This window comes from Brachypodium distachyon, chromosome 1 (assembly GCF_000005505.3).
Source record: "Brachypodium distachyon strain Bd21 chromosome 1, Brachypodium_distachyon_v3.0, whole genome shotgun sequence".
Taxonomy (NCBI): Eukaryota; Viridiplantae; Streptophyta; class Magnoliopsida; order Poales; family Poaceae; genus Brachypodium; species Brachypodium distachyon.
The window spans coordinates 42,263,323-42,314,504 of record NC_016131.3 but is presented as its reverse complement, the minus strand read 5'-3'; the positions used below and the strand labels follow the sequence as shown (position 1 = coordinate 42,314,504).

General features: G+C 43.7%; 2 protein-coding genes across 3 annotated transcripts; one reads left to right on the top strand and one right to left on the bottom strand.

The window, feature by feature from the left end:
* The first annotated feature begins 875 nt into the window (after nucleotides 1-875).
* Nucleotides 876-19,057, top strand: LOC100843117. Its single transcript, XM_003560793.4, has 42 exons — nucleotides 876-1,133; nucleotides 1,234-1,312; nucleotides 1,575-1,652; nucleotides 1,781-1,861; nucleotides 2,514-2,590; nucleotides 2,677-2,731; nucleotides 2,842-2,890; nucleotides 3,027-3,164; nucleotides 3,251-3,335; nucleotides 3,528-3,606; nucleotides 3,737-3,780; nucleotides 3,859-4,053; nucleotides 5,691-5,766; nucleotides 6,169-6,249; nucleotides 6,358-6,438; nucleotides 7,261-7,337; nucleotides 7,420-7,474; nucleotides 7,557-7,605; nucleotides 7,816-7,953; nucleotides 8,202-8,283; nucleotides 8,370-8,448; nucleotides 8,979-9,025; nucleotides 9,142-9,356; nucleotides 9,475-9,562; nucleotides 9,635-9,754; nucleotides 9,841-9,959; nucleotides 10,042-10,114; nucleotides 10,193-10,312; nucleotides 10,616-10,684; nucleotides 10,828-10,998; nucleotides 11,071-11,118; nucleotides 11,808-11,949; nucleotides 13,057-13,154; nucleotides 14,567-14,711; nucleotides 14,802-14,887; nucleotides 14,982-15,092; nucleotides 16,160-16,234; nucleotides 16,406-16,471; nucleotides 16,923-17,111; nucleotides 17,196-17,306; nucleotides 17,515-17,595; nucleotides 18,554-19,057. Exons 1-42 carry the CDS (start codon nucleotides 1,014-1,016, stop codon nucleotides 18,731-18,733), a joined length of 4,152 nt encoding a protein of 1,383 aa, XP_003560841.1. The 5' UTR covers nucleotides 876-1,013; the 3' UTR covers nucleotides 18,734-19,057.
* A 20,614-nt stretch (nucleotides 19,058-39,671) lies between these two features.
* LOC100842509 (putative 1-phosphatidylinositol-3-phosphate 5-kinase FAB1C) lies at nucleotides 39,672-48,153 on the bottom strand. 2 transcript variants are annotated; one of them, XM_010229475.3, is made up of 11 exons: nucleotides 47,466-48,148; nucleotides 46,629-47,384; nucleotides 46,371-46,524; nucleotides 45,941-46,279; nucleotides 44,925-45,677; nucleotides 44,508-44,839; nucleotides 44,298-44,424; nucleotides 43,782-43,940; nucleotides 42,262-43,674; nucleotides 41,912-42,178; nucleotides 39,672-40,212 (listed from the first exon to the last, which is right to left on the bottom strand). In XM_010229475.3, the coding sequence occupies exons 1-11, from the start codon at nucleotides 47,720-47,722 to the stop codon at nucleotides 39,958-39,960; spliced, it is 4,812 nt and encodes a 1,603-aa protein (XP_010227777.1). In that variant the 5' UTR covers nucleotides 47,723-48,148; the 3' UTR covers nucleotides 39,672-39,957. The 2 variants fall into 2 exon arrangements, with proteins under 2 accessions (XP_010227777.1, XP_024313496.1); XM_024457728.1 differs by lacking the exon at nucleotides 39,672-40,212 and having other exon boundaries at nucleotides 42,092-42,226; nucleotides 42,343-43,674; nucleotides 47,466-48,153.
* Nucleotides 48,154-51,182: the final 3,029 nt, after the last annotated feature.

The following is a 51,182-nucleotide window of genomic DNA, read 5'->3' as shown; positions in this document are numbered from 1 at the left end:
ATGAGGATGTAGAAACATAGAGATGAGAGGAATAGAGGCAAAACATTGACCAACTAGCCAAAGGATGAAATGAATGAGGCAAACGAGGCGGCTAGGGCTGAACCGGTAGAGTCGTGGATGTGCATGATAGGGAGGTGGATGGTGAACTCTTCTTACATAGATTGTGCGCTTCCAGTTGCTATTTCGACCTATAAATTTTCTTTTGTCACATTAATTTTCTTTTTCGGCATCTAAGGTCAAAAACTAAACTTACTCGACAGCATTTCAGTTAGTAGTAATCGAAACCAAATTAACAACCGAGAACTAAACTGACCGATATTTCAGTTAATCGGGCTTCGACTTCAGCTTGGTTTTTGATTCCTGGGTTTTATGCACTAATGCACATCCTGACTGTGAGCCTTTTTAAGAAACACAAATTCATTACCGGTTGTTCTAGCTCGTACGTTAAATTACAGATGGATGGTTCAGTGGCAAATACATACTCCAATTTATATTTGTGTGGATGCAGTAGATGCAAATAACACATGAAACTCAAAAAACTATCGAAGAAATTATCAAAATTATGATCTGCACCCTCAGGGCCACAACGTCTGCTTCTGGGACGGTTCGAATCTCGTGTACTTGTTTTTTTTTTTTTTTTTTTTTTGAACTCAATCTCGTGTACTTGTTACTTCAGTCCAAAGTCCATGATTTGGCACGCTGCAGAAAAAGCATATATCCAGATAACCACGTGAGCATTCTGTCTCCCCTGGTTAAAGAAATGGAGCCCACTTGTTACTGCAGTCCAAAGTCCACATCTGCTGATCAGGGAGCACCTCCCGTAGGGACCACATGCCGGTGAGACGAAGGAGTTGTGAACAACTGTACAACAACAGTTGAATCCTCGTCAGTCCCCTGATCCCCTCTCTTCCTCGGTCCCGTTTTGGCTCTCCTCTCTGCTCCGCACGCTTCCGCTCTGCTTGATTCTGCTTCGGGTTGGTCCTCGCCGTCGGCGAGAGCACAGCACAAGCGCGATGTCGTCTTCGTCGTTGTCGGCGGTCGTCGCTTTCGTCGGCGCAGACGACCTGAGCCTAGCACTCGCCGCTTCCTTCCTCCGCTCTGGCGCGATCGTCCGCTTCTACATCGACCCCGAGGTCGCCCTCGACTCACCCTCCCAACTTTACTTCCTTTCGTCCCGGTTTCTTCGTTTGGTATTTGGGAGATGCTCGCTCGTGACGGCTCGTGTCCGTGCAGGCGGATGAATCGGCAGCGAGGACGCTCGCGGAGCAGGGCGGCGGCGTCACGTGCGCGAGCCCCGCGGAAGCCGCGCGAGGTGAGCCTATGTATTTTTTCTTGGGCACTGGTCCCATCATATGTTCGTGATACGGCCTTCTCGTTGCGCGTATGTATGGCGTGCGTGCGTGCGTGCGTACGTGGTGTTTGCTATCATGCCTGGTGCCCAGGTGCCGTCGTGCGTGCGTACGAGCCGTTTGTTGGAATGCTGATTAGACCGTGCTACCATACGCGGTCAAGAATGCATCACTCATATGTTTGTTGCGCCTATCTGATCCATCACACACTCTCGGTGCCTGCAGATGCCACGCTAGTCATTGTGCTCAGTGATGCCGATGGGGTAGACGAGTTGTTCTTTGGATCTGAGGGTATAGTGAAAGGTCTGTACTTTCCATCTACTCTCTTTGTTGCCTACCAGGCTCTTCTGTCCCACCCACGCTCACTTGTTTCTGTACAAGTTATATATAGTTGACTTTTGAAATGATGTTTTCTCTTGAGCATTGCATAGGATTGTGCACAGAGGCTGTTGTATTGATTCGATCGATGTTGGTGCCTAGTCATCTGGAGAAGTTGGAGCTGAAGCTTTCAGGTAAAATGTTAATTTGTGCATCACATCACCTATTCACGTCGTTGGTCATAGTAATTGCTGCGCTAAGAACACCAGGACTGTAAAGAATTAGAAAGCTACACATTTGATTTAGCAACTAACTGCATGTTTAATTAGTTGTCGGTTTTCATTTGACTTAATTTGTTTGGGAGACTGTATCTGATAAATTGAACAAAAATTGTACCTGTGGTGAAAGCTGTGAGTTTATATGTTTAATTTGTTTCCAGTTTTGATTTGACTCAATTTGTTCAAGAGGGTGCATCTGAAACTGCTTACCTAGCATGAAAGACAAAATATACATATTTCATATTTACTGAAATGTGAATTAGTTTTACTGCAAGTTTATCACTAAGCATCATGAAAAAGGTTCATATTTCATTGTTGGTGGCAGATCAAATAATATCAGGTGTTTCAATAACATAAGTTATTTAGGTAACTATGTGAATCGATAATTGGTAGAAATGAAAGGATATTAGTTGTTTCTTTGACCTTCTTGAACATTATTAAAAAAACAATTCCATTCCAATAAACAGGGTGCACTGACACTGGTGATGAATGAGTGTGTGCAACAAATTTTCTATTCGAAGTTTCGAACAAACAAGTACTAGATAATTCAGATTTCTTTATCCTGCAGATGAGAAGAAGGATATCTTTCTTCTTGATGGATACATTTTTATTGGTTTATCTGATGAATTGAAGCAAAAGATTGTTGTAAGTGATATGCCAACCGAGCATCTTAACTGTGTGCGTGTACATTTGTATTATTTTGTTATCACTATTTGGCTTTTGAATGTCAGGTCGTTGCATCTGGGAGAGAGAATGTAGCCAAAAGAGCTGAGCAGATTTTCTCTGGTAGTTCCAAATTTGTGTACCTTTTTACTAATATTTTCTTCCTTGTCCTTACCTTACGATGCTCTCGTGGCGTAATGTCGCTGAAGTTGTAATCTGCCTGACAATTTCAGATCTTGACAACATGATTTACTTTGCCGAAGGTGAATTTGGCTGCAGCAGGTTGCTTTCTTTCTTCTGACATTAGCAAATACCAGAAAATAGGGACATAATGTTTAATGCTTACAATATCAGTACCATACTGGTCAGTGGAAATATTATTATCACTATTTAAACCATATACCATCTATTTTTACAGCAAAATTAAGCTGGTTAATGATTTGCTGGAGAGCATTCACTTTGTTGCTTCTACTGAAGCAATGTTTCTTGGTGTCCGAGCTGGGATTCATCCGTCTATTATCTATGACATCATATCAAATGCTGCTGGAAGCTCAAGGTTACAAGAGTTATTGGACTCTATGTTCTGTCTAAACTTGTATGTATTTCAACTTGCAAGCAAAACAATGCTGTATTTATTTGCAGGATATTTGTGGAGGCAGTTCCAAAACTTTTGAGTGGGGATCCTTTGCTTATTGGTTCTCTGAAGTCATTATTAAAGAAAAATGCAGTAAGTTCTGTTTCTTTTTCTTTGGAGAGTGTTAGTGTCATGGGCATACATCCCCATAGAGGGGATTAAAATTATCAGTTAATATGTGTCACTCTGATGTTGCAAACTGTAAAAGGACTACTGCTATTGCATGGCCGAATGCTTCTGCCTCTGAATTACTAACACAGGTTTCACTCTTAAACAACAATATAGAGCTACGTGATGGATACGGCTAAAGCAGTAACATTCCCTCTCCCGCTTCTGTCTGTTGCTTATCAACAATTAATGCATGGTATGCCATTGAAGCTTCTTTACATCAACCTTTTTGAGCTGTCCTGATAACTTGAACGGGTGCAAACATGCTAACTTAAAATTTCTCAAATGCCTTTCACTCCTGCACTCTTTTGTGTACTTATCTTCAGGTTCTTCAGCAGTAATCGGAGGTGAACCTGCTTCACCGTTGAAGGTGTGGAATAACTATCAGCAAGCTGTTCATAGATGCTTCGATTTATCAAATCTAAAAATTTCAAAGATAATTTTGCAGGTTTGGGAGCAATTATTTGGAGTAAACATCATAGATGCTGCGAGTCAACCAATCTATGATGCAAGCAAATTAGCTGACCAGCTTGTTGTGGCTTCTAAAGAAGCAAAGAAGGTCGGCTTTATTGGTCTTGGAGCTATGGGATTTGGAATGGCATCTCATTTGCTAAAATCAGGTTTCTCAGTGACTGCTTATGACGTAAGAACTCTTCTACCACTCATATTCTCCCGAAGTGCAGAATTGTGTCGCTGAAATTGCTGCAATTCAAGTACAAAGAATGACAAAAATCCCGACTTATTATTTTACCTTCACTAGTGATGCATTTAAGAAAGCCTAGACAATCTTATAATGGCTGCTCGATTTGACCTCTTGGTTATAAGCGTTTTATTGTTGCTAGTTGCTAGATGAATCATTGGTAGCTTAGATTAAGAGTTCGTTTATGGTGCCCTGCAATAAATGTATAGCATTTATTTCTTTTAATCTGATGGATGAGATTAACAAGTACTCCAGCTCAAGCATTAAGGAGTACCTCCGTTAAAAGTTACTAGGGAGTACCATCATCGAAGGGGTAAAATTGTAATCCAAGAGTCCAATCACAACTTAGGACTATTCTTGAGCCAGCTGATTTCTTCAGATCCCCGACATGGCATTCAAAACCCTAATTTGAAGAGATGTCGATGCGGCAGATGTGAGTCCGTGACCCGTGTGGAAGGGCCGGCGCCATGCTGGAAATCAGCAACTGGGCTATGCTTCCGCAAATAGCTGGTCACGATGATGGGTGCCGGAGCTACGGGCAGGACAGAGCGGACGAGTTGCGTAGTTGCACCGATGTAGTGCTCCGGTCCGGAGTGGCGCTGGTTCTCAGAATCATGACCGAATCAACGAAGACTCCACCTCCAGATCGAATTGATTCATTCGTGAATCTAGTATTCGTTGGTTTGTGATAAAAGGAAAATCTGCAATCTCATGGATGCCCATGAAGTATGAGTATGAAGCCAGTTTCATGTGGTCCTTAATTAATTCGTCCAAAATCACAGTAGTATTTTTTCTTGGATGTAAAAGCTTCCTGACACGAAGCAGTAGGATAATTGGCAGCAATGTTTAGATCTTTGTCTCCTTTTCTGAGCATTACTCCTGAACTTAGAGGTGGCGCATTTGGGTGATGGGGAGGAGCTACCGGCGGTTCGTTGGACAATTTATCATCAGTGCATACATAAGAAAAACAGGGACGAGGATGCAGCTGTGGGCATACATAAGTTACAACTTATTCGATTACATATAAATAATAAATATCACCTTTGGTTAACAAGATAAAATATCTAAATTACCCTGCTAAATGAAAGGCCAAATTTGATTGGTGCTCCAATGCTGACCTGGGCATGGACAGCCTGGACGGCCCGGCCCAAAGCCCGGCTTCCCGGGCCAGGCTTTGTACTCAATTTTCCACCTGAAGCTCAGCCCAAAACCCGAAATAGGTTAAAATAATTTTTTTTCTTCTGAAAAACAGGTATAAAATCATTTTTATCCCGAAACTGATTATTAGTACCAAGAAGGCTATTTTTTTCAGGCTGGGCTGGGCCCAGGCTTGGGGTTTACGTGCGTGGCTTTATGAAGCCTGGCCCGGAACCCAGCCCGGCCAGGGGTTTGCCCAGGTCTACTCCAATGCTCTCCTGTGGAGTACTGGGGTACTGTAAAAAAACTCTAGATTAATCCCAAGTTATCAGAAAAGACAATAGCGATCTTAATAACACATGGATAGATCCTGAACTCTGCTCAAATCTGTTCTTCCTCCTGTATGCTACGCGTGAGTAATTTTATCTCCCTGTACCATTTAGGTTTACAAGCCAACACTGGCCAGGTTTGCTGAATTAGGTGGATTGTCGAAACATTCTCCTGAGGAAGTATCAAAAGGTATCTTTCAACTTTCTAGTAAAATTACAATTCTTCTCATCGTAAGATCACATTTTATTATCTATAAAATTAGTCAGTATTTTATGATTTTCTGACTGCATGAAATCATCAGACCTTTTCTCTTGATGTTTTTCTCAAATCTGTAATATTTCTTCTCATTCTTTATGTGCCATTCATTGTGTCAAACTGTCAATGACAGTGTGCCCTGACCAATCTCGACCTCGTTACTCGTACAATGAGGGATTTGCAAAAGCTCCAGTGGCATATGCTATCCTGCATGAAGAATTCGTGTGTCATATAATGAATTTATCTAATTAGTTATTATTACTTAGCAGTGATACCATGCACAAAGTATCCGTAGTCATACCGTGTCTGAAATCTGAATTATGCCAATAATTTCAGATGTGGAAATACTTATAATCATGGTTGCGAACGAAGTTCAAGCTGAGAGTGTTCTATATGGAAATGCTGGTGCTGTGCCAGGTATAGGGTTTTCCCTTCTGTCCTGGTTTTAAACAGTGTTTGCATCCCAGGTTGGTTTAACATTTTCTGAGCTCTAGTTATATGGTTTTGAATGTCCTTGCTTTTCAGTGTTGTCAGCAGGAACATCCATCATCCTATCTTCTACAGTTTCTCCCGGATTTGTGACTCAACTCAAGAAAAGATTGGAAGGTAGCAGTTCTTCTATCCCTCTCCCCCCCTTTGGGCATCTTTGCAATAAAGAAGAAAGAATATCACAATGGAAATATAAAATCTGCGTTCAGTGATTCCGATTGAGTGCCGAGTCCTGTAGTTTCGACGTCTCACAAGTAATGTAAGTCAGTTTTGCTCAGAAAATAAACAGTTTTTTTAGAGACACCTCGAAAGGGACAGAGAGTGTCCAGTTAACTGGGTTACTAGGACAAACCGCGAAAAAACCAGATACAAAGGACATGAAGCCCCGCCGGTCAACAGAGCGATCGAAACTCGAAACAAAACACACGACCAATGCCCCAAACCGCCAACAGGAACCACCGAAGAAGATCCTCGCCACACCGTGGCTTCCTACCACCCTCTCTGAAAGTCATGAAAACATAAAAAAAAGAGTCACAAAGTTGACTCTTGATGAAGCTACTAGGACACAAAACTTTAAATCCAAATTTGTCCTAATCATCGAGAAACAGAAACGAGAAAACAAATCTTACATGAACAGTAGCTTCATCCTTTTTCTTTTTTCCATGTTGTATTCCGATATTATCAGCAAAATTTGCGATTTTTGTTTCTCCATGTGTAGGTTGAATTTGGATTGGAATTTTGTGTCTTGATATATTTGTGTCCTGTCAATTCTGCAAGAGAAATTGTAATCGTCACCTTTTGTGTTCTTTATGTGTATTGATGGCATGGTAGCACCCTGTAGCACTAGTGCTGCTCTCTGCCTTTTGAATATGTTGTACTGTTGTGTACTGCTTTCTCTGTTTTTTCTTCTTCCCGAAATCATTTACTTGTTTTATACAGCTGAAGGCCGAGAGATACAGTTAGTTGATGCTCCGGTATCTGGTGGTGTCAAGAGGGCAGCAGATGGAACACTAACTGTATGATTATAATTGCATCAATTTATTTGCAAAGTGATTATGTAACCTTAACCGATATAATGATTTGCACTTCTTTTGACAGGTAATGGTTTCAGGAACAGATGAAGCTCTGCAGTGTACTGGTAGTGTTCTGTCAGGTACAAATAATTATCTGAACACCATCAATTGCTTTAGACATACTGTGGAGACTGGTCCATGACTTCTTTGTTTGCATAACAGCACTAAGTGAGAAGCTATATGCCATCAAAGGAGGATGCGGAGCTGCAAGGTGATGCATGCATTTTGTAGTCGTTGTGCCCTGCTTACTGCAATCTTTGCATTTTGTAGTCGTGTACCTTGCTTACTGCAATTTTTGCCATTGTTACTGCAATCATGGATCGCATTTCATTTGTGATAGATGGTTGTTTACATAATATATAAAACATGACTGAATATTTTTCTGCATGAATCAACATGTCTCTTCTGCTATCGTTTCCAGTTCTGTTAAAATGGTCAACCAACTTCTTGCCGGGGTTCATATAGCCTCAGCAGCTGAAGCAATGGCATTTGGTGCTCGATTAAATTTGCGAACAAGAAGAGTTTTCGAAATTATTCAACATGCAAGAGGTTACTCATGGTAAGTTTCCATCTTTAACCTCCCCCTCATTAATCACACCTGCTTCTTGACTCTTCAGTGTTCAGACTTATGCACATGTTGGCTGAGTAACAAAATAATTAGACATAAAGAAATATATATAGTTAGTTATAGTATTTTATGCTAGCTATCATCTCCCTTCAGAATTCAGTGTTTCAGATATCCAGTGCTATGTTAGAATGAGTTAAGGTGGGCATGTGATAATCACACACTCAATGTACATATTGCAGGATGTTTGGAAATCGCGTGCCGCACATGCTTGATAATGATTATTCACCTTATTCTGCAGTGGACATATTCGTCAAGGATCTTGTATAGATAACCGAGCTGTCCACTAACTTATTCATTTTATATACCACTAGCAAAATATCATAAGGTGTGTATCTCATCCGTTGCAGGGTATAGTTTCTCGTGAAAGCTCGAACTTGAGGATCCCATTGCATGTCTCTAGTATTGCTCATCAACTGTTTGTTGCAGGTAATAAAGATAAGAGCATTTTTTATTCTATGCTTTTTTTTAAGTACCTTGTTATATCCCTCTATCACTTCGTGTATACTTATATAATGTAGTATTAAAAACCTGTACATACTACCTACAAAGTAGTATATATTATACGTACTATGTACCATATACTCCCTATATATTCCATATAACATACTACATACTCCCGAATCCCGATTACGCTAAATACTACCTAAATTGTATAAAACGGACATGGGAGTAACTGCACCTGGTAGTACGTACGCATGTATCACCCTAAACCCATATACCCTAAACTGTATAGGAAATATATAAAGAAGGGCCAAAGAAAGAAAAGATGCGTAGCAAAGAGGCCACTGAAGGGTCAAGGTACAAATTCTAAGGCCGCAAGCCAATCTAGAAGACGACCATTGGGTCATCTATTACTTAGTTATAGACAGATAAAGATTAGCTGGTAGTCTATCTTGGATGATGCAGTCTTTAAACAGGATGGCTATTGTTTTATTTGTTTGATGTATTTCCAACAGGCTCTGCTTCTGGGTGGGGCCGGTTTGATGATGGTGCTGTTGTGAAGGTGAGAAGCTACCCTATGTTTCATTAGCTAGCACCTCTCAGTGAGCTAAACTCATGCTAAAACATGATAAATTGATGACCTTTCTTAAACCTGCCTGGTGACTGCGTCTACTGCAGGTCTATGAGACATTAACTGGAGTAAAAGTTGAAGGAAGTCCACCCATACTTAATAAAGAAGATGTCCTGCGTTCTCTCCCTGTTGAGTGGCCAGAAGTTCCAATGGATGACCTTGTTTCCTCTGCATCTCATGATAGCAAGAAAGTTGTTGTAGTTTTAGATGATGACCCAACTGGAACCCAGACAGTTCATGATATAGATGTCTTAACTGAATGGTAAACCAAAGTATATCATGTTATTTGGATTACTTTAATTTGCTGTCAATGTTTTTATTTGTCTATGTTCGTTTGCATACGTAGTTCCACAAGGCTCACTTGTAGTACTATACTGCAGGCCTGTTGAAGCCCTCAGGGAACAGTTTCTGAAACTACCAACTTGCTTTTTTATTCTGACAAATTCCCGTTCAATGATTGCTGATAAGGTAGGAAAGTGCAGACTTAAACAATTTATATTGGTCTTTAAATGTCTTTTTAAATTATTTTCACTTTAATAGGCCGCACTGCTAGTAAAAGATATCTGCCAAAATCTTGAAGCTGCAGCAAAAACTGTCCCTGGTTTTAGTTATACAGTGGTCTTGAGAGGTGATTCCACTCTACGTGGCCATTTCCCAGAGGTTAACATCTGAAGTTGTATGTACTTTTCTTTAAAAAAATAATCCATTTCACTTCCCTGATCATACATTGTTCTTGTACTTCCCAGGAAGCTGATGCAGTTGTTTCAGTGTTGGGTGACATGGATGCTTGGATAATATGTCCATTCTTCCTTCAAGGTGGGCGTTACACCATTGATGACATCCATTATGTTGCAGAGTCTGGCAGGTAAGCCTTGCATTATCACTACAAAGCTATTCAAATACAAAAATAACACATAGCACTATTGATGTCCAACATTATTGAAAAGGCTGATTCCTGCTGGTGAGACTGAGTTTGCCAAGGATGCAGCTTTTGGCTACACATCTTCCAATCTCAGACAGGTATTGTAGTGGAATTGTTTGTTTTTGGTAAAGTGGAGGGAAAGACCTTAGAAACTTTCTTTGTACTTGAATGTGTAGTGGGTTCAAGAGAAGACTAGAGGAAGGATTTCTGAGAACCAAGTTTCAACTATTTCGATAAGTCTTTTGCGTAAAGAAGGACCAAATGCAGTCTGTCAGCATCTCTGTAGCTTGGAAAAGGTATTTGATAATAAAAATGTTCCAAACCACTGTTATTTTGTAGTTGGCTTAAACTTTCTAAGGATGTAAATTAACTTAATTTTGTTCATATTACATATTCTCATTTCTCAATGTAGTCATGGGGGTATATATGGTAAATGAAATGGCTAATGAAATATTATAGGTGTTTTAGTTATTCTACTACTGTACTGGCCATAAAATCCTACCAGATATTAGCATAATCCCTTTTTAATTTTTTGTTCTAATGCCTTCTGTTCTTGGTTTACCTTAGAATTTCCTGACATGCAGTTTGACTGTTTGTAGGGCTCTGTGTGTATTATCAATGCTGCTAGTGAGAGGGACATGAATGTCTTTGCTGCTGGAATGATCCAGGCATGTTATGCTGCTCCATTTCTACGAGAAGCTTTTATTTGTAGTACTTATTCCTTGCCAGTGATATGAAAATATGTCTTGTTCTAGCTTAGATGCTCTGTCTTGATTGGCTATTCTTCTTTTCTTTTATATTAAGTGAACAGGCTGAATTGAAAGGAAAGCGATTTCTATGCCGCACGGCTGCAAGTTTTGTTAGTGCTAGAATTGGGATCAAGCCAAGGCCACCTATCCGTCCAAGTGAACTTGGATTAAAGAGATCTTTAGCTGGAGGCCTCATAGTTGTTGGTTCTTATGTGCCAAAAACTACAAAGCAGGTCAGCCTTCTAATGCATTAAGATTTTCTTATTCATATCTATCTCATTTGCATGTTCTTTTGCATTTGATAGGTCGACGAGCTTCGGTCACAGTGCATGCAATCCCTTCGAGTGATAGAGGTAATGTTTTTTTTTTGATGAAATGTAGCAGAGCTACTTTCATTTCTTAAGAAGAGGACAAATAAACAAAGTATAAGTACTTGCCAAAATTGAAAAGAGCACAACAACAGAAACTAGAAACTACAGAGACTATAAAGAGTAGCTATAAGTACATGCCAAAATAGAGGTAATGTATAACTTGACTTCCATGCCTAAATATGAGGAGCAACTATAAAGTTTGCTCTTTAGGTGGATAAGTGGAATTAAACCATGTGGCATGTCTAAAAAGTCATGGCGAAGTCTGTAAACATAGACACAAGACCCTTCTAGATTGTCAAAAAAAATAATTCGGATCCAAATTTGTTGTGTGCATTGAGAAACAAAAAGAAGTCATTTTTTGCTATCAGTAGTAGGTAAATAGGTTCTATTCACAGATAGAATTGTCTTCTTTTTTTCCTAGAGACACCAAATTTTCATATAATGGATGAATTCTGTGTCTATGCTGTCAAAGTTTTCCACATTTTCGATGACACTTTGGGTGGTTATAAGGCTAGAATGTGCACCGATTGCACGTGAAAGATAGTTTTCATACTAATTGCTCCCTAAACATGAACTATAGCCACATCTACTTGGATAAAATGTAAACATCTCATTTACCAGCACTATTTTAAGTTGCATTGTTTTCTTTGAGGTCAATTTTCTCATTGTAGGTATCTGTTGAGATGATTTCACTGAAATCAACTGAGGACAGAGACCAAGAAATCAGCAGAGTTGTTGAATTGGGAAACGCTTATATACAATCGGGGAGAGATACTCTAGTTGTCACCAGCCGCCAACTCATTACAGGAAGAAGTTAGTCTCTGATTATCATATGGCCAATTTATTGTTTGTTCCATTAGCAATAAAATGATCTAAAGCCAAAGCAATCTTAAGTTCTTAATAATTCCTCAAGCCACATCTCACCTGTCGAATAAATGTGCATGTTGTGCTCATTAATGAATTTTTTACAAATGAAGAATGTCGGGATCCTGAGGGAAAGCACACAATTATCCCAAATCTACATTAGATCATAAGCTCGGAGCCTAACCTTAATCCCTGAACTCAACTCATATGCAATCTGTTGTCACTGATCGACCACCACTACCATCGTCCCGCGAGTCACATCCGTTCCCTGGCGTGCGGCCTATATGGGAGATATTTTATTTTACTTTGTCAAATTCTAGGCATGAACTGAGACGAACTGTACCGGAAGACAGACCAAAACTTGTTTAAGTGGGAGTGGATAAACTGAATACGCTGATTACTGCGCCAGTTACTGCTAGAGCCATGGACTCTCCATTTAACCACAATAGCAATTAAACTGAACATATCTAGTTTGCATCAGAATTTGTTGTAATGGTGGGAACTGGAGTCGACCAGTTGTCAAAAGGTGCCCTTTTGCACGCCCAGCCCACCATCGCGTTGTAGCCCACTGCTCTGCAGGGTGTCCTGCCTGGGTTGTTTTTTCTTAATAAAAAAAACACATGGGCTATTCCTTGTTGGTCGAGTTTTTAAAAGTTAGTTCGTTGTAATGGTCAAAACTTAATCAAATTGGTGTCTATATATGTTTCTGAAGTTTATGTGCTGGAACCTAGGTACCTAACTAGGCATATTTCTAAAGCGTACAAATAAGAACAAACTGAGAGAAGTCTACTGTGGTGCAATGGTGGGCACTCATGGTTGCGAACCCACCCACCCAGGTTCGAGGACTCACACACACATGGTTGCGAATCCATCCACCCATGTATACCCCCTGGTTGAGACAAAATAAATAACAATCGCTAAGCATTAGCGGTACAAGAGAACTGACATCTGTATGGCTATGTCTTTATGCCAAACAATAGTTATTTTCATTCATTCTTGGATATTTTTCCTGAAGTACTTTGATCATCTAACAAGAATGCCCCTGTCATGTTGCAGCTCCTGAAGAAAGCCTAGAAATCAATTACAAAGTGAGCTCAGCGCTAGTGGAGATTGTGAGAAGAATTAGTAGCCGGCCACGTTACATCCTTGCAAAGGTAACAATTAAACAGTACCTGGCCACAGTGCCTCCCCTGTATTCGTTTTTATATATCAACTATGTACTGTTGGAGCCTTTCCTACAGGTTTTCTTCAAAAACCAATTAAACAGTAGATATCTTCTACCAAATTGAATTATCAGTTGTTACTTCGGTCACTACATCCCTTCAACTATCTCCCATCCCGCCATCGCTGGTTTCTCCCAACAAATGCACTTTCTTCATCAAAGGCCGAGCAATCCATGATAATTTCATGCTGGTCAGGCAATTCTCCAAGTCGCTGCACTCAGCAGGGACTCCCACAGTCGTAGCGGCGGTCGGGCCATGCATGCTGAAGCGCAGGTCGATCCATGACACCCTCGCTAATAGGCGCTGGATATGAGACGCCGGTGCGCTCGATGTACTTGGCATCGTCGAGTTCCTCCACCTCGCCGACGTGATCGATGCACAAACCTTGCACCCAAATGAGGAATATCAGTTTGTCTAGAATCTGTCCAGCTGTCAGCTGTGGCCAGTACACGGCGTGGTTAGCTTCCGCTTTCTTTGCTGCTCAGGTCGAGTCCATTCCCTTGCCCTGGTCAACAGATGTTGGAAGGCTGACCTGTTGGCGTGCCGAGGTTGCTGCATCCAGACAAGTGCTCACTGCACGACCAGGAAATGGAATCAATGTCTCACCTGCTGATGGAGTGTGTGTTTGCCTGGCAAGTTTGACACAAGGTGCTAAACTGCTTCTTGCTGCAGTCCCTCTGCCTGCAGCATGATGAGGAGTTCAACAGGTGGTTCATGGAGGCTGCCGATCGTGTAGGTGCTGACAAGGTGAAGGGTGCGCGCTCGCTTATTACTCTTGGAGACTACACAACGCTGCGTGTTCGAGGAGTTACCTCGGACGCCCCAGCTATGATTGACACCATCCTTTCAGAAGCCCAGGTTTGGATGCTTGCTGGCATGAAGGCTCTGCGCAGGTTGCTCCAGCACTCGAGGCCCCATGATCCCTTGTTTCCCTGTAGGTTGGCTAGGCCTTGCTGGTTTCCTGTTTCTTTTCTTTTCCACTTCCGGTGTGTAAGAGACGTGCCATCTTGGTGCTTTATTCTAATGAAAATGACACACTCTTAGGATTGTGTTCGAGGAAAAAAAAACCTTAAAGTATGCATAAGACCTTGTTAAAGCCTGCAAAAACTGCACATCTCTGGAATTGTCACTATTAGGTCAAGTTTTTGCTCTGTTTTCTTGTAATTTGCCTATTGAATATTATTTCGAGATAGCATTGCACCTACATGTTTCCTTCAAACAAACAAAAAACAATGTCTACAAATTCTACTGTGCTAGCTATTTTTTTTTATAAAAATGATTGATTCCACAACCATGAAAAAAATTGACTTCTGGAGTTACTGGTTACAATATCCTTCGTGCAGGGAGGAATTACTTCATCTGACCTTGCTACAAAAGCCTTGGAAGCTCGGCGTGCCAAAGTAATGGGACAAGCTTTAGCTGGTGTACCTTTGTGGCAGCTTGGCCCTGAGAGTAGACATCCCGGTGTACCTTACATTGTTTTTCCTGGTCATAAACAGTTTATCTCATTTCTATACTAACAGATAGACAATTTACCCTTTTACTAAATAAATTATGTTTCTACTCCGCTAATGACAGGTAATGTTGGCGACAACAGTGCTCTTGCAAAAGTGGTCCAGAATTGGGCTTGCCCGTCTAGAAGTTCCACAAAAGAACTTCTCCTTGTAAGATTTTATCCACCATTTAACTCTTCATCAAGGATACACATCATTGTTTCTTGCTTTAAATGCTTCATGAACTGTTTTTTGTATTATGTAGAATGCAGAGAACAGTGGTTATGCAGTTGGTGCTTTTAATGTATACAACCTTGAGGGAATTGAAGCGGTCACTGCAGCTGCAGAGGCTGAAGGAAGTCCTGCAATCCTGCAGGTTAGGAATGCTTTAATAACAATATGATGTTTTTCATTAGCAGATGATGCAATTCACATAATATATCATGTTTGGTGTCCGCTGATACTACTCCTTACTGGAGTATGTCATGATAGACATGTAGTAGTAAGTAGTTTGCAGCAATTAACCCTAGCTGGACAGAAGCCGTACCACACAGCTCCTGACATGGATTTCTGCCGGAGCCTTTTATAGTATAGATTTTATTGCGGACATAGTCTCAATATATGAAACTTTATTACATGATATATGGCCTGTGGGGAAGAGGATTTCACGTCCGTAATCAAGCCTTCCTGGCTCTACTACCCAAGAAACAAGATGCCAAGGAGTTGAGAGACTATCAGACCATAAGCCTCATGCACATCTTTGCAGAAGTCTTCTCCAAAGCCTTCCATGTGCCTCTCCCCAAGCTGTGCACTCTTGTGTCCAACAATCAGAGAACGCTTATCAATGGTCGTTGCTTCCACGACAACTTTGTCCTCATTCGGCAGACTGCGCGTCTTCTTCGCCAACACAAGCAACCTAGGTGCTGCTCAAATTTGATTCGGCACACGCTTTCGACTCAGTCCCTTGGCCATTTATCTTTGAGGTGCTACCTGCCTACGGCTTTGGAGATCATTGGCTGAACTGACTCGCTATTCTGCTCTCTTTCGCCACCACTCGCATACTGCTGCATGATGAGCTGGGCCCTCCTATCTGGTACCGGCAAGGTCTCTGTCAGGGAGACCCCCCTATCTCTGATTATCTTCTCTCTGGTGGTGGATTCCATCAGCTGATCCTTGGCTCATGGGTCTGATTGCGGTGTGCTGTCACCTCTTCGCCCGCGCCGTGCTTTGCCTGCGGGTGTTGCTGCCTGAGATTTGGGATGTCCCATGATTTTGTTCTCATGTTTGGTTTTTGCATGTGCATTTTATCCTGGCCTTCTCAACACTTGTTGAACTCATTGTATCTTTCCAATGAAATGAAGCAAAAGGCTCTTGCATTTTCTCGAAAATAAAAGATATGTATCATCTTTATTTCTAACCATGATAGTGGTGCTCGTTATTTAGGTTCATCCCAGTGCCCTGAAGCAAGGGGGAGTCCCATTGGTGGCGTGCTGCATTGCTGCAGCAGAACAAGCTAATGTAAGAGAAAATAGAGAATCTAGCATGCTTAAAGAGTATATGCAGGCATCTTGTGAGCTGGATAAGATTTGCTGATAAATATTTTTATAACTTAGGTTCTCACATATTTCACTCCAGTCAACCTTGTTTTATGTTATTTAAAGGTGACCATTACGTGGTTCTCTCACTCAGGTACCTATTACTGTTCATTATGATCACGGAACCTCCAAGTATGATTTGCTTGAAGCTCTTGAAATGGTATGCAGAAAAGATGTTTATTTCCTCAAACTTGCAACGGATAGCATATGCAATTCTTTCCTTAGCCATGAATTATACGGTCCCTCTTGTGGTTCCTTCCCGATTTTTAGCTCTATTTATTCTTTTGTACAGTCCTTCATTTTCTCTCTTCCTTTTTCGGTTTTGTTAGTTTTCTACTTCCTCCGATCCATAATAAGTGTCTCAGACTTAGTGCAACTTTTTACTAAGTACAAAATCTTAGACACTTATCATGAATCGGAGGGAGTACTGGTTTTCTCTTCTTTTTCGTTTTGTGTTGCCTGACCCAGGCGTTTTGTAAGACTTTTGCCCTCATGGCACTCCTTCTAATGAAAATGCCGCGCACCTTAGGGGCGTGTTCGAGGAAAATAATAATTATAAAGATCTCAATCTTGACTCTTCTCCTGACCTTTTATGACCCTTAATTTTCCAGGGATTTGATTCAGTCATGGTGGATGGTTCCCATCTACCTTTACGGGAGAACATATTATACACAAAGAACATATGTTCCTTGGCTCATGCAAAAGGCATACTTGTGGAAGCTGAACTTGGAAGACTATCAGGCACCGAAGATGGCTTGACAGTTCAAGAATACGAAGCAAGATTTACTGATACTGCCCAGGTTATTTTGTATTCCCCAACAAATGTGAACTATATGGCTTTTTTCTTTCCTGTTAACAACCTTTAATTTATGTGTTACATTCAGGCTGAGCAATTTATTGATGAAACTGGTATTGATGCATTAGCTGTATGCATTGGAAATGTTCATGGGAAATATCCTCCGAGTGGACCAAACCTCAGATTTGACTTGTTAAAGGTCAGGCAAAATCATTTAAACATTGACCTTTCTAGTGAAACTGTTATAGCATGGTTGACAAGTATTGTTGTTTGTATAGTAATACCCACTTGCTGTTGTGCATGACATCTTTTGAAGTATTCTGTCAAGGATTATCATTAATTTGATTGTTTTGCATGCGATTTCCTGTGAGTAACTAACTCAGTATGTTATTCTGAAATAACGACAGGAGCTTCGTGCATTAACCATGAAGAAAGGAGTTAGTTTGGTACTTCATGGAGCATCTGGCGTCCCTCATGAACTTGTAAAGGTTTGATATGTTATTTTCTTCTTTGTTGATCAGTAAAGTTTGATCTTGCGGTAGTTGTCGAGTTCCCCGTACCAAATCATCTAAAAAAGTTTAATTATCGGGAATGAAAGAACAATCCATCGACCATCTCAATGGTTTCTCTGTTCAAGCTTTGTTTGGTCATTTATGATTGGAAAAAATGAATCCCCGAAATACCACAATTATCCCCCCCCCCTCGTAAAATAAGCAGAACAGGTTCATCCTCTGCCTTCACTGTTCCTACTAAAGTTTGCGGCGTATCAGGTGAAAAGTCCGTGAATACCATTGTAAAAAATTCAAAAACAATTGAACTGATGTTTTATATATATGTGTAAAATGTCATGTCAAAACTCAATTGCGTTTGGCACCAGCGGAAAAAAACTCAGCATGAACAATGCTTCTCCACTATTGGACATTATTCATTTGCATATTTTTCCTTATTTTTTTCTTCCAAATGCAATTGAGCTTTTGGCTTGAAATTTTTCAGGTTTGTAGAAAATTACACCTCCAATGTATTGTAAGCATTTGTTGATACTTCTAAAAATGGTTTCTATGGAGTTTGCACTGGTGCGGTTTCTATGGAGTTTGCACTGTTTGCACCTAATGTGGTTTTCACCTGATATTTTGCCAATTTGTGACCAACTGTAACACAATTGTTGAGCATGAAGTTTTGGATCCCGGGATCTTAGGGATCCCTTTATTTGGGGATAAAAGAAAATCATATTTTAAGTTTTTAAAAAAATCTTGTGAAACATAGATGAAAGCTATACATATATGTAAATTTTCTTAAGAGATACGATGATTTGTGATTTGTACAAAAATAACGATTTTGTAAGTCAATCGTCATATTATCAACTATTGTCATTGTTCAAATTCATTGTGTAAGTTAGAATCTCGAACTACTTGTGCTCTCTAACCATTTTTTTTTCTTTTGGAGCAGGAATGCATAAATTTGGGGGTGAGGAAATTCAACGTGAACACAGAGGTCCGCAACAGTTATCTGGAATCTCTCAGGAAGCCTCAAAAAGACCTGATTCAGGTCATGGAATCTGCTAAGGAAGCAATGAAAGCTGTTGTAGCAGAGAAAATGCGCCTCTTCGGTTCGGCCGGGAAAGCCTGAATGCATCCGGCCATCCGCAACGCCATTGTGGATCGATCACATGCTGAGCTCGTAAAGGCGAGTTGGCCGTAACACTGATGCGTCTCCTCCCTCGCAAAATATAAAATAAAATAAAATCGCAGCAACTTACCGGTGCCACTGTGCCAGTGTGCTGCAGTGGAGCCCATCTGAGCGCTGCCGGAACTTTTGTCACAATATAATACCGATCCCCATACTAGTTTATTTACGATGTTCAGTGTGAACCACGTTCAAGTCCATGATTTTGTCATCGGTTTTGCCTTTCTATGTATTATTAGTAGATCGACACGTGCAATGCAAGTTGCATATACGTGCTTCCAAATATCCCTCGAAACACACCATCTACATTGGTCAATGACGGAAGGCCAGTAGGCCACAGGCGTGGGAAGGGGTAAATGGAACAGAGCAGCTCGATAAGCCGTACTTTGCTGAGTCATCGTAGATAATTTTTGAGATTTTTATTTCTGTGCTCCTATTCCCTAGCTGTACTCGGAATATCCAGACCTCATAACTGTGCTCGCTTCTAGACTTGTTCGTTTTATGTTTCCTCGCAAATGACCTCACGGAGCACCTGCGAACAGTCAAGCCCCCTTGACCGTTTGCTTCCGACGGGTGGGCTGCGGGGAGTGCTGGCAGGTGGGGTCGGAGCCGCGTTTCTGGCGTGTGGGGCTGCGAGGAGACAGTGCAAGCGGGTAGGTCTTAACGGGTCTAGTTAGCTTACATGCGGGCCACGTTTGTGCGTCCTGACAAGTGGGGCGGTCATCGTTCATGATAGGTGGGCCGAGGAAAGGCTGACCGTTGTGTCCGAGCCAGAGGATGACAGGCAGGCCGAGTCAAAGGATGACAGGTGGGACGAGGTTTCAAATGACAAGCGGGGCCAGTGTCATTTTTCCTTACATGTGGAGTCTACTTGCTCTCCTTTACTCTCACCCAAATCCCGACCAGAACCCTAAATCGACGGAGGATGGCGGCGGCGCTGCGGCTAGTAGGTGTGTAGAAACGAACGGGAGACGGCGATGGCAAGCACTAACCCATCTCCGTACCACAACGTCGGTAGCTGCTGCGGATTCGAGGAGGAGATATTTTGCCGCGGGGAGCTTGATATCCGGCCCGATGTGGCCGAGATAGTGATTTCCCGCACCTCCGGAATGGAAGTGAAGGCGGCGGGGCTGCGAGGTAAAGCCATTGTTGCTACCATCCATACAGGATTAACGCTCAATCCGTCGGCCACTTCGGCTAAAGATGTCATGGCAACTCTGAAGCAGTGCTGCAACTTCAAAAGGGAGTGCGCATCATGGCATGTCCTGCGCCCGGCAATTTTCTGATTCGCTTTGATTCGAGTGATGATTGCACGGCAGCGGTGATGCAATCGAGCGCATCAGGTGCACTGCCGGCGACATCTCATTTCGCCGCTGGACCTCCATCTTCCGTGGAGAGAAATCAAAACTGCCTTTTAGCTGTGTTCTTAGCTTGGATGGACTGATGGAGGATGCGCAAGAGCTGGAATTTGTGAAGAATTTGATTAATCAGCTAGGAGGCGAGTTTGTGGCAATTCTGCCTAGGACTGACCCGCGCTGCTTGAAGCTCAAGGCATGGATGCGTGATCCTTGTGCCATCCCGAAGCGGTTGCTGATGAGAGTGCCTACTTCGGCCACACAACCAGCTCCTCAATATGCTGATGAGCTCATGGATGATTCAATTGCAGTGGGGGCAGAATCAGAAACCAGACGTGCTGTGTCGTTCGGGGTCATCGTCCATGTCCATGAAGTGGTCGATAGGTTTCATCTTTTTACTGATGGTTCGGACCACAACAACAGGGACTATTCTAATTCTTCTTCAGATGATGAAGCTTATCTGGACTATGGTGGTTTTGAAATACCGCGAGGAGATCTCACTCGCCTTCATGAGTTCCCCTGTTTTGTTGGCGCTGTAGATGGCTCAGGTCCTCCAAAAGGAGGGGTTAATCCATGTTGATGTTGTTTTCTGTTTAATCCATGTTAATTTTGATGTATGTTGTCTATGTATTATTTTGTTGTCCGAAGACTACCTATTTGTACTGATCATGAGCAGGCTGTTGCTCTTTATCTGAACCTGGGCATGTACTGTTATCGGCACTTATCATTTCCTATAAATTTCTTTCGCAATTTAACTTCCTCCAAATTGATTTCTGACTGCACAAATGAATAGCGAATGGAAAGTTATGCAAGATTACCAAATTTCAATATGTTTTGAGAAGGTTGACTTTTGTTGACTAGGAAATTTATAGGGACATTTGGCTGTCGCAGCCCATCCAAATGGACAATTTCGGAGGAAGCTTAGAAATTGAACTTACTCCAAATTAGTTTCAGACTGCACAAATGGAATCCAAATAGAAATTTATGCAAGATGACCAAATTTCAACTTGTTTTGTGAATGTTGACTTTAGTTGACCAGGAAAAAAATAGCCACATTTGGCTGTCCCAGCACACCAAAATGGCTGCAGTTGGAAGAACCCCCAAGATTCGACCTTCTCTAAATTATTTTCTGATTGTACCAATAGAAAGTACATCAAAAGTTAAGAATACTGGTGAAATTTCAAACCCATTTGAGAAAGTTAACTTCGCGTTGACTTGGATTTAAATCCACTAAAATCCATTCAAATCTGCAAAAGTAAACAGTTTTTTTGAACTTTTCTTCGAGAAGTCAAGTACTAACAATGTTTGCATACTTCCAATAGCTGTTCCAAAACTTCAAATCATGTATGTCGTATCATTTTGGCCCAAAAACAACAAATTTAACTGAATTTGCAATTCAAAAAATGTATGTCGTATCCTTTACTAACAATGTTTGCTAGGATGCGCCGCTGTCGCGCGCTCACACCGCGGACACAGCACAACACAGCCTCGAAGAAAGAACCAACAAGGGCTTACATTAACGACATTAATTTTGAAAAAAAAACGCCGATCGATCGCTCACTCCTCGGTTCGTCTTCAGATTCCTCCACAGGCGGCGCAGGCCCCTCGACAGCCACCTCCACAGGCGCCTCCGCCTCCTCCATGTACGGGCGGCCGTGCATCTCGCCAGCGTGGGGGAACGTGGTCGTAGTGTTGGTGTACACATTGTTCAGCGTGAATGCGATGAACTCGCATCGACACCAGTACACGCGGCCAAGGAGGTAATCGGCGTCATGGCTGTTGGTGAGGTGCACCAGGAGGGCGGTTTTGACGCTGTGCTCGCGGAGCCTCTCCAGGAGGTACATTGGAGGGCCACCGGCCTCCAAGTGACTGAAGCCGGTGTTGAGGAAGTTCCTGGCCAGCGCCATCGAGCTCCGGCTGCACGACATCGCCCACACCTGGAGCGTCCGCTCCACATGCACGCCAGGTGGGAACAACGCCTCGTCAGTGAGGGGTGGCGGGTTGAAGGTGAGGCCTTCGAACGCCATTGCTTGTCATCAGTGGGGGCGTTGGGCGGCGGGTTGAAGAAGTGGAGTGGAGAGCTGTGTAGAAGAAGCAGAGCCATGGCGCCGGGTTAAATAGCGATGGTGACAGGGGAAGGGGAGAGGTTTTCCGGCGATCGGTGGGCTTTGAATGCGGTCGCCGGCGCAGTTTGAAATGCATGGGAAACTGGAATACGTGGGAAGTTGGAGGGAACTGGCGTCAATAGCAGGCGTGCACGGCGGCGCGGCCCAGTGAGAGCGATCCCAGCATGTTTCCCACTCACTCTCAATAACTGTGAGATCGTCCCGTCGGTTTCCTCTCCCCACTACTCTCTCGGTCCCGTCGGCTTCCTCTCCCCACTACTACTTATGTGCGTGCCCAGTAAACCGATTCTCTCGTTTCCTCTGATCTCATCTACATTCTTCCTCTCGCTCTCTCTCGAGCTCTACCGCTTCTCTCCACCATGGCCAAGGACAAGGAGCTAGTAGACGGTACTGAGAGCTCGGCAGGCGGCGGCCATGGGCGTGAGCTGGCCCCCACTCCCCCGTCTGCCACCCGCCGACATGCGTCGGCGGCATTGTCCCATGCATTGAGCATGGACGCCGCCGCTCGTCACGGCTGCTCGCCGCCGCCAAAGCATGCCCGCATCGATGTGGACGTCCCGTGCTCGTCTTGCGGCCGACTCCCCCTCAACGATGATGACGACGCCGCCGCCGTCGCCGACGAGGACGAGGAGGAGGCCGAGTGCGAGATCAATCGATGCCACGCCCAGCTCCTGCACACGTACCAGCAGCGTGTGCGGGAAGCCGACCGGCGGCACATGGCTGGCGCGAAGGTGGCTTCCGTGGCGGAAGATTTCGCCAACGAGTGCGGCCGGGAGGCGGCGGAGGCGAGGGAGTGGTACGAGATTGAGCTCGCAACGCTAAACTCGGAGAGGAGCAACCTTCTCGAGGAGCGGGGGAGGAAGAACGTTCGGGAAATCCGGGCGGAGCGCGACGCCATCTTCGGCCTCAACGACGGCAACGACGCTGCATAATGTTATCCGTTATTTATCTCTAGCTGCATATATATATGTTGCTACGTATCTCTATTTTTATTCCTATTTTGTAATCGATCTTGCGTATCCATCGATCTATATATATATGGAATGTTATCCGTTTTTCTCTTATATATATGGGTATGGTAATGGCATAAGGTTGTAGTATTTTGAATGAAACAACGTTGGTAAAGTAAGGCCGGTCACAAATTGATTTTGGTCTGATTTTTTTTCCAATTGGCAGAATAAGCAAAAATAGTAGTTTAGGTGCAAAAAGGATTGAAATGCATTTGGACCCGGTGCATTTCAAGTTTTTTGGAATGCCATGGCAAAACCATGACTTTGTTATATTGGTTCCACATCAATTTGTGCGAAGTTTCATTGAATTTTGAATTATGAGCCGAAAAGGCTGGAAATTCAAAGAATGCACGAAATATCATTCCTGAACTCCAGAAAATCTGAAATTTGGAGAGAACATCAAGGATGAACACTAAACGCTATGAAAATCTTCTGGGACAAAACTTGTGAATCTAAGCGGTGATTGAGGTAACAGTTCCCCCAAATTTGTTTAAATTTGAAATTCAAAAAATAAGTAAACAATTCATATTTGAACAAGCTTTGAGATAATGACATTGATAGGCATATGTGACTAGTGTGCAAAGTTTCAGTTCATTTGGAGAAAGTTTTGTGATTCAATTTCCATAATTTACATTAAACTTGCCAAATAGTGGGTCTGGTAAACAAAAGTCAACTTTCTCAAAACAATTTGAAATTTCGTCATCTTGCATAACTTTCCATTCAGATTGCATCTGTGCTATCAGAGATCAATTTGGAGGAAGTTCAATTTCCAAGCTTCCTACAAAATTGTCCGTTCCAGTGGGCTCAAAAGGCAAAACGTGGCTCTTTCTTCCCCCTGGTGAACAAAAGCAGCTTATCTTCCTGGCCGCTCTTTCTGCCGTCCATCGCGACACCGTTGCTTCTCAACTCGGCCGCTAAACCTTGCCGCCACAACCTCGTAGACATGCCAAAGCTGTATCCGCAAGCCGCGCATCCTCTCGTGCTCTATTCTGGCCGGAACGCAAACGGCGTTCGCGCCGTCCAGAGCACGCTCGTGCGCCGCTGCTTTGCACCGTCATGGCCAGCATCCTCCACGAGCCTCGTCACCTTGCCCAAGAGACCCGCATCGGCTCGAGTATCCTTCCTGCAGAAGTAATCAACCCGAGGTGCCTCCAATCGCTGCATCACCATCTTCTTCCTCAGCTCCTACCGGTTGCCGGTGCCGAGCAGATCTCCTTCTCCGACGACCTCCGGACTCGACCGCTGCCTCCCTCAGCTCCACCTGATCACTCTGAACCTTCCGGTGATTCTCATCGAGCCTCGCGTGGTCAGAGTCATCCCCGCGTCGCTGCTCCTCTCTGCCTGCCACCCGTCGGCGTCGAGGTTCTCGCGCAGTGCTCCTCCACCCCTTCCAATGCCTCCGTCAGATTCGTGCTGACCTACTCATTCTTTTGCCCCTCTTTCCCGCCTCTCCCGTGCTCTGTATCGCCCCACCTCCTAGCGGAGCCCTCCGCCACCGCAGACCGCACGAGCCCGCGGCCAGCAAGATTTCAGCAATGAGAAGCTCCAGCGCCACCTCAGGGTGAAGCGGCCTTGCGCCTGCTAGACACCCCACCCCCTACCTAGCCTATGTTGCACAGGAGAGCAACTCCGACGACGGCAAAGCGTCGGCGAGGCAGTGGCCAGAAGCGCCTGATTTTTCTTTCCAACGGTGGACCCACTTGGAAATTAATCATTTCTTCTACAGTCAAAGGGATCATTTTCCTGTTGCTTCAGCCCCACATGTCAGTAGCTAGGTTGGCCCCACTAGGCAGGATTTAACCTGGCCACACCCGTCAGGGGGTAATGGTCAAAGGCTTTGAACGTTAACAGGTCCGTCGTGAGGACATTTGCGAGCATTTGCCAAAGAACGAAGTGTAGAAGCGAGCAACGTTTTAAGTCTTGGGCAAAACTGAGTACAACTAAGTGAAAGATCGGTATGGTCGACTAGAGGGGGGGGGGGGCGAATAGGAGACTAACAAATTTTAACTTTTCTTTTTCTTGAAAGATACAAACACTTAATCCTAGAGCTTTCTAGAATCTCTAAAGAGAATGCAACCCTAGTATGAAGTGCAATAGCCGAAGCATTAGTCGAAGCAAAGCATAGACAATGAAGTAAAACAAGTAAGTAAAGGGGCAAGTATGATACCACACGGGAAGACGAAGATTTCACCGGAGTTTCATCTATTAGGATCGGTGTACGTCTCCGTTTGGAGGAGTGCTCTACCACAAAGGGAGAGACGCCACGAAGGCTCACTCTATTCTCCAACTCACCACACCACAAAGGTGGGATGAGCTCTCACAACACCACAAAGGCGAGGTGAGTTCCACTAATGGCTTCCTTGAAGGCAAACGCCGAACCTTTACAAACAAGGAGAAGGGCACGAATCCACAACTAAATTGGAGGCTCCTTCCCAAATCCTCAAACACTTCCTCTCAAGATTGGAGTGCTTGAAGAGACCTTCCGGCTAGGGATCCCAAAATCCCAAGAGTAACAAAATCCACCAAGGAAAACGAGGGGAATCAACTTTTGATTTGGTGAAACCCTAGATCGAGCTCTTCTCAACCCTTCCTCAAAGTATTGGCTTGGGTGATGCACTAGGGAGAGATATCTCGAGATTTGAAGCTCTTGGTGTTCTTGAGTGAGAGAATGGGGATGAACTGGGTGAACTCGGGCAAGGAAACCCGTTGGGGACGAAGCCCCTTTTATACCCCATCGAAATCGAGCTGTTAGGACACATTTCAGTAACCCCGTTACCAGGCCGGTAGTGGACCGGAAGTTCTAGGGGGTAGAACTTCCGCCCTGCTACCGGCCTAGATATATGCACCATTTAAATTTGCTTTTGGAATGCAAAGTGCACATACTCTAGGATCAACGCTCCCCCTAGATTTTATAAACCAACAACTCAATTGCAAAGGAACAAAGATATTTCAATGAACACTTTCTTAAGATATGAATGATTCATTCAAAAGTGATAAAGACCATACCTACTAGAGGCACATAAGTAAGAATGAATCACACAATGAGCTTATCTTTGCAAAGAGATCTTGTGATGGAGCAAATCTAAAAGGGCACAAATAAACAACATCTCCACACAAGATAGGTGAGACAAGATATATAGAGGATAACCACAAAGCATAGAGCAAGTCATAATGTGGCTAGTTATTACAATCATGCATAAAGTTTAACATGTCTCACTAAAAGATAACAAATGCCACGAAGGGCATTTCACACACAACAATTTCACAAACTTAGTTCTCATGCAATAAAAAGTGCGATAAAACCTTGCAAATCCCCGTTCTACTCCTACTCCTAACTAACTCTCTCCCCCTTTGGCATCAAAAACACCAAAAAGGCAAGAACGTCCCAAGGAGCAAGCACAACACAAGGGATCACTCATCATCTTCATCATCGTCAAAGTCATCATCATCATCATCATCAGTGCCATTGTCTTCCTCTACCTCTCCTTGTTCTTGTTCTTCGGAGGGGCTCTCCTCTTGATCCATCTCTTCAATCCATGTAGAGGTGTGCTTGGACTTTCAATTCTCGAAAGGAGTAACAATTTCCTCACTACCACTAGGATACGGGATGTCCAATTTGCGACAAATGGCCTTTTGCACAGGGCGATTCGCCTTTGACTCAACATGGGCAGCATACATCTTCTTCTCAAAATCTTGTTGGATGCAAAAGATTTGCTTCATTTTGTGGCTCATGGCCTTCATCCAACTCTCTTTATGCTTGCTAGAATGAGTGCGGGGCACAATCTCAAAGTCTTCATCATCCGCATCACTCTCCACCGCTTCTTCTTCTTCTTCATCAAATCTTGATTTATTATGCTTCTTGATCATCAACCTCTTGGACAAGTGCTTGGACAACAGTGTATCTTCAGGAATGTTGTCCTTGTTGATGAGCAAAGTCATGACATATGGTGCATAAGTGGGTGACCGTTGATAGTTGACAAGTCCATTCATCTCATGCCAAAGATAGTCCATGACATCCAATCGCTCATTGGCATCCTTCTTCCTATGAGTCCAAATCATAAGATCACCAAGAAAACCATGCAATGCATCAATGTTTTCTCCTTTGACTCCAATGGTCTCTCTATGGATCCTATGCATAATGTCATACACAGGTAAGAGGTCCTTAGACTTCCCAAGGTCAGCTCTCCCTCCAATGTAAAGTGGCTTCATTTCTTTCTCATCCATAGGATAGTCTGCCCCATGAATTCGGAAACCACTAGCAATCTCATTTCCATGATCTTCATAGCCTAGGATGGTGGCAAACTCAGCCGAATTGCTCTTGCAAACATGCCTTCCTGTGATCCAAGTGATAGAACGGTGATGATCTGTCCACATTACAAGATTCTTCAACACATTCGGTGGATTTGGTGTAGACTCTATAAGTGTGGGAGTTTGATGCATAGCCAACAAATATGCCCTCATAAGTTTTAGGCTCAAATTTAGATAAACGAACACGTTTCTTAAGCACGAAACACTTACAACCGAATACCCGAAAGTACTTGAGGTTGGGCTTGCATCCCGTGAGAATTTCATAAGGTGTCTTGTTCAATATCTTGCGGAGATAGAGGCGATTTGTAGCATGGCATGCGGTGTTGATAACTTCGGCCCAAAAGTTGTATGGAGACTTGAACTCCGCCAACATTGTCCTTGCCGCATCCATGAGAGTTTTATTCTTCCTCTCCGCTACACCATTTTGTTGAGGGGTATACGCAGCGGAATATTTTTTTTTGATACCCTCATCACTCAAACACTCAATCAAGGTGTAATTCTTGAACTCGGAGCCATTATCACTCCTAATGGTCATAATCTTTGCATTGTATCGGTGTTGGGCTTCATTGGCAAAGTCGATGACGGTTTGTTGGGTCTCACTCTTGTGCTTGAAGAAATATACCCAAGTATACCTAGAGTAGTCATCGACAATAACCAAACAATATTTCTTACCACCAAGACTATCATATGTAGGAGGACCGAAGAGATCCATATGAAAGACCTCCAAGGGCCTCGTTGAAGTGATAATTGTCTTGTGGTGATGTGCCTTCTCATGTAACTTTCCTTCAATATAAGCACTACACACACGGTCTTTATTAAAAGAAACATTGGTTAGTCCTAGAACATGCTCACCTTTGAGGAGACTTTACAAAGATCTCATATTGATATGGGCTAGACGGCGATGACATAGCCAACCACATCAACTTTAGCCATTAGACATGTTTCTTCTCTAGTGGATTTCTTACCGAAATCTACCACATAGAGACCATTTTCCACATATCCAACAAAGGCTACTTTAAGAGTCTTGCTCCACAAAAGGGTCACACTAGTTGTGCCAAAGAAGGAATAAAAACCCATATGTGTAAGTTGAAGTACCGAAAGTAAATTGTATGAAAGGGACTCAACAAGCATGACATTCTCAATGGATGTATCCGGAGAGATGACAACCTTGCCTAGTCCCAATACCGTTGATTGTGAAGAATCTCCAAATGTAACTTGCTTGGACCTTGATGTACTCATTTTGGCGTTCACAAGCAATTCTTTGCTCCCGGTCATACAATTAGTGCATCCACTATCTACTATCCAAGAAGATCCACCGGAAGCAACCTCCTACAAGTTTAAGCTTTGGTTTTAGGTACCCATTTTTGAATGGGTACTTTAGCGTTAGAAACAAGGGTCTTAGGAACCCAAATAGACCAATGAACATTTTCATAAGGAGAACCAACAAATCTATCATAAACATGCCCATCATTAGTACGACAAAGAACATATGAGGGATTGAAATCCTCGGCACTATTATCATAGGTGGCCTTGCCACCTTTCTTGTTCTTTGGCTTCTCCTTGGCCGCCTCCTCTTCCTTCACAAAATAAGCATTAGTCTGGGGAGGTGCCTTGGCCTTCTTCTTGTTGTTGCTCTTCTCATTGGGGTTGTACCCAATTTCCTCCAATCCAAAAGCTTTTCTATGATCATTCAAAAGATCATGAAGGTTCTTCTCGCCTTGGAAGCAAGTGGCTAGGCCCTTTTCAAGTTGAGCCTTCAACCTAGAATTCTGCTCAATCATAGATGTATGCTTACAACAAGGGTTAGTTGAAGCATCTTTATCATTAGAAATTAACTCCTTAACAAGAGAATATAGAAGATGATCACAAGACTCTTTGAGAGACTTGTACTCACTTGTCAAGGACTTGTGATCCTTTCCAAGTTTGTCAAAATCCTCAAGGAGGTTCCTATGACCATTCTAAACCTCACTTATCCTACCCAAGTACTCATTAGCAAGGGAAATAGCATTATCATAGGAATTTTTAACTTTAGCAAGTTCCTTCGAAAGTGACTCCTTTATTGTTTCCCTATTTGCTTGTTCTTCTTCAAGAGCTTCATTAAGCTCCGCAATCTCATGAGCGGCAACGCACTCAAGTCTTACCTTTTCATCCATGAGCTCATCATGTTCTTCAATAGTAGCTTGAGCTTCACCTAGTTTTTCCAAGAGGTCCTCAAACCTCTTTTTGGTCTCACCGTCCAAGCTTTCCATGAAGATCTCGAACTCATTCATGTTGTGCTTAACAACACTACTCTCTTCCACACAACCAAATAGAGATAAACTCTTAGGAATGACATGCTTGGTGGAAGGAGGGATTACCGAAGAGGTCTTGGCCATGAGGCACTTGGGTGATTTGTTCTTGTTCTCATTGGGGGAGTCGAAGAAAGATGGAAGTGAAGGAGCAATGGCAATGTTCACCCTCTCCGTGGTCTCTTCCTCATCATCATCTTCGTCACCCGAAGTATATTCTTCTTGAACAAGAAGCATTCTTGGTTGCCTCTTCTTCGTTGGCTTCTTGTTGAAGGAGGGCTTGGTCTTCCCTTTAAGGATGAGACGACCGCCATTCTCCTCCCTCGTCTCATAGATACAATCTGCAACGAAATGGTCATTATTACCACAATTATAACATTTACGAGATTTTTTACCTTTGGGCTTGGAGCTTGAAGCTCCCTTGTTGTAGTAGTTGTTGGGGTTGAAAGAGTTGGACTTGACAAACTTCTTGTTCTTCCAAAAAGTTTGAGCTGCAAGTGCCATGTGATCATTGAACTCATAGTTGCAATTTTCTTCCGTGACCTCAACTTCTTCTTGTTAGGGTGCTTCACTTGGAGTTTCGGTGGAAGTCACGTTAGCCTTTAGTGCAAGATTTGAGCTTTGTGAGAGAAACTTGGCACGAACGAGGTTGTCCTCGGAGGTCTTCTTGAGAATATCCATAGCCACAAACTCTCCCATTACTTGACTTGGAGTCAAGCTATAGTAGTCCGTTCTTTGCCTAATCATTGCGGCATGAACCTCTCGGTGTCGGGAGATGGCTTCTATGAATAGACGCTTGATCCATTCATCATTAATGTCACGACTTTCATGGTCCTTCATCTTGGCTCCAAGAGTGATGACTCTCCTATATAGCTCATCTGGAACCTCTCCATCCTTCATGAAGAAATTCTTACATTCATTGATGACCACTTCAAACTTTGACTTCTTGACACTCTCATTGTTGTCAAAGTGGTCACCAATGAGCTTCCAAGCATCTCTAGCGGAATCAACTCCACGGACATAGGTTCTATAACTCTAAGGGTAGAGCCTTTAGGAGTATTCCAATTACATGCTCATTGAGTTGATTGTCCACATACTCTCTTGGCGACATGTTCTTTGGATCATAAACAAAGTAACCTTCATCAACAATTCTTCATAACTCCGTTGATGTGCTCTTGAAGTGAGTCCTCATGGAATGAAACCAATCAATGTAGTTAGTGGAGATTAGCATGGGGGGATCACCTTGGTTGTACATAGGTGGCAAATTATGGTGGCGATGATTATATTGAGGTGGTGGAGCCACCTCACTATACAACCCATAGCCACCCCTACCTTGGGATTTGGAGGCACTCTCTTCTATAGCCTTAGCCTTGTTATGGGTTTCGGCATCCGAATCTTCCTTAGCCAAATCCACCGCACTTGGTGGCTTGGCATGGAAGGACTCGGTAGAAGAAGAAGAGGCTTTGTTAGGTAGGTGCTCACTAATCTTTTTGTCCACACTATCTAGAATAACTTTCTGCATGCTATCCAAAAGCAATTTGATGGATTTAAAAGTTAGTGGAGCATTATCATCTATCACCTCGGTTTCTTGGGATTTCACGGTGGGTTCCCCATCATCGCCGGCCATACTCTTAAGAGCGGTAAAGCCCTAATTAAGAGACGAGGCTCTGATACCAATTGAAAGATCGGTATGGTCGACTAGAGGGGGGGGGGTGAATAGGAGACTAACAAATTTTAACTTTTCTTTTTCTTGAAAGATACAAACACTTAATCTTAGGGCTTTCTAGAATCTCTAAAGAGAATGCAACCCTAGTATGAAGTGCAATAGCCGAAGCACTAACCGAAGCAAAGTATAGACAATGAAGTAAAACAAGTAAGTAAAGGGGCAAGTATGATACCACACGGGAAGATGAAGATTTCACCGGAGTTCCACCTATTGGGATCGGTGTACGTCTGCGTTTGGAAGAGTGCTCTACCACAAAGGGAGAGACGCTACGAAGGCTCACTCTATTCTCCAACTCACCACACCACAAAAGTGGGATGAGCTCTCACAACACCACAAAGGCGAGGTGAGTTCCACTAATGGCTTCCTTGAAGGCGAATGCCGAACCTTTACAAACAAGGAGAAGGGCATGAATCCACAACTAAATTGGAGGCTCCTTCCCAAATCCTCAAACACTTCCTCCCAAGATTGGAGTGCTTGAAGAGACACCTTCTGGCTAGAGATCCCAAAATCCCAAGAGTAACAAAATCCACCAAGGAAAACGAGGGGAATCAACTTTTGATTTGGTGAAACCCTAGATCGAGCTCTTCTCAACCCTTCCTCAAAGTATTGGCTTGGGGGATGCACTAGGGAGAGAGATCTCGAGATTTGAAGCTCTTGGTGTTCTTGAGTGAGAGAATGGGGATGAACTAGGTGAACTCAGGCAAGGAAACCCGTTGGGGACGAAGCCCCTTTTATACCCCATCGGAATCGAGCCGTTAGGACACATTTCAGTAACCCCGTTACCAGGCCGGTAGTGGACCGGAAGTTCTAGGGGGTAGAACTTCCGCCCTACTACGGGCCTCCTACCGCTTTACGCAGTAGCATTCCAGTAGCATTTCAGTACCAGACCGGCACCAGGGCGGAACTTCCGCCCACCGGAACCTCCGGCTACTTAGGCGGTAGTACCTGCTATCACTGAAAAAGTCTGACAGCCAAAGCAGGATAACGACAACTCTCAACTCAAAACTGGGTTTAGGCTTTATGTGGGTGCAATCTAGTAGATTTGTGTACGTGAAGTTGATTCACCCAAAGCTTTCTCAAATGGATTCCCTCTTTATAGTACGGATTTTCCTACGACTCAATAAAATAAAAGGCCGTATATCCTTATTCGCTTCTTTGGTTTTTGAGGGCGATGAATCATGTCGCAACACTAGTTATAAAATCTGTAAACACTTGGCGCACGATTAGTGCACAAGTTATGTTGTCATTAACACCAAAACTCATTAGGGATCGAAATGCCCTTTCAGTAAGGAACTGAGGGCACGGAAATAAAAAAACCCAATTGGATTCTGTTGTTGTTCTCGACAACAATTAGAGTAAGGGGTGCCAAACCTCGATGGCACAAGTGCATAAGAGTAGGGTGTGTACGCCGGCCTTATAGCGAAGGTCGCCGTACACTTGGACAAGTTGAGACGTCGATATTTTTTGAATAGGTTCGGTCGACCCCGCGGGTGCGACCTAGTCCTATGTTAGGAGAGGCTTCGAGGAAATCGTTAGCCAAAGTGTTTCGGGTCGATCGAGGCTCCCCGAATCACTTAGGGAGAGGTCGAAAGGTGTCGGGGGGATGACCCCGGGTAGGGTCATAGCGACACAACCCTAGCCGAGATGACGAAGGCAAAGCCGGCATAGCTACCTATGCTGGCATCGTAAAGTTAAACTAACGCTAAGCCGGCATCCCGGGCGTATGCCGGCATGATTATTTTGTCTTATGAGTTTGCAAGATAGGGACGAGCACTTTGATCTCGGCAATAGCCGAGATCCCTCAACAGTCTTATCCTGACCATGCAGTGCAAAGTAAAGCAGCGCCATCATCGTCTTAGAAAAGCAATCAGCGCCTGTGTACCGATGTCAGGTGACCACGCTAAAGAAGCACCGAAAGAGAATCTATGACGGAAGCTGGCAGAGGACAGCTGTACCCTTTGCAGACTGGCAGGGAAAAGTAAAGTTGTCTTGTCCCCTACGGTACTGCCTGGAGGGAACCGAGCCGCGTGCCCGGCAGGGCCCAAGGAAGATGACGTTAGATTCGACCCACATGTCAGTGTGACATGGGCGGCCTATAAATAGAACCTTACCCCTCCGTAGGGAAAAAGAACACAAGAGAAGGAGAGCACTTAGGCATCTAGGGTTTTTCCTTCTTCTTCTTCCTCAAGAATACAGCTCAAGGAGCACCATTGTAGAGCTTGCCTATCTCGGCTAATACAACAAAACAGGAGTAGGAGTCTTACCTCGACTAGAGGGCTCCGAATCTGGGTAAATCTGTGTGTGCTTGTGTGTTTTGTGCGTGTTTCCCTTTGCGTCCTCCCTCCTCCAGATCCTCCTTTGTCCATTGGCCCCAAGTTAAGCCATCCTATGGCATCTGCCGTGACACCACCACGACAAAAGGGGCCGCCTCGTACTTGGGCCGAGCGAGGCTTCCCAAGTAGCGAGGTCAAGATACCCTTAGGACTCTAACCCGATTCCCTCTCCTTCGGGCTCGGGCCGAACGAGGCTTCCCGAGATCCCGAAACTAGAGCTCCTCTCAAAGAGGCTCTCTAGCCCTCTCCCCTTGAGTTTATTCAAGTTGAGAGTGAATGGTACATGCCCCCGTGGGGGAAATTTATAGCCTAGGGGTCCATGACAAAAGACCATGGATACCTTTGAGGGAGAGAGAAAAGTGGGGGTAAAATGGTAAAAGTAGCTTTTTGGTCCATAGCTTTTGTCTGCACCAAGTGAGAAAAGTGGGGTTTGGTCCATGGTCCACCATGGACTAAGTGTCCCCTCCTCACACCTTTCTTGCCCCATACTCAAGCTCAATTCTCCCTTTGACCATGGCATGAGAGGCTTGACTTATTGACTTGTCTTCCCTTGCCATGTAGGATTGACCACGTCACGTTGGCGGCTTGACTTGTGCTGAGAAATGTTGACTTAGTCGTCGTCGCGTAGGATTTTCGGCCCGGCCCATATAAGGGTTTTATTTTACTACAACAGATTCCATCCGGTCCAGTCCAATTTCAAACCTATTTGTGCATGAAAACAGGGATTTCAGCACACCAAAATGGCTGCAGTTGGAAGAACCAGAGCTACATGATTTTCATCACTGAGCCCACTGACAAGCAAAGTCAGCGCAGGCGAGAGATGGAGGTCAATGCTGTTATGCTGGCAGTTCCAAAGTTCATGTATTGGTCAGAGCAGGAGATCAACTGGAACCGGGCAGACCATTCCAAGGTTATGCCCAACCCTGGTGGATATGCCCTGGTGATCGACCCGACGCTCATTGGGCCCGACATTAACGTCAAGTTCACTCAGGTTCTCATTATAATGAGAGCAGCATCAATATACTGTACCGGGACACGATGCTTAAGCTCGGCATTACAGATAACATGTTTGAGCCTAGCCGGACTACCTTTCACGGTATTGTGCCGCGAGTGTCTTGTGCCCTGGTAGGCAAGATCCGAGTGGACATCTTATTCGACACTAGGGAGAACTATCGGACCGAAAATCTAGTGTTCGAGGTGGTGGACCTTTACAAGATTTAGACAAAGTTTTAAATCCAAATGTCAAAATGAGGTCATTTCTCCAACATCTCCCAACACCTCAGGGAGATGTGGTGCAATGTACATGAAGTACATTGTGAAATTTAGATAATGCTCTGATTTTTTTTACGTGATGAATGTATCACTACAAAATTGACACTTGTAGAAAATCATAATTTTCGGACAAATATTTCAAATTATTAACATTATTATACTATTGAGTTAAGTGTAAATCACAGTAATCAAGATATAAAATATTTCATTTTCATTGAAACCTATGTGTTTGCGTTCTAATAGGTTACAATGGGTCCAATGGACCTTTCTTAAATTAATTTCTTGTGGTAAATGTATTGAAAAAAGTGATTTTTCATTTAATGCCAAAATGTGCTGAAAATCCAAAATATGTACGAAATATAGTAAAATTGCTCCAGAAATTCTGAAATTCTTTGAGAAGAACAAGTAACATGTAAGGTTACCAAAAAAATATATGTTCTAAACCTTTATTTACAAACGTTTTGGACCCAACACTTGAAAATTGGATGAAACTCTATCAGTGGTGGGTCAAGAAAAGCCCGCCACTGATGTAAGCCCGCCACCCGACACTGATAGTTATGGCCGGTTCGGACATGGATCACCTGACGTACGTTACCCTGCAGTTTGGTCACTGGCAGGTGGGCCTCATGCCTGACAACCCCACATGTCAGTGACTCTATGTCAGGGGAGGCTACGTCAGAGGATCTCCTTCCGGTTCTAGGCCTATCTGACAAGCTACTGCTCATTTTTTTTTCAAACTTTTTACAGTGACTTGTAATCAAACTCACTTTTTTCCAGTGTTTGTTGCATTATTATTTTCAGTGTTTTTGCATTATTATTTTCAATGTTTTCGCATTATCAACGATTCTTGCGGGTCATTTCTGTATGAGATTTAATGTAACTAAAGAAAATTCGAATGGATCTTGAAAATATAGAAATATATAAAAAAGGAAAAATACATATGGAATTTTATTCGACGCTCCTGGTGATCTTCTCCAAGGCCTTGGTACATGTCTCCAGTGTACCGATCAACGATCGGAGCACTTCCACGGAGAATTGTACCGTCAGCGGCGGCGAGGGTGGCGGTGGCGACAATGGTGGCAGCGACGCACGGCACGACGGCGGGGCCGTAGGAGCTGCTGGAGGCGCCGGCGGTGGACGAGGCGGTGGCGGTGGTGCAGGTTGCGGGGTCGGTTGACGTACCACCGGCGGAGGAGCAGACTGGGCCGGCGATGGAGACACGGCCTTCCTTTTATGGCCGCCTCGCTTGACGCCAGACGTTGGCGGAGGCTAGGGCGGGGTCGGAGTTCGACGCCGTGGTGGAGACCGGCGGCGTCCACGACCACGGTGGCCAATGCAGCGCCGCCTACTACGGACTTCATCTTCGTCCGATGAAGTCAAGAATGCCGTCCGTCGGTACGGACTCTCTCCGTCGAGCTCCCTATTCTCCGCTTCAATGGAGGACCACTGGAAGGAGTCCCCAGACCACCGCGCCATGTCGATGGATCTTTGGTATCAGGGAAGAAGGCTAAATGGAAAGGCCGGAATGATGGCACGGAATATATAGGCACAGAGCTCTTTTGAGAGACTTCTTCACGCTTCCACAAGTCAAGCTCCCTATTAATTAAGGAATATTGAAGGCCAGAGGGCGCGTAACACATCAGTTTCCCATGCAAGTCCCTGCAACTGCCCACGCATGCCGGTTTCCCATGCAAGGCCGCCGCGCATGCCTTCGCAAGTCAAACCACTCCGGCGTAGAGTCCCCGAGCATTCATGCAAACCGCTTTCAAAGCCCACCACCCAACACTCATCACCGGAAACCACTCCCCTTCCCCTTACCATCGCTATTTAATCTGGCGCCATGGAACTACTTCTTTCTATTCTTCTCCTTCTTCTACACATCTTCACCTCTCTCCACTTCTTCTGTGTGGTTAACCGACGGGCAATGGCATTCCAAGGCCGCACCTTCAACCCGCCACCCCTCACGGAGGAGCGGTTGTTCCCACCGGGCATGCTTGTGGAGCGTACGCTTCAGGTGTGGGCGATGTCGCGCAGCAGGAGCCCAATGGCGCTGGTCAGGAACTTCCTCCACACTGGTTTCTTACGCCGGGAGGCCGTAGGCCCTCCAATGTACCGTGTGGAGCAGCTCCGAGAGGATGGCGTCGACATGGCCATCCTAGTGCACCTCACCGACAGCCACGACGCCGAGTACCTCCTTGGCCGCGTGTACTGGTGTGGATGCGAGTTTATCGCATTCACGCTGTACAAAGTGTACACCAACACGGCGAACACATTCCCCAACGCCGGCCAGATGCACGGCCTCCCGTCCGTCGTGTCGGAGGTGGCGCCTGGGCCTGCCGAGCCTGGCGTGGCAGTGGTGGAGGAAGCCGGCGACCAGGAGTGATCGGCTGCGTCGTTTTATATGAATGCCGTTAATTGTAAAGTTTTATATGAATGCCGTTAATTGTTAGAATTTGCATTGCATGTTCTATGATGATGAATTGTTCTATGATGATGAACCGCTTTATTGAACTGCCTGTGATGTGATCGCTTTCATAATTGTGATTGTAAAGTTTTATATTAATGTCGTTAATTGTTAGAATTTGCTTTCTTTGATTAGGCTATGTGGACGCCGCTTCCCTTCGCAAGTCTCGCCAGCGAGCCCACGGAGGCGTATCTGGCGTTCCCGTTGCCAGGGCGAGCACGGAGGCGTATTTGGCGGGGGTGGCGGCGTATTTGGGAAAGTGATGAGAGAGATAGGCTTCCCTTCGCAAGTCTCGCCGGCGAGCCCACGGAGGCGTATCTGGCGGCGCCGTTGCCAGGGCGAGCACGGAGGCGTATTTGGCGGGGGCGGGGGCGTATTTGGGAAAGGGATGAGAGAGATAGGCGACAGACCCACCTGTCACTTTTTTTCGTCGCCCCACATATAAGTTAAGTCGACCGCCCCCGCCTGTCATGACGTGGCCCACATGTAAGGTAACCAGACCCGTTAAGACCTGCCCGCTTGCACTGTCTCCTTACAGCCTCACACACCAGAAAAGCGGCTCCAGGCCCACCTGTCAGCACTCCCCATGGCCCACCCGTCAGAACCAAACGGTCAAATGGGCTTGACCGTTAGCAGGTGCTCCGTAAGGGCATTTGCGAGGAATCGCGAAACGAACAAGTGTAGCAGCGAGCACTGTTTCTGATCTCGGGTATTCCTGAGTACAACTAAGGAAAGAGGGACACAGAAATAAAAAAACCCATAAATTTTGCCTACTCCGTATCTTAATTTGTAATTAATAATTGTCGTGACGTGTGGGCAGGATTCCAAGCTTTTAAGTACCACCCACAGAGTGGTAACTGTCACTAAAAGAGGGGTCCTTAGTAAGAATCTGGGCAAACTTTCCTTGAAGGAAAATGGGAGTAGCTGTTCCATTTTATTATCTCTTGTGAACATGCTATAGCGAGCTCCTCCGTAACTTCAACCTCCACAAGATAAAAATTGTCCTATTACATTTGCTTATGATTTCCATCGCGCATCGTACTACTACATAATCTATGATCGGGAGGATAGAGATTGATTATCGTCGGGGGCAGAGCCAGGATTCAATTACGCCTAGGGCCATTGCTTAAAATCACTCAGATTAGCAAGACCCGGGTTAAATCTCTAAAACACTAAATTTAGCAAAGAATAAAAATTCCACGCCCTGGGCTGCACGCGGCCCGCCCGGGGCCGGGTTCTGCCCCTGATTGTCGTCCCAACTACTAGAATATTCGATTTTAATCTATGATCGAGTTCCGGCAAAACTTTGATACATTAGAATAGTAGTACGAGGGTATGTAATGCAAAAGCGAGTTTCGTATTGAAAAATATTCTTTAATGGAATAACTTGTGTACACATATGTTATACTCCCTGCTTTTCATAAAGGTTGATGTATTTGCTTTTGTTATGAAGTTTTGACCAGAAATTATTTTATTGAGATGTGTTTTCAAATACATGAAATTAATACCAATACATTCGTCTTCAAAAATTCATGTTGATACTTGTGATCTCCTGTCATTTAAACTCATATTACTAAAATTATTAGTGTTCAAAGTTTTTTCTTAACGAAACCAAATACACCGACATTTGTGTAAAAAAGATAGTCAAATCTTCACAAAGAAATCCGGCTTTATATATTTGATCTGAGGGAGCTGGTGCTAGAGAAGATGGCAATGCTTAGGGGAGGAAGATGTCACCTTCCTAAGGGCCGGCCAGTTCGTTTCTACCCCGACTCCTCAAGTCCCCAACCGCTTCAATCCAGGGGACAACAGCGATTGGGGAAGATTTTAGTTCATTTTCCCTTCAATCTCCCTCAATACATGGGATTCGCACGCAACCGAGCAGGGGCTAAGGGTAAAAGGCTAAAAGCAGAAGCAAACGTGTGACTAGGACGTAGAACCACACGGGGAAGGAGTTTGTTTTGGGTGGTAAAAAAACGCAACCTGCACACTCGCGAAGGATCGCAAAATAGAACGCTTTGAGAATTAATGTCTTTATGCATACACGTCTTGATCCTATAGGCTCTGCCCGGACAGAGAATCATGACCATAGATCCCGATCCTACCTGTTGCATTAAAAAATAACATACAGAAGGCACAGATCGAGTGTCCTAGCACAACGGACAACCTTTCAGAAAAAAAGAAAAAAAAAGACAACAAACTGTCAGTTCGTGTCACCCAATTTTCCACTTGAATGGTAATAATAGCATCAAGTGGTTTATAAAAACTGGAAAGCATCAAGTGATTCAGGGTGACCATTGGTCAGGGACCGTTAGGAAGTACTTTGACATGGCCTTCCTGAACCTCTTCTTGTACTGATCTGGAGATATGATTGTGGGGAGCACGTCTTTGGAGCCCCCAAGAATTCCTGATGCCTTCACCCAAGTCTCTAGCTGTTTGTCCCACGTGTACTGCCGAAGATAATCAATGATTCCCATCACCAGCTCTTTCCTTTCTTCGTCAATGCCAACTAAGAGGGAGTAGTCCATCACATCCACCGACTGAGAAAAAAAAAAGGAAATGCGCAGCACAAATGAGTATAGATCGTGCATGCTGATCTGGATAGCTTCCCTAAATACATGAAAACAAATGCTACTACGTAGAGTATTTTGATATTAGCATAACTATACCCTCGCTTCAAGGTTGAATAGAAACTTAGTGCCATCTAATCATTCAGAACGATGTTGTCAACCGGAAACGAAAAATATCAAGATTTTAGCCAACAGGCTCAGATGGAATTGCCAAATGAACTGATAACTGACTGGCAGTTGTCATCTTCACTAACCAAAATCACAATCAATCTGGTAACAATTTTTCAGTTCTGGAAATAGAAAACATGTCTTATGTGGTTACAAGTTCGATCATTTGTCTTGAAGAACCACATGTTTTTTAAAAGCAACATGTTGCTTTGATATTCTAGAGTTTCATAAAATGACAACTTTAATGCAAAAACTATCACAAAACTACATATTTAAGAACCAATTTCGCAGAACTATACAATTAGAGATCACGCCACAAAACAACAGAGGGTTCTCTGAGTACCATGTGATTATTTTGTGAAAATGCATCACAACCTGTGAAATTGATCTCTAATTTGTGATACAGTTGTTCCTTAATCTGTAGTTTTGTGAAATTGGTATTTAAACATAAATTTTCGTGATAGTTTGTACATTAGAGCAGTGGTTTCCTTTACTCTTATGTCAAATTTGATGTCTTTCTTAAAGTTATGCTCAGAAGAAAAATCCTGTTCTGACCATTTGCTGCTACGCATACCATATGTAGATTTCTGAAGCCAGGAAGTTTGATATTGAAAAAGAAAAGCATAAGTGGTCAGAAATGCTTAGATGGAGGAGTGAATTCGGGGTCGACAATATGGATGTAAATCTAAATCTGAACCATATACCAAGAAATCAAGTTTTTTTGCCAAAATCATCAGGGTATGCTTCAACTTCTGGTGCAGCTCCTATTGTATAGGAGAGCATCCATCTTGTTGACAAGGTTGTGGACGATGTCTGTAACAGTCTAATTTCCATGTCAATGGCTTCTGCGTCAGGTTTTTATATTCTATTATCACTCTTATGCCTCTTGCTGACAAGTTTTTATAACTTATGACCAAATTGTAACAGATTAATAGAAATTTACTTACCCACAGTCCCACATAATGAATAATCTAAATGAATAATATGGAACATATTGGTTTTTTGAAATACTTTTCAATGTTTTTGACTTAGAATTATTAATTGCAGAAAAGGAGGCTTTGCTTCAAGTACTGGAGTACAGTCCAAGCTATTTCATTCCATCAAGATAGGATACTCTTCTTGCCAATTGGATGCATATATTTGTTCTGGTGTAATGTTCTGTAAGTATTACAAATAGATGGGTGGGCGAGCTTCTTGTTCGGTCGGTGGAGAGAAAGGAAAAGAAGTCATGGTCTGCTAACGGTCATTGATGATGTCAAGCAGAGGCACTGAGATGGAGACAAGCCTACCATCACAAGTTGCAAGTGTTGAGTGTTTTATGGGATGGTCGGGTGTGAGAAGGCAATTCTCATGGTCAGTTGTACTTTTCCTCTTAATTTTGCAAAAACAAATTGTGCATGTTCTAAAAAAAAGAGGCCTTCTAGACCTAGGACGGTGCAGAAAAATATAAATATGTAGTTCAAATAAACATAGCATAATGAGTACTGAGTAAGTCACTTACTGCCAGAAAAGAAGTATCATTCCAGACAGATCGTTCCAGCCTTCTTTTTGCTTTGCTTCCGAGAAAAATAGGCTTTGTATGAAGTGTCTCTAATAGATTGAGATCTAAAAGAACCTTGTTGTTTCCTGATGTATCAGGGTTGTAACGGGAACGCAAGGATCCTTTCAGATCATATATTCTCGATACCTTCCTGTTGAAAAATATATTTTCCATGACCATTAATTCCATCTTCAGTTCCTTTCCATCTTTCATGTTCTTGGCAACAACCTAGTGCATACACGAGTCGCGGTTAACATGTTTTAACCTTACAATACCCTACAAACACATGAAAGAAAACTAGCGTTACAAACCTGGTAAAGACCAAGGACTTTAGCAAGGCAAATCGGGCTTCCAGAAGATAAAGATTCTGTTAAATATTTGAAGTACTCAGCTGCATAGTCCTCAAATGAATCTAATTCCGTCCGGGTCACTTGCTTTATGATAAATCTGTCATCCAGGGTCTTGGCGAAGTATACATTACTCTTGCCACCTTGAGCACTCCATCTCTTGCAGCGACTCAAAGAACGGATGTAGTCCAGTTCATCAGGACAGCACTTCCTTCTGATTGCATCAAACTGCTTTGCAAAATAACATGTTACAGAAAATTTTGCCCTATCCACAGAACATGAATCTTCATCCTCAAAAGTAACTGTCAAATGACTATCCTTGGAATCAATTTGAGTTCTAGGTTGAGGTTGGTCAGAACCTGACAAGCGCCTAGAAGTGGAATCCTGGTCCACAGAGTTAGAAACACTAAATTTGTCCGATTCATTATGCAAATTCAGCAGTGGTAACACAAAGTTGTGATATTCCGGAACGGTCATGGCATGTGCTATCATGCTGGAAGGCTCATCATCATAAATTGGAACAACAACGCTGGAAGTACATTGAGATAGAAGCAAACGGCCCTCGCCATCCATCACACCAGGAAGTAACAGCTTAGTTGTGCATGTCGGGGTTAAACCCCTGCCTGTTCTCTCAAACGCCCTTGGAGGCCTTTGAGAATAAGCTCTTCTTATGCTTACATTTAAACCATCAACAGGCGATAACCTATTTCTGATATTAATTCCAGAATCAAATGATTTAATTCTAATTGGAGCCACAACATTCTGGTATGAGGGACCATCCATTGGAGCAGCAGGTACGACTGGAAGTACCTCCACGCTAGAGCCACTCCATGCCAAGTCGATTCTATCAGAAAGATTGGATGCCGAAGACTGTGGCTTCTCCAATGTGCTCTCAAGCTTAACTTCATCAACCGCCGCCACATCACTCTGTATTTCACATGGTCCCGAGACAAAGTGCAGACTAGTGGAATCAACATATGTATCAGCAGACTGGTGGTGTACTTCATCTATGTTGGTTTTTAACCCTAAAAGTGGCACAGTTGTGTCACCCTGTTCTCCTCCGAGCAATGACTTCCCAGCATCTGTGATGGATGAACTTGACTGAGTATATTCCAGTGAATTCTCCATATTCTCCTGTTTACTGGAGATCTCATCGTTTGATTCTTCTAACAAGCTTTCGGGAAGTTTTTTAGGACAATGTGCATCAGTTGACGCAGTATGACAGTTTTCCTTGGTGAGTGAGTGCATCATGTGCAGTCGGCGATCCCAAATATGCGAATCGAGTACAAGCTCTCGCCTCAGGTGGTTAAGCTCTAGAACATCTATAACTTGCTCAACTGTTTGCAAGCTCTCTATGTTAAGAAACCCTGACAAAACCTGAAAAATCATGTATTCATGCAAAACAAATCAAACCACCAGAACATCGTGTAGCCTACTGGACAGTATAAGAGCAATTAATAAAACCTTGTAACAGAGGAACTTACATCATACTTCTTCCGCTCAACTTTAATCAAATCCTTAAGATCAACAACATGTTTATATAAGCCTGTGTTTGTGCTCACATCTTGGACTGTAACTGTCTTTTCAATGCAGTCAAGTTTATCAGAAATCGCCCTGTAAAAGTTCTCCTTCCTATTGGCTACCTGCAAGAAAAGTGAATCATTTAAATAGAGCAATAAATTTCACAAATTACACGTCAAAATGCACAATTCCAGCACCCATTTAAGGGCCTCTTTGTCCCAGCATAATTTCTCCATAAAGATAGCTTTGGGGCCTCATGTGGAAGAAGCCCAAAAAACCATCTTGCAATAGAAGCCAAAGAAGCTTTCTCGTTAGCTTATAAGAGAAGTCAGATGAAGAGACATTGGGGATGACATGGTGACAGGTTCAGACACTCAGCCACAACTTATATCTTGGTTTTGGTCCCAAAAAGCTGGGCATTTCGGAAGCTAGGCCAAAACAGGCTGTAAATAAGCAAATTTACATTCAAATCAACTTACATCACTAGCCTCCTCGATGAGCCAATCTTGAGCTATTGGATAAGCAAAGTCCAACACTGAGGGTGGCAAGTTGACAGACAGGATGTCTACAGGAGAATAACGGAAGACTGCAACCATGCTTCCAAACCTGTTCATGGAGAATGCTAAGTCACTAATATTTACATTGTCCTTGGAATTGAAAAAGGTTGACTACAAGAAGCAACCACATACCCATAAAAACGAAGACAGTCCCTCTGAAGGGAGTGTCCGCAACAGGCAACTCGATTGGCTGTTGTGTGATTTGAAAAGCTAAGTTCCAGAAATTTCCCAAAAGAAAGTCCACTTGCCGCATCAGACATCACTACTCTTTGTGTTGGTGGAGGGATTCCATCTTTTGATTTGCACCGGAGGCACCTGTGCCACATCCATATCTTCCCATCATTTCGCCCAGGTAGCTTTACAGATGCAAGATTCCTAACACTGATTGTAAGGCTGCCTTGTTGATGAGTATAACATTGAACATGAGATTCTGCAGGCTCTTTGCATGACTCACAGCATGAAGTCTAGCAAGAAAGACCAAACTTACTAATAATGTAGTACAAGGTATCTTCATATAAACAAATAGAAAAATCGATGAGAATGCAATACCTGATTAAATAAGTCTTCACAAAAATATCTTCCAAGTGGTTTATCAAAGTTACCATAAAATTTTATGCGGAAGAGCTGAGATTGCTTGCATACGATTCCTCTAAGAGGGCATGCGATTGACAAGGAAACAAGAATACTCTGTGCATTCTCAGATGTTGGGAAATACTCAGTAGTGTTCTCATTTCTATGCATGGCTACTCCTAAACGTTCTTCATCTGATATATGATGCCAGCCATTGTCCAAGTCACTTTCAACACTACAAATTCCACCAACCATCTCATCTTTATGAACATTATCAAGATTTTCTGTTGGTGTCCCTTTGCTGGCAAAGGTGAGTGGACTTTTGGATGTTTCGACAGTTATGCCAAGAGGTGGTACACAACCATTGGTTCCAGTTCCACCACTGTACTCCTCCTGATTAAAGTTTCTCAAAAGAGACTGATCGGTAGATAACAAATTTGAAGAGCCATCAAGAAAATTGACAGGCATGATGCACCCATTGTCTGAAGTTCTGTAACCAATAGTTTGAGGATCATTTAAATTTGGGGGACAGTTACTTACGGAAATATTCCCACCATTCATATGCTTTTCAAGTGGAAGAGCTGGAAGATCCAAAGGAATCTTTGGTAGTGTTGCACCCTCATCAGCAAGATATGAGGTCTCAAGTGATAGTTGATACGCTGCAAATACAGCAAACTGCAGAGCAAGTTTGACCTTCCTTAACTCTTCATAAGATGTGCCTCTTAGAAGGATCTGGGGAGAACATGTTGGTTACAAACCAAATGAAAACTGCTTTAATAAAAAGGTCCCAAAGAGGAGTACAAGACTTTTGGAGACCTAAAAACAAAGTCCATTTCCATACTCAACAGGATGTGCAACAGCTCGGGGAAAACAGAATTGAAGAGTAAGTGTACAAGTTTTAGGCCAAAGTAACAACATGATGAGAATTGACCCTTAATTTATCATGATATGGAACAGTGATATTTTCAAAAGGGACAAACATTTTTATGAATTACCGTGCAGCCTAAGCGTCGTGGACAACCATCAAAAAACATCAAAGTCCTGGCAGATTTTCTGCTTGGGTCCTTTGGAGCTGAAGATTCTGTGACTCTTTCAATCCAGAAAGCTTGGCATTGTCCAAGTCTCGCTGAAGTGACATTGTCAATGGATGAAGCAATTTGAGCACCGGTGCAGCGTGATATCCTTTCTAGAAGTGATCTCTTGACATTCAGTACTAAAGAGATATCTTTTGCAAGAAGCTGTTGAGCATACATAGGCACACTTTTTTCAACAAGTAAGACATGAGGTCTTTGGGCCTCTATCTTTGCAACAGCATTCTTGAGATACTCCTTTTCCTGTACATGTCATACTTTCAAAGTCAACTATGGACATGCTGAGAGCTAATGGGATAAACATACTGTGAATGAAACATGGAAGAGGGGTTACCTGTTCAAGAATGCTGTTTATCGATGCTAGTTTGTTTGTAACCTTTTGGTGTTCCAGTGCTCCTCCCAAAAGAAGCAATCTGGGGTTCTCATGCTTTGACACCATTCGCTTATGTTTTACATTCTTAGAACAAACGACGCCTTTAATGAAAGTACTGGAAACATATGAATAATTATTCAGCTCCAAGAATATCATGATAAAAGTCACACAATTGTTCAATACAAGTTAATCAACAATCATTGTAGGGCATAGATATACCTATCAGTGGCATTCCCTGATGCTACACATTTGACTTTGACATAGTCGGTGGGATCCATGCTACCACCTTTCCTTGTGTCTGGCCTGACGAAGGTAGCTGCCTGCCATGCTAATGAGGATACTATGTCCGACCACCCATCCACGAGATCAACTCCATGACCTTGAAGCAACTGGGACACAAGAGCCCTGAAATGCCCATGTAAAGCATTCCTTAAGAACTCTTTATGAGCTATATTCTGTTTTCCTTTTATCCCTAGTAAATCATCACCAACCCCAGTGTCATGGTTAACATGTCCAAAGGTCTTCCCGTCACTAATTTCATTGTCATCGTCGTCATCGTCATATTCAAAGAAACTGTTTTCGAAGTCATCACCCTCATCCTGAGGCGGTGGAGGATACCATATGAGTCCATTACTCTCAAAATCAATTGGATGCAAGACATTGTCATGCTGTTCATCATCGCAATTGGGTGAATTCACAAAGCTAGAATAATCAACATCATCATAGCCATGGCCAGAATTCAAAGCGCACATAGGAGAATTTTGGCTGGAATGACCACTTCTCCCAGAGGGAGGACTTGTATCTCCTAGTCCCATTCGTTTCATAGGACTATATACTGGGCTTGAAGTCCCCAACCTGAATGTGTACAGCCTACCAATAGTGCTCACGGAATCCGTGTCGGAAGTATCTTGAGAAAACTCACTCTGCGGAGAGAAATACCGGTCTGAGTCTTCACCATCTTCATAATTGATACTCCTACATCCAATAAATTTTATTCAGCAAACATAACAAACAAGGTATTGCCCTCTAAGGTATGTACGGAAGTCAAACACTCACCTTGGCGTTGAGCATCGGAGAGGACCGGGTGAGGAGAAACTCCGCCGCCCGGCGGACCTCGATGTAGACGGTGTCGGAACGCGCTCCGGTGGGGACACCGGAGGCCCATCGAACCCGTCACCACGCTGCTCCATGGCGCCACCTCGGCCGCCGTTAATAGGCCGGACGCCGAGGTCGCAGCGTTCGCTGCCGCCGCAGTCAGTCATCGCTAGGCCGGTAATCCAATAATCCGACTTCTGCGCGACAGGCACTCCCATAAAAGCAGCAAAACCACAAAAACCAACTGCCGAGGAGACCCAAACCTAGCACTTCCTGATTTCTCTGCAGACTTTGCACAAAATTAAAACACCCACAAATCACAGAAATATAAGCACGCCAAACCAAGAGCTACAAATCGTTAGAGGGGAACTAAAAGGGACCCCGCAGAGCGACTAATCCTAGCGTTTCTTGGCGTCTCCGCATCCAAGGCGTTCCGTCGGACATGTGGGGCGCAAGAAGTCAGTAGCATGGCTAGAGGCTCTCCAGTCAAGCTGCTGCTGCAGGCGGTAGGCGTCGGCGGCGGAATCGAAGTGCGACTGGAGTTCAGGCCAGGTAGAGGAGGATGAGGGAAAGGCGAGGGAGGTGCCCATGGGGGAAAGCTTTTGCGTGCGAGGGGAATGGAGGCAGATATAGAGTAGTACGGAAAAAGGTGAGCGCGGTGGGACGAAGAAAAAAAAAGAAGAATTCGGTGGGTGCTGTTGATTTTATTGTTGTTTTCTCCTTGTATTTTTAATTCGTTTGTTTCACCTTTTATTTTCATTTGCCTTTCTTTTTCCTTTTCATTCGTCAAAGCTAATGGGTGATGGACTTGTGTTCCTTCTGACAGGGAAAAGCTAGGGGAGAAAATTGTGTAGAGTATTAGTTCGGTTTTCTTTTGTTGAACAGTATACTTTAGGTGGAACAACATGACACACAAGTATTAGGTGGTGAAGTAATCCGGAAGGTGGGTTTGAGTTCCCCTCTTTCTGTTTCGTAAAGTCGATTTCCTGGCGCTTGACATGAGTCGTTCCCTACTTTGCTGCATTCTACTTTGCTAAATGTTATTTGAGGAACCTCCGTTCGGGCCGAAACTGCGGTCCAGCGGGCGCGGATATTTCCGCGCCCGTCCGCTTTTTGTCCGACGCGACCCATTGCGGCCATAAATTTGGGCCGGATTTGCGTCTTCATGGACGGAGAAACGGACCGCCGTGCGGTCTATTCGTCCGTCTAGGGCTGAACACGCTGACCTTTTTTGCATTCCTGGGGCCACCCGTCAGCGACCCAACAACCCACCCCCGGTCCTTTTTAATTGGACCGAGTCGACCCCATTTCCCCATCCCACCACACACACCGCACTTGCTTCCCCAAAACGATAGCTTCCCGTCGATGACATGGATCCACCGGCGTCTCCTCCGTCCGCGTTCTCGATGAACGTGCACTCTGGCCGTCGTGGAGGCGCCCATCCCGGTTGGGGAGCTTTGTCCGCCGGTCCTGGATCCGGGGGGACGCCGCACTAGGCTTGCCTCGAGGAGCGGCGGCGGCGCGTTTCGGATGCCCAAGATGGAGCACGAGGAAGAGACGGCGCGGGAGCTGGAGGCAATGGAGATCGAGGAGGAAGCATCGGCCCCTCCTGCAGCGGCGCCGTACCCTCCCGGATCCGGCTTCCGGGTTCTCGGGACCGATGAAGAAGAGGAGGAGCACCTCATCTTCTTCGCGTGCAAGGCCTCCGAGCATGGGCATGAAAGGCTACGTAAATAAGTACTTCCCCGAAAGAAAGGGCGCAGTCTAAGGCGGGACCTATCCACTACTTGTGAAGTAATAGAAGAGAGAATTTCTCGTATCTAGCGGAAGTACCGCATGGCCCCAAGGGCGAAGCCCGCCGGAAGGCATTGGACGACGCTTTGCTCATGCGAGGGATCGCAGAGGACCGTGCGTGCAAGCTCAACCGGCGAGCGTGGCTGGCGGACAAGGGGCTGACGCCGCTCCTTCGGTACTCCATCGTCGAGCCGCCGGAGGTGCTCCCCTGTGTGGGCGACAACGAGCAGTAGCTGCCGGGAGTGGAAAGATGGTTATACCAGGGGTGGGTTGTGAAGTTTTCCAAAATGGTTCACAACCCACACAGGTATGACTACCTGTAGCCCCCTGGTGTACGAGAACGATCATAGCAATTTGTACCTAGGTTCTTGTTCAATGAAATGAAGCAAATCTTTAGGGTTCATGTTGTGTTCTTCCCCAATCTTTTTTTATTCCCAATTTGCGTTCCCCCCCCCCCCCCCCCCACACACACACCCACCCAAATGGACGAAGGCTGGAGTAGGCCTTTTTATGTCCGGCCCGTGACCCAAACGGACCAAAACGACATAAAAAAATGGTATGTTTGGGTCGCCCCGATGGAGTTTCCCTTAGGCCTCTTTCATTAAAATGCTCCTTATAGAAATTTCTCACACAAATTTTTCTAAGGATTTATTTGTACAACATTTCATAGGAAAAATTTCATCCACTTCAACCTCTTTGAAGAAATTCCTTGTTTTTCGATGATGCAATTGAACAAATTTCAGCGTAAATAAAACTTTATAGAAATCAAATGGACATGATATTGAAATCTTGTTTTTTTTTTCCTATTCATGTGCTTTTCAAATCGTGTGAACCGAAGATGTCCATAGGGTGCAAGGACCCAAATTTCAACTGACTCGAACCCCTGTTGTGCCTGTCTGAGATCGCGATGGCACACTTAGGCCACATATAGATAATCAACACCATGTGAACAATTACACTAAGCAGAATCATTTCTTTTTCTGAGTTACACCTTTAGTTCAAACTCGCTCGGTCAGATAATAAAACACTGGAACAGTAGCAGTAACATGAAGGTTTGTATAGCCCGCACGAAATTTTATGCCAAACTTTGACCAAAAATTTCATTAGGATTATGAGGTTATCTTGACACAAAAGAGATATCATTGGATTCGTATTGAAAACTCTTTCTAATGTTATAACTTTTATATACATATCTTAAATGTTATTTGTAATTGTTGCTCAAAGTTTGGCACAAAACCCAATAGATACATTGTGTGTTTGTTCTTAACTATTCATGTCCTACTCATTTTTGCCAACAATTGGCTATCAAATTTTTGGCTAAGAATTTGTTGGCACATGGTTGGCCAAAAAGTTGGCAAGATTTGTGAATGGAGAAGTGAGGAAGTTGGCAAGATTCCTTTGGCAACCAAATTTTTGGTTACCAAAAAAACAAAGACCAAAATATCATAGGTTGCCAAAATTTTGGTATGGCAAGTTTGGGCAAAAATCAAACATACCCTTATAAATCCGAACAGAGGTAGTACATAATTTAAGTGATTCTTTCTTGTTTCTTAGTTTTTATGCGTCCTAAATAGTACTAGGTTGTATTGGAGAACTTGGCGTTTGTATAGGCACTTGTGTTATTCTCTTTTTTTAAACGTCTACTATAAGCATTCTTGTACTGGAGATGGTTTTAGAAACCGGTAATTTCTTATGTTTCTATTTTGTAGTTTGTCATAGATTTTGTGATGTATATATACCTGGATAAATAGAATCTTGAATTGAACTTTCGTCCTCATGCCAAAGTTTTTGACCCGAAGAAAATTGCTTATTTGCCTCTCCCGAGCTCTTATTTTGTTGAGTTGTCTTCAAGCAAACACACTTCGGTTACATGCCCCACACAGA

What these genes read in the sequence shown, in the direction of transcription:
- LOC100843117 (XM_003560793.4), top strand. Translation starts at nt 1,014, where the DNA reads ATGTCGTCTTCGTCGTTGTCGGCGGTCGTCGCTTTCGTCGGCGCAGAC. An exon ending in CATTATTAAAGAAAAATGCA is followed by an intron (nt 3,336 to 3,527) that starts GTAAGTTCTGTT and finishes ACAACAATATAG; the next exon opens with AGCTACGTGATGGATACGGC. An exon ending in GATTTACTGATACTGCCCAG is followed by an intron (nt 17,112 to 17,195) that starts GTTATTTTGTAT and finishes TGTTACATTCAG; the next exon opens with GCTGAGCAATTTATTGATGA.
- LOC100842509 (XM_010229475.3), bottom strand. Translation starts at nt 47,722, where the DNA reads ATGGGAGTGCCTGTCGCGCAGAAGTCGGATTATTGGATTACCGGCCTA. An exon ending in CTCCGATGCTCAACGCCAAG is followed by an intron (nt 47,385 to 47,465) that starts GTGAGTGTTTGA and finishes TATTGGATGTAG; the next exon opens with GAGTATCAATTATGAAGATG. An exon ending in GTGAAGACTTATTTAATCAG is followed by an intron (nt 44,840 to 44,924) that starts GTATTGCATTCT and finishes CTTTCTTGCTAG; the next exon opens with ACTTCATGCTGTGAGTCATG.